The sequence below is a fragment of the Fundulus heteroclitus genome, chromosome 9 (assembly GCF_011125445.2).
Source record: "Fundulus heteroclitus isolate FHET01 chromosome 9, MU-UCD_Fhet_4.1, whole genome shotgun sequence".
NCBI lineage: Eukaryota > Metazoa > Chordata > Actinopteri > Cyprinodontiformes > Fundulidae > Fundulus > Fundulus heteroclitus.
Genome location: NC_046369.1, coordinates 26,880,646 through 26,952,734, shown reverse-complemented (window position 1 = coordinate 26,952,734; position 72,089 = coordinate 26,880,646). Strand labels below are relative to the sequence as shown.

Sequence of the window (72,089 nt, the reverse complement as noted above, 5' to 3'; positions counted from 1 at the left end):
CTCTGGAGATTAGTCCTCGGCTCCCCGTAAGTATTTAAGTTTAAAAACACGGAAGACGAAACCCACGTGAAGGAAAACACCGCGTGGTTGTTTTTTTGCTCTCATATGCTTCGGTAACGGGACAGTGGTTAGCATGCTAACGGTGCTAGCAGCCTCCTGAGAGGCTCCGCTTATCATTCGCCACCTATCTGACCGGTTATCGTCGTCAGGCTCTGTCAGCATCAAAACGCAAACTGCGTAGTTACTGTACTCACTGATATGCCACTGGTGTTACACAACTTGCGACCAAATTTAAAATAAACCCGTTTGTATCTTGACTGTGGCTGTGTGAGGCTAACTGCTAGCTGCTTTGATTGCTGGTGTTATGATTATCGTCCAGAAAGGAAGAAACTGCCTGGAATCTTGGACTAAACCGTGTTTGATCTTTTCACAATTAGCCACATAGCATATTGATTTGACATGATTTTTTTTGTGTTAACGTCATCATAAGAGTGAATGAGGTGCATGAATATATTTTGTCCGGCCGTTAAGTCAAACAGCAGAGTGGTGTTGGCTAGAAGCATCTGTAAAACCAGGCTCTTTTAAAAACATCCGCCGTCCATGACTTTCTGCCAGCTTCTGCGCATCAGCTATTTCAATAGGACAAACAAAACGTTCACATAAGAGGTCTTTTGTCGGTAAACACCCCCAGTTCTAAAGTCCTTACACTGTCTCTGTGTATCTCAGAAAATATACTTTAAAATCCTTCTGTTAGTCTATAAATCCCTGAATGGCTTAGCACCTAAATACATCACAGACTTGTTATCAGTGTATCAACCCTCCAGACCACTCAGGTCTGCCTCCAGCCTACTCTGCATACCCAGAACCAAACACGGAGAAGCAGTATTTAGTTCCTATGCTCCGCTTATCTGGAACAAACTTGCAGAAGAAATGCTGAAACCTTGAGTTCCTTGTAATCAAGTAGTTGCATTTCAATGTTTAAATGTATAGTGGGTAATTTTCTTTCCCAGGAAATGTAGGCAAGAAACACCCAAGTCGCTTTTTCAAGAACCGCTCATGCGGAAGACCATCCTACCTGCTCTTCCACCATTGCATGAAAGAATCTCCCAAACACAATCTGGTCTTATTCCTTTCCTTTCGACACGTGTATGACACTTTGCTTTTTGCGACTCTCAGCCACTTTCAAAGTAAACCTGAATCTAGCTGGATACCTAACCTCTCCTCTGTTTTGTTGTCCACCACCTTGTATTATCCTATTTAAAAGGAGTTATACAAATAATCTTGTCTTGCCTTAACCGTACCAGAATAATAAAATGCCTCTTTTTGAAGAGATATAAATACTTAGACGTAGAGTCGGAGTGGGTGTCTTAGCACATTTTTTCTAAGTGTGATATATTGAAACAAATGGTGTATAAATCATGGAAGCCGGTTGGGGCATCCTGAAAGCCTGTCCAATATATGTCCCTCGATTTAGATTGAAATCTTTGGAGCCATATTGCCTAAATATCACTAAAGAGGAGCTCAGTTTCTAAATTGTGTTCAGATATCTCCATGAAATGTCCAGCCATCAGTCTCTCATAATTCTTTTTTTTTTTTTTTTTTTTTTTTTTTTTTTTTGATTTTGTGTGATTAGGGCTAGGATAGGAAATGTTTGTACAGTGTGTTGGTATTGGGATTTTTTTTTCTTTATGGTCATGAGACTTGATTTATCATGAGAATGATAATGACAATGTCATGACAAACCTAACATTAAGATGTTCGCACAGCGCCAAAAACATTTAGTGTTGAGATTGTTACTTTCCCAATATTTCCACTGTTCGTTTCATAAGAGCAGAAATAAATATCCTGTTTGAAATCTAATCAAATACGTTCTAATGTGCGCTGTTAGTGGTAAAACGGCAATACTTTATGTATCTGGTGTCCTGAATTAGCCTGTTTAATTGGGTAAACGTGGGTTTATTGTGCAGCACTTTGAAACGGTTTGTATGACTGGAAAAGTGCCACATAAATTCAGTCCATTTACCATTTTTACAAGAGCGGTATTGGTGAGGCTTTGACTGCAGTGACACGCGCATCCAGCCATACTCTCTCTTGCCCAAAGATTGCAGCGTTTTGTTGTCTGAATGCTGCTTACATTCCAATTTTTTTTATGTAATCTGGAGCTTTTGCCGAATAATTAGGCACGTGTTCACATTTTGAAACGGTTAATTGTTAGTAGTTAGGCACCTGAAAGCAAGATAACGAAGAGTATGGTAGTTATTACATGAACACCGAGGGAACATTGACAACGCAGCGACTGAAGAAGAAACGGCAGCCTAGCTGCTGGCGTCTGCCTATTGCAATGATTTTAACCGTCTGATTATTTTGTGTTGTACGTTAGCATTGATAATTGAGTTGCTTTAAGCTTTTTTGTTTCATCTTTTAAAATTGAAAGGCAATGCATTTGAGAGCTGAGAGCAGTTTGAGCTTCGATGTTACTGGGTTTTCTCTGTCATGATCATAAAATGGTCGTTGATCCAGTTGTGCTGTCTTGTCTCCTTGCTGCTATTTCCTTGTAGGATCTTGATTATGGTTGTCCCTCTTTATACACATAAAGAATACACGTGTATTCCTGCATTTATTTACACATGTGACGCTTTTTCTTGAGTATAAACGGGGTGTGTTTGACCTAGAGTACTGGTTTTACTGTATAAAATGTTCTTTTTGGAGATATATTTGGCTTAACTGTCTCTTACAGTTAAAATCCCCTTCAGTAGGTCCTGCAAAGCTGCTTGCCAGCCCTGTAAGATAACTCCGGGTGTGGGATTCTAGCCGGTAATGAGAAGCGGGAGGTGTTGAAAGTCTAGGTCCTATTCAGGCCTGCCGTTAACGTACAGTGCATCCTGGCTGATTCAGATGGAAAACAGCCGAGCCTAACAGCAACGGTTCACACTTGGCATTAAAATCTGTCTTGTGTGATCAGATCACAGCTGCCCACTTTACATTAGAATAAACACATCATCATATCAGCAAGTGGGCTGACAGCAGCACAATAGACCCACAAGTCTGCTGATGTTTGTGTTACGAATACATTGAATCGCTTCAGTTCTGATGGCAGAGGGGTATGTGAGTTACATTTCCATGATGTGTTGGCTACATCCTCTTCATAAGAGCAATTAATTGTGTTGCTATAAATACTTAAAAGCTGTCATTTAAATATTACATAAAAATCCTTTCATCATACAGCAACATATCTACACATCAAAATTAAAGTCCCAGCTTGTAAAGAGACAGTTTTACATTTAGCAGAGTTCTAACAATGAGTTTAATCGCATTTTTAACTCCATTGCTTTGTGTCTGTTTCCATCTTCTTTTTAAAAAAAGTCAAATGCCACCACAAACTAGCGTAGAAACTTGTATGTGATATTTAGAGTTCATTTGAATTTTGACATTTCCGTCCACCCCTTCTAATGTGATACTTCAAAATTTGCATTAAAAAACGTTGATGGAAACACGACTAGTAGTGATTGATCCCTCATTGTCTCTCTGAACAGATTACACGTCCATGAGAACCCTTCCTGGGGTGGTCCAAGCGAGACGGTCTTCAATGTGCACTGAGTGCTACATTCACACGCATATTTAGCACAAGAACTGGATGCAGCTCTGTTACTCTAAAGCGAGGTCTGAAAGGGAAGGGGTGCCGCGCTGTGCCCCCTTCATACCTTGTGTTTACATGTGACCTGGCTAATCTGAATGCAAGTAGAGGAGCCCAACGATGACCGTTTAGATCCAGCAGTCCTGACTGATTAGATCAGTTGCCTGCTTTTACACGCATGTAGATAAATTCATCTGCAATGTTGTTTTGACATCAGCTCGGTTCAGATTCATCCTAATTCCTTTTTGTTAGTTTTTTTTTTTTTTTTTTTTGGGTTGTAAACGTACAGTATCTCTTCTGAGTAGTTTTATCATACAGTGACCCTAGTTGGTTCATTCACCTCTAAAACAATAAAAAATACATTTCCTAGAAGAGAGAGGGGTTCACAGCTCGCAGCTACATTGTTCGATAGCCAGTGATTAATAAAATCCCAGATGAGGGCAAAATGTCTGATTTTTATTTGTTTTTACTGAGAAATGGGGGGAAAAAAGTCTCTGAAACAATTGCTGTTTAGTAAATGTTGTAGCTAAGATGAGAGCAGTGCTGATTTGGTTTTTTTCAGGGGTTGGGGTTAAGGTGGAGTGAGAGGTGACTCCACCGCAGCTCAGCTGGTGGTCCTTGAGAGCCGAGTGCATTCAGACTGCATGCCAATGCAGTTAGAAGTGTCCCCTGCGCCCTCTAGTGGTGTAAGAGAACATTGTTAACGCATTCAAACGTATTTATTTCTGTATTTAGTGCTGTCCAAACTTGACCGAACCGCTCAGAACGCAAGTAAGAGGCGGGTGTGAATGGGCTCGACAGCAGGAGGAAAGCTGGCAAACAGGACAAGTTCAGAATCATGTATCCTGCAACCTTTAAATGCATCCCTTCTCCCAACACCTGAATCAAATGTCTGAATTCCCTCATCAGCATTGAGTGATTCAGCTCTGCAGAGGCCTGATTACGTGCCTTTTTATTTCATTCAGGTAGTTGGGGCCCCCCCGATCTAACGTCGATCACAGCCGCTTCGCTGCGGCAGAACTGGATCTCCTACTGTGTACTTCATTAAAGTATTAATTTGCAGTTTTAGCCTTTTTATTGAGACACAAAGGGAAATTTTAATCCTAATTTCCAGGATAAAATTCTAACAGTTTAAAAACTTTAAATTGTAAGTAAAGTAATTCAGTCCATCGGGAAGACGTCCATCATTCAGCAGCTCTAATGACCCTTTGAATGGTAATTTGTGGTTTTTAAACAGCCTTTAAAGAATATTTAAGGTCTTGGTGACATAAGAAGTGGATTGGTGAGGGTGCTGTGCTCCTACGCTGTAATTTGAAAGCGTTAAATGGTGAAGGAATCCTTTATGATTTCAAGTAGGTCGTTGTAGTCTCTAACGTTCAGCTCCTAGTTGTGCAGGACTCGAGTAATCAGGACTGTGTGTAACGTGCATCAGTTTAGGGTTGCTTTAAATATTTCTGCTCTAGTGAAGGTTAGGGTTTCGGCTAAAATTACTACGGTAATAGATGCTAGTAAGAAACGAAATAACACTTGAACTGAAACTGCATCCCAATTAGTGAATAACACTGCTTCAGACTCCAGGCTGGTGAAATTTTCTTTGTGGTTTTTTATTCTTCTTCTTTTTTTTTTTTTTTTTTGATGTCCATTGCTAATTTAGGAGAACCGTGTAACTTTGGAGGCAGATCACAAAGACCCCACTGTGTGAAAACTAAAATGAAGGTTTTCCCAGCGTAAAACTGCACCGTAACCCGCTAAACATGATTAAAGCTGACCGTAAAATGAGTTTACACAATACGAAAGCTGTTGTTTAACTCTGTTTTATGATCTCTCGTTTCCAGGAATATATGTGTCCACAGTGCGAGTCTGGATTCATTGAGGAGCTGCTGGAAGAGAGAAGGTGCGTATAAAGTGGTTAACGAGCACAATGTTGCTCAAAATGTTGAAAATATCCTGACTTATTTGAAGAGCTAAATGTGATCAGACCATTTTGTATTTCATATTTGTCAAGTAATTTTTGTCCTTAATTTTCCTTGACCATCATTCATCTCCTTGAAAGCCTAAAATCACCGACGTTAGAATTCGAGGCCACCTCTAAAACTCATCATGTAATTGATTTTAAATCCGATTTTCAGGACATAGCTTTTAAACACTTCAATCAGGTTCCATGACATTCTTAACTCTCTGCTAGCTTGTTGTTCTTTCGATTACAGGTTTTATCTTTGTGCATAACAGAGTCCCTCATTTTTGTTCATAGGTCTCTTCCAAAGGATAGAAAATTGACTGTGGGCATTAAACGCCATCTAGGATGTATATCTTGTTTTAATATTAGACTTTTTGTAGAATCATGGTATAGGGCTGGACGATAATTAAATAACAATATATAGAATGATAGATGTATATCGATGATAGAAAAAAAAGGGGTCAATAGAAAGTTTGATTGAACAGTTTTCCTTCCTTTTGCATTCTAGCCAATCATGTAGGTTAATATTACAGTCATTACATCCTCCCAACCAATCAGAAACGCAGACCCAGGAACGCTCCGCCCCCTTCAAAGAGTTCAGAGAACACATGTTCTTTTTCATTTTTTTAAATAGTTGCAGTTTTGGTAAAAAGTTGGTTGAATAAGGGTTGAGTTTGAATTCAGTGTTTGTGTGTTCTGTATTAAAAAATAGGTTGCTAAGCAACAGCACAAAATGGTCAGGGCTGCACTTAAAATATATGTTTTGAATTATCGATATCGATCAATGTGATTTCTATTTTATCAATATGCTTTTTTCCCCCATATCGTCCAGCCCTATCAGGTAACAGGATGAAAAGAGGAAACAGTTTTTCTCTCACCACGTTCCCATGTAACCTTGTCACCAATCTGCTTCCCTGTCTAGTGCTGACAATGGCTCCGTGTCCTCCATCTCCAGCGGGCCCCAAAACCAACAACCATTTGAGGTTTTTAACCTGATCTTTACTCAGACTCTTGTCTTTACCAAGGAGCTTTCTGTGTTTTGTGAGCTCTGTGACTCTGTTATGCACACCGTTGCGTAACAGAGTCAGCGTTTCTTAAAACTGCTTAAACGGCCATTTTTTGCTGAACCCGTGTTTGACACGGTGGAAGCTGTCATAGCATTCACTTCTGCTTTTTCATCTTGCTGTGTAGATTTTTTTTTTTTTTTCTGTTATGAAGTTTATATTAATAACATTCAAAATTAGGCTCGCTGACAAAAATTATAGATGAGCTTTGTAATTTGGTCTGTGAAAATGTATTTTTTTTCCCATTGTTAATTTCTTCTACTGTGCTGTTTTTACCTTTTTGTCAGAATGCGGGCCAGCAGCTATTTACATTCCCTTCAGGCTTTGGTCAGTTTTCCTTCAGCGTCTTCGATGACAGCTTTGACCCCGAGCCCGGACTTGGGGCGGAGGACAATCGGGACGCGGAAAACCCTTCAGAAAGGGAAACGTCAGACAGGGACTCGTCATCTCGGCAGCGATACAGTGCCAGGCAACCAAGAAGTCATCATGGTTCAAGACGGCAAACGGGAAGGCCTGACGGTGTCCCTACTTTAGAAGGGTGAGACATTTGGACCTTGTGTTGGCCCTGGTTTTGCCTTTCTTTGCTACTCTGTTTTAACTCATACTCTGTTATCTTGCCTTTTTTTTTTTTCATCCTTTTTTCATAGAATCATCCAACAACTTGTGAATGGAATAATAGCACCCACTGCAATGCCAAACGTTGGTGTTGGAGCCTGGTGAGTCTGTGGTACTGATTTGTAACAAGCTAGAAGATAAACTGGCTGCAGTTTTCTTATCCTAATATCTCTCATTTTAAAGGGGGGTCCTCCACTCCAATCCAATGGACTATGCCTGGGGTGTTAACGGTCTAGATACTATTATAACACAGGTATGATAGAAATAAATAATAACAAATAAAATATAAGCTGGGATTTATCAGGTTTTTAGTACAAATCAAATAATCTCAAATTTCTTTCTTTCCCATTTAGTTATTAAACCAGTTTGAGATTACAGGGCCACCGCCTGCCGACAGAGACAAAATAAAAAGTCTTCCTACAGTACAAATCACTGCTGAACATGTTGGTAAGTATGTAGGATTATAAGCAACAAACTTTCTTATTTCTCCTTTTTGCTAGATTGCATAATTCAAGTGAAAGCAGCTCTATTTATGGTTGAAAGCATGTAATTACCTGCACTATATAAAGATGCCTTACTGTATTTTATTTTCTCACTTCAGACTAAATATGTTCTGTTTTTGGTCAGTTAGGATTGCCATGGTTGTTTATTCAGAATAATTACTGAAATCAGCTTTTATTTTTACTTTCAAATTCAGTAAATTCAGTTCACAAAGATTTCATGTCGCGGTAACAGTAGTAGGTATACGTGCCTATAAGACTGAGGGTATCTATCCAGAAGCTTGCTTGCTGGGGTTTATGCCTTTGAAACACTAGTGATTACATTTTGTGACGTTCAGACCATTGTGCTGGCTTGAAAAAAGTGGGACAGCAACTTTCCTTTAAGTTTTTTTTCCACACATTTACCTTGAAACACATCGTAAGGTTTTGAGTTGAGTTATCAATGCGCCTTCTTTAGCAAACCTGTGAACAGAAACAAAACTTAAAAATGTTTAAGATTGTAATTTGTTGCTTATGACTGATTTTTTTATTAGGGATAAATAATTAGGATGCTCTGTTTAGAGCATCCTAATGATAGTAGTGCATAACGCTGTCTTGCTATTCCCCGACTTCATTTGAAGGATCATTTTCACGTCCTATGTGTACCTGACTTTTTAACACTTCTTTTCAGCTTCAAGACTGGAATGTCCTGTGTGTAAAGAAGATTACAGTGTTGGGGAGAACGTGAGGCAGCTTCCATGCAATCACATGTTTCACAACGATTGCATAATCCCCTGGCTGGAACAGGTATTACACATCATCCCAACCCCTTTTCCCTTTTTGCTTACTGTAAATATTCACCAGTTGCTGTTTGAAACGGGGTCATGAAGGATAAACATCTCTTAACACCCTTGTGGTTACTCTCTGCAGCATGACACTTGTCCAGTATGCCGGAAGAGCTTGAGCGGACAAAACACAGCTACAAACCCTCCAGACCTATCAGGGATGGACTTTACACCTTCTTCTTCTTCATCGTCATCGTCATCCTCCTCCTCTTCTACCCCTCAGTCCTCAGGTTCCACCAGCAATGAGAACTCCACTGATAACTCATAAGGGCATTTGTGCCGATCACTTCATGAGCTGGTTTCTGCTTCAGAGCAGTGCCCTCCAGTCCCTCCCTGCAGTAGGGCAGAGGCCTGAGTGCATATCACTAGGATCACTCAGGACTGTTTCAGGGGTAAGTGATACACGTGTTTATGTATTTCTGCCTGCCGTGTCCCCCTCTCCTCCTCCCCCCTCCCCCCCCACCTTCATCAGGAATGTGAACAATGGAAGGGCAGAAAGCCTGCAGCGCAGCTTCTGACTGGGAGGATGTGGAAAAGCATGGAGACTTCAAGAGACTCGCGGTGCTTAAAGCGCCTCTGAAGGGAGAGAATCCAAAGGTGGACTAGGAGCACCGAGACAATTGCCAGTGTTTCTGCAAACCTCTAGTCTTGGTTGATTTAGTATGACCCACTTTTGCCCTAGGCAAAAGATATGCCTGATGCTTTTCTTTGATAAGTAGCATTCAAATCTTTGAGTGCGTGGCTTCAGTGTGCTTTAAGATGTATTCATGGTTTGAAAGAATATTACACTTCCATATCTTTCCAATTGAAATTGACCACAGTTTGTATAGTTGTGTGTTTTAAACAAATGATTTTATTTGATGAATTGCAGTGATTGTTGAATAAAACGTATCATTACTAAGGCCCACTCCACACTAACTGAAGTATTTTTTTTAATTAAGACCTTCTGTCCAAGTTGCTATAGTTTTTGGTGACAAAAATGTAGCTTTTTAAAACTGCTTGTTGTGTAAAAGTGCAGGCAGGAGATTATTTTCCGGTGAAGCAGCTTTTTAACGTTTTGTTTTCCACATCAGCCATTTGTCCTGACTCTGTTTCTATATTCGAGCGGAGTGGGGGACGACTGGACACTCAGGTTGAGAGGGTTCTTGTTGCATGTCACAAAAAGCTGTTTTGGTTTTCCGGGCCAATACAGTTACAATTTTATTTTCAGGTTCATCAGTAGATTCCAATTTTGACAAATTTAGTTTTTTCCCTTAACCCCCATAGCATATAAAACAGGACATTGTGTGCTGTGGGTTCTAGTTTTAAATCCTGCAAAAAAAATGAACTGCAAGCACAGGCCCCTAAGTTGTGTCTGGTTTTTATTTTCAATCTCAAAAAAGGTGCATCAACATGCAGTAATTATTTTGTCTATTACCAATGCACTTAATACATATAGGGGAAAATTATTTTTAAATACTTCCACCAAATAAAGGGGATTGAGAATTGTCAGACTGATGCAATGTATCTGAACTTTACATACAAAGAAATAACTGCTTTTCATTTAAATCTCACCATGTTTTAGCTGCTGTTCGGTTGAATTTGGTTAGACTGAGTTTGTGGCATTGTGAGTAGAAACCTTTTTATGTTTTGAGAATTTTTCTAAGCTGTGTAGGGTGGAGGATTAATGGCATTTGAAAACGGATACATAGATGATGTTAAAAAAAAAATACAATACATATATATACTAATATATGTATTAGATGTGAAGGTATTTGGTTTCCAGTCTAATTTATGTGTTCCTTTCTTGGTGCTTTGCACTGTAAAAACAACTTAGGGACAATGGCCGCCATTAGCGGATGCTTTGAACCTCTTTTCAATGCATAATAAGACTTTGAAATAATTTTGTACTTTCAAAGTCATGACTGATCCGATGGTATACAAAAAAGTAAACAAACTCTGTGTGAAGTCCCTTTGCATTTGCCTGATGAATATCAATAAGCCAACTACGTTATGCTTCCTTTTATTGTTTAGTTATGCGTGAGTTTCCTCTACTTTGTACCCCTATTGTCCCCTGGGATGCTAGGTTCTAAGGCATTAATTGAAAGGGATTGTTGTGGCGACGAAACACTTGTGGCTACACACAAAGGAATTTATAGGTTTGGGATTGATTTTTACAAAGTGAAAATGAATTCATTTTCTGCTCCTTTCCTCGCTTTATTGTTGATATTAAGTGTTTATGCCGGAGTTTGCAGCCCGGCAGGCGAATTTAAAATGTGATTACTACAGGTTCAGTGAGGAAACTCTGACTCTTTGTCTCCAATAACAGCTGTATTGTTTTAGAACATTTGGAGAAGCTTGTGAGCCAAGTCAGGCAGCGTTTTGGGTTTCTGCAGAAAGATGGAAATTCAATGCGGACGGTATCTAACAGCAGTCTTAAATAAAATATTGCAGAAAAGAATATATTTCTAACTAATCGGCTCATATGTGTCATTGATTTATTTATTTTTTTCCCCTTCCTGGAGTTGTATTAGATTTTAAGGGTTTGCTTTTAGATTAAAATAAAAAAAAGTGTTCAGATTTATTTTATTACAATGTTGTGCTGAAGATTTTAGAAAAATCCAAACAAAATGTTGAAATAAATGTTTAACAAAATTACTGATGACAGTTTATAACAAGTCCAAAATAAATCCATCTGAAGGATTTTTCAACATTTCTTTTAACCTTGAGGTAAGATTGGAGACATTCTTGTAATTAATGCCCGATTTATTTACAATGCTTCAGATTGCTGGGAGGATCACAAAAGCTTGCGAGTACAGAACTACATCAATGAATAGCATTTTGGGAGTGGAGCCTTCACAACACGTTAACTATTGTGGTTGATTAAAGGATAAACGTCATGCCAACTGTCGAGTATTAGCGGTAATAACAGGACAATTTCTCTTTAAAAAGTCCTGAGAAATTTGTTAGCATGCAAATGGTGATGAAATTCTTGGGTGTTTGAACTACAAATCCTGTGGCTTCTGCCAAACAAAATCTGACAATGGGTCCTTGAACTAGATCACACGCATTTCCTAATAAACACAGGAATCATTTACCGGGTACAAAACCTTTTGCCATGGCTATTTCAGTCTCCAGAGCTAAATCTGCTTAAGGAAAATGTGTGACATTAGCTGATGATAAGAAGAGTTAGGAGAGGACTTAGAGCTCTTGATATCAATTTGTCAGCCACTATTCATACAGCCAGATAGCACAAATGTCTTTGGAATTAAAAACATATAAAAGTAATAATGAAATGATTGAGGATTATAGGAGAATGTGGAGACAATCCTGTAGTTCAAACATGAATGATCAAATCTATCTGCACTGTATTGTTCATAGCTGATGTACAATATGGCTGTTTCCTTTTTTAAAGTTCTCTGAAGGAAAGTCTATTGCGTTGCGTGCCAAAAGACTTGCAATTTAGTGCATTGTTGTTGCTTAAAGCCATCATTAATCAAGAAATCTCTTAACTGACTCAGTCGTACAGTTGTACATAGAAAGAAAACACAAGGTACGCACCTAGCAAATAGTTTTATGATTAAAACCATAGACATAATATAAGAGTAGACGCGTCATTGGGCGGGTTCTGCCTATGCTGCGATGCGTCAGAGCGTCCGCCATCTTAAATGTGGCAAATCTGCAGTTACTCAGTCACTTAAACAGTATCAGAGGGACTTTGATCTCTGAATATACTTTGTATTCGTAGTATTTTTTTGTAATATTAGAAGTTTATTTTCGTATCCCGTTAGCTTCATTCTCCTGAATTTATTCTCCTAAAGAATAAAAATATTTAAAATAATCTAACCTGGTCCTATTACTCCAGGAGTGAAATAATTCTGCAAACTGTGATTATTCTGGAAATGTTCCCCCTTAATTCTCATAATATGTTTTTATCATAACATTATCACTTTTGTGTTTGTTTGTTTATTTTTACTTTATTGACCTAGGACTTTTTTTCCTCATATTATTAATTTTACCTCTTTAATACTCACCCAACAGTCTGTTCCTAAAGGTTCACATGTGACACGGTTTTATGAAATAATGAAGACCACAATGTTTAGATTTTACAAATTGATCCTTATATTCATAACACATACACACACAAATATATATATATATATATATATATATGTGTGTGTGTGTGTGTGTGTGTGTGTGTGTGTGTGTGTGTGTGTGTGTGTGTATTTATTGCAGCACAAGAATGAGGCATCTTCTCTGATCCACGTGCACAATAACAGAACTCAACTTTTTTCTGCCACATACAATATGGCGGTGACGTTGACGTGCGAACCTGCGCCCTATGACGCGTCTACGTATATATGTCTGTGATTAAAACTGTCTTTTAAAATGGTGTCAGGCCTTCAAAACGGTCAGTAAATGGTTAAAAATAATTCAACGTGCTAGCGTGGCCACGCCCATTTGCTGAGCGTCATGTGTACGTGCAGATAAGGGCGTGTGCGTAGAGGACAACCAGGCAAGCACATCGGCTCAGCGTCGGCATAGAAGATACCGCAGCTCCTGGAAGAAGGAGGCCGGCGGGTGAAAAGTGGAGTTTTTCTAGACAGGGAAAGCTCGCTTTCGGTTTGTTCCTGTGGAAAAGAGTCATTCACTACCAGCCATGAAGTCACTGTGGGCTCTAGCTGCCCTGCTTTTGAGCTGTTGGCGGGCCGACGCGTCCACAGGTAAGAATCGCGTGTCGGCCATGTTGGTTCGGTATGTAGACTTTACCCCGACTGCGAACATTTTGTTTTGGTCGCTATCCTCAAACGGTTTTCGACGCTGAAAAAACGTACAAGGGCTGTTTAAAAAAATTTATAAAATATATAACTTTTAAAATCTTCGCTGCGGTTCGAACCGGGTGTATGTCATTGAGATGAACCGTCAAAACGTTTAGCTAATTTTCGGTACAGAGCTAAAGAGCATTCTGTGACTCATGGTGTGAACCCCTTTCATGACGGGGATGTAATGCTCCGAACCCCCCCCCCCCCCATGTGTTTTATTTAACAAACGTTGGATTATCTTCGAATTTAGGCCGTTAACACGAGTTTCAACGGCAAATAAACGGGCGTCCGTAAAATGGGTAACGCGCTCTATCGGAGCCGTGGTAAAATTAACCTCCGATTGCGTAACGATTCAAATCATTACATGCGTTACTAACAAGATTAACTCTCGTTTTAAATCAAATAGATTAGATTAGAGACAGTGTGTGTGTGTGGTGGTGGTGGGTGGGGGGGATCTGGTGGAGTAATCTTTACGGTGAGACTCCAAATTAGTTTCACTGCCATGATAGCAGGACGCAGTCCGACGTGGACTGAACGTTATTCATTCACATTTATGTTATCAGTTGGACTTCACACGTCTGTCTTTAACTACAGGATGACGGCTGGATCAAACGGCACCCTGATTGGCACCTCCATGTTAGAACTGGGTCACATTTGTTTTTGTCTCTGTCAAACTTTGGAACGGCAACGCTGATCAAAGTACCTGATATTATTTTTTTCCTCCTTCTTATAGATGTAAAACTGTACCATTTCTTAAACGAACTCTATTATGCTAAGATCTTCTTGATTGGGGGGGTTGGTTTATGTTGAATGGGTGGTCAACACTGATTAGCTTAAGCTCAAAGTAAGCCCTGTTCATAAGTGCAAACTATGTTGTTGACCCAATTCTTCCAACCTCTGTTGCTTAAAAAAAATAAAAAAATTTTGGTGTCCATGACATGTTCTGCTTGCCAGAAATGTGGCTGACACATCTCCCCCCCTCATTTATTTATTTATTTATTTATTTATTTATTTAAGGTTAGAGGTCTTCGTGTTTTTAAAAGTATTTTCCTTTGTACCGCAGCCTTCCCAGGTACGCTGTTGTCGCTGGCCTCATTCAAATGTCAAATGCTCATTTTGGAAATTTGATCTTTTGAAAGGACCCCCTGCACAAAATCCCTATTCTAGTGTTACAGAACAGATGGGTTAAAATAGAAAATTACATGTGGTCCAACTTTGATCTTTGATTTGACCCCCCCCCCCCTCTCCTGTTTTTAATTTTTAACAGCCGTTCATGAGCTCTGAAGGTGACCTTTGGTAATGGTGGAAAGTTGCACGCCATGTGCGGCGCGTCAAGCTTCTGTTGACAACCGCGGATCTCTCCTTTTGACCTGCTGATGAGTTATTTGTAGGAGGCGTTGGAGACCCGTTTCTGTCAAACGTGTGTGTACACACAAACACAACGCATTAACGGACGGCACGATTTGCTTGTGGCGCTTGTTGCTCTCTCGCCTGTTGAGTAGCAGAACGGCTCCACTCTAAGGGGACACGGAGGGCAGCTACGCGCGGGGAAGGGCAGGTTTCCTAAAGCTCTCTTTTACAGGCCTTCATTAGTTTGCAGCTATGCCTGCCATGCTTTCTTGTCTACTTGGCATAATCACTGGACTAGCAACTAAACCTGATCCACCAGTCTTCACACAACGGCCAAAAGGCTTTCTGACTTCATCACGAGAGATTAAAGTGCAACGAATAAACGACACTGACCTTTATCTATGCCCATTTCTTTAAAAGCTGACTTGCGCCCTAAATGCAGTTTTGTGAGCTCTGCCGTTCCCTTGTCCTGTAATGGTGTGCAAAGCCGCCCATCAAATCAATGCCACGATTGGCTAAAAATACCAGCCGTTAGCCTAGATTGACGGCCACCGTTGATGAACGACCCCCCACCCCCCATCGCAGCCACCGACAGAGGCTGTTTGCTTTTAATGTTCATTCATTTTCAATTTTTTTTTCCTTTTCTTCCATTTTCATGAGTTCATCTGCATTTTCCACCTTTTTCATCTGCTTTTTCTATTTTGTTTCCTTTTTGTTACACATCATGTAATGCAAATGCTTTTGTTCTGCTGTGTGTTTGGATGACCAAGCTTCTTTGGTTAACAGCTATTAAATTTATTTCACCAGCATGTTTCAGTAAAAAATATCAATGTACCGCTGCTTATTTTATTTGGCAGAGCTAGAGTCACCATGTAACACAAATCAGCTAAAATGGCTTTTCATTAACAATGTGGATTAAATTGAACCCGATTCATTGGTTTTCTGGATAGTTGAATAAACTTTAAAGACTAAAATGAGCATAAAAGCGCTGTAGTTCAGTTGTAATATTCCAACTGCAACACAAGGCTTTTAGTCAAAATGTTCGCTGCCAAATGAGCTCTGGTCATCCACAGCTGCCTTCTTTATGTTGCATTTCTTGTTTTAATCGATCAGGGTACTAAGTACAATCAAAAACTTTCTGAGAATGATATAATTGGCTGTGATGGATGCTCTGATCTACATGTGCTTGCTGTCATATTTTAATTTCTTTGGTTTTTATTAACTTTTCTTGTCTTTTTGTTTTTTCTGTATGCTTCCCCCCTCCTCATCCATTTATTACATTTTCATCATAAATTGTGCCTTCATCTTCTTTGCTTCTAACACACCGTTCCATTTCTAAATCGTTGGCTGGGCTGGCCGTTAATCGCGCTCAGCGGGGTTTATAAAATCCCCCCTGTCCCAGATGAAGCTCATCAACGACAGTGTCGAGCTGCACTGCGAGGTGATAGGGAACCCCATCCCCGAGGTGCAGTGGTGGTTTGTAGAGGGCGAGGAGTCCAATGAGACGTTCACCCAGCTGTTTGACGGGGCACGCAACGAGCGCGTCCACATAAACGCCACGTACATAGCGCACGCCGCCAGCACCATTCACCTCCTCGGCCTGCGCCTCGACGACACGGGCACGTACGAGTGCCGCGCTTCCAACGACCCACACCGCAATGATCTGAAGAAGACGCCCAAAATCAAGTGGATCCGGTCGCAGGCAAACATTATTGTGATTGAAAGTGAGTGGATGGAGAAGAGAGGAAAAAAAACGGATAATGAGGAGACTCTGGTCAAAGTAGCTGACTGTTAGCTCCTCATTAGTGAAATCCTGGACTCCCACTTCCTGCCCTGTCCCCTCTCCATCCTGCTCCGTTTAGTAGACGCTCTCCCTTTCTCTCCCCAGAATCTCCAAAGTTGTCCTGTAGTAGAGTATGAACCTGGTTCCAGACCATAGCCTGGCTGCTCCTCTTAATCCTGTATCACCTGATTGCAAACTATGCATTTAATCTGATACCTCCCTCGCTCTCTCATTTCAAGACTTGGTTAAGTGCAATTATAGTCTGGGCTTTCTTTCTTATAATAGTGGTCACATAGTTTGGAATTTGCCAATAGGCTGATTAGGACTGTTGAATTATTAGGCACCAGCCCCCGTGATCCCGCAAGGGTACACGGATGAAAAAAATCCTATATCGTCGATTTTAAAAAAGGGGTGTCAGATTACTACATTAGTGCTGCTTGCACCTAAAAGATACTAACATTGTAAATGCCTCTTAATGCTTATAGATGTTCTTGTTGCTTATAGCCTACTATTCTATAAGCACAGAAGATGGCAACTAGCAATAAATCAAACTCTCAGCCATTATTAATTGAGGGAATTGAAACAAAAAGACTGTCCCAGTAATTTTGTGCTGAAATATTTCAGGTGCATTAGCTATTCTCCTAGACGTTGCTTCTTCTGCATGCATTTACCAAAATTATCTTTATTTTATTTTTTTTCCCCCCCATGACCTTTTTGTAGTTTCTACCGTGTCCATGACCTTCTCTTTATTTTACCTGTAGCTGTTCCCATCCGTGGTGATCGATGTCCCCGCTCTGGGGAAATCTTTCCACCATTTAGAACCGTCATAGCGGCTTGTTGCAAGGTTGGCAACTATTGGAACCCTGTCTAACCAACAGGCACATAAAAATGTCTTTAATCTTAAAACATGCTAAAGTGACAATCTGATCGCTTGCCAAAGATTACGCACGTTGTGATCCATTTTCAGTCATCAGTGCCTGGTTGGTTTGGCTCAAAATGAAATCCTCTTTCAAACAAAACATTTTTGGTCATTGACGCATTAATTTCCAACGGATGGGCTTTATGTTTGTGCAGGGAGCTCAATTTGTTTTTTTTTGTTTTTTTTTCCTACTCGTTTACCTTTCAGCCCCACAAATCCAGGTGGAACCCGTTGAGGTGAACAACCAATCATCTGCCGTTCTCACCTGCAACTTGACGGACTCCAGCCTTTCTAGCAAGGGTCACTTCTGGACGCACAATGGCAACGTCATCGAGGACTCAAAGTCCACTGAGCTCGTTTACAACGCCGTATACCGGTAAGAAGCAGATTTCTTAACCCCCCTCCAACACCCCAAACTTACATTAGCAGATACATCCCACTGTTATTGTTGAGTATTGATTGATAAAGCTACAGTAAACGGGTTTTACTGTCTAGTGTTTTTCTTTCTTCGCCTGCCATCACGCTTCCACCTCCCTCCTTTGGCGGCGTCCCCCATTAGCAGCAGAGTTGCGGCTTTCGCTCGGCCATTCGCTGCTCCTGATTAGTGGGGAGGTGGACCGTGCAGTCATGGCAGCAGGGATCAGAGCCCCTAGCAGTCCTCTCTCCTGGCCTGACCTCGTTTCTCCATTTTAGAGAGGCCGGGGAGGACGGTAGCGCCAAACAAAGCGGGACTGTGATTAACGGGAAATTTGAAATATTCAAGCAGACAAGCGGCTTTAGTTTCACACTCAGCCATTATGCGTAAACTGTGCTCTTTGTTTTTTTTCTACTTGGCTGAGTGGGAGAACTAATCAGTGTCAGGAAAGTAGCCTCAGCTTTAGTCAGTAGCAGGTTTCATGCCTGGAGCCTGAGAGGAGCAGAGCTTGTTTAACAATCGGTGGTGGATTGTGTTTGGTCCCTTAGTTTGGATAAGATCACCTACAAAGAGTCCGGAAAATACGAGTGCGTGTTTGAGACGGACCCACAAGTGAAGAAGAGCATTGAGGTTAAAGGTATGTTTTTAATAAATGCTACAAAAATTCTTGAGGTACAGATGTAAAGGTTATTTTTGTATGTATATATTATATGGAATGTGTGGCATTGTTATACTTAAAAAAATAAATATTTTTTTTCAGTGGCTCCTCACGTTGCTGCCTATAAACACTCCGAGCACGGCAATGAGATGGACAAAGGTTTGCTCACCTGTGTGGCTCATGGGTACCCCCTCCCCACTGACTGGATGTGGTTCAAGAAAGAAGGGGACGGTGAAAAGGTGGGAGAGCAGTGTTTTTAAACATGGGGTTAAAAAAAAATTACTTTAAGTATGAATTGGATGAATGTCTGCTTAAATCAACTTGCTGCCAAAATATGGTCAACAGGCCATCTTCAACGGCACTGGTGAGAGGTATGAGATCAAGAGCACCCCTAACAAGACCATCCTGATTATCGAGGAGCTGGACATCGAGAAGGACAGCGGAGACTACATCTGCGCTGGTATGAGTGAAGTCGGCCAAAACAGAGACGAGATCCACCTGCGTGTCCGCAGCCGCCTGGCCGCTCTCTGGCCCTTCCTCGGCATCGTGGCTGAGGTCATCATCCTTGTGACCATCATCTTCATCTATGAGAAGAGGAGAAAGCCTGATGAGGTCAACGATGGTATGTACTCCACTTTCTCTACAAGCTCCCACAAAAAAATGTCCTCCTTTAGGTTGAAATGTGTGAAACACAACCTCCCCAGCAAAAAGCAGAGTTCTGTGTTTTGTCAGTGTTTTATTTGCAAACTATCTCTGTTCACAGTAAGTAATCTAGTCCAGGTAAGACTGGTTTCAGTGTTTTTTGTAAAAAAAAAAAAAAAAAATAAATAAATTGTACTCTAGACAAACAGTCCTTTTAGTTTAAGTTTTTTAGGTGTTAAATTTCTCCGTCCAGAAGCGTGTCCACCACTTGCATAACAGTTACTGAATGTAGTTTATTGAGACACTCTTAAGCAGGAAATGTTAGTCATTATTGCTCGACATAGTCTCAGCACTCTGGTTAAGCTGCGTTGCTTTTCCTTAAGTGGAGATGATAAATGCTCAGGTTTAACTTGAGGCAAAAGGTTTTTAAAAGGCAATAAATTCCATAGTTTGCTGTTTAACTTTTTTTTTTTGTGGTTCCAAAGAAGGTAAAAAGGTGTACATTTACCAGCATTTTAACTTTTTTTTTTTTTTTTTTTTTTTTTTTGAACAAGCCTATCAATAATAAAAGCCTCTGCTGGAGCATCCAGCCCCCTGCAGGCAGGTCGTCTTACTGTCGTAGGACTTTGGTTTCTAACCTTTGCAAAGCTTCTGAAACAGCCGTCGGTTATCCTTTGTGACTCTGCGCGCTTGCTCCACCTCTGCAGATCTGCGCTTTATTCAGCGTCGCATTATGAACAAGATAAAGGGGGAAAAACGTTGGGATGCCTTCAATTTTAACCTGGGGTCATTTGTTGGGTTTTGTCATTATTTGAATTTTTATTGTAATGTAGCTCATGATTTGGCTTCTGCTGCTTTGTAAACAATCTGTTATAGAACCTTTTTTTTATTTTTATTTTTTTTTTTACATTTGACTTCTCTGTTCGCTGCTGATTTTGCATTTTGGTAAGTGAACAAAAACTGCATGTCAGACTGAAGTGGTTGAGCTGAGGTGACGGCGTGGGGGGAGGAGTAATAAAATAAACGCTACGGGAGTCTGAATGAACTGCTTTCATAGTAGCCACTTCTAAGAGGAATGTGCTCGAAGATTTGGTCACTCTTTCACTGGCGCTGAATGTTATCCAGAGCAAGCTTCAAATAATCACCTTCACTTCTTGGTGCCTAAAAAGTCTGTTTATTGAGCCAATGAAAGAGTCGGATGAGACGCGTGAAGTAATGCAATGGTTTGATATACATATATATGCTGTGTTGGTCAGAATTAAGGGAGCCATCGACTTGTTTGCATGTTTTCTGCATCTTGTATTTAATGCATGACGACTGCGAGGATAAGGACCAGTCTATGCCATTCGTCTCATTCATCGCTCGGCCACCCAGGAGCCGTACTCTTTGTTTTACCTTGTGAATACATGCTGTTGCTTAGATGTGAAACCTCCACTATACATTGCCAGGATGTGTGTTGGCTCTATCAGTGGAAGAATACAACTGTTGCCGTGTGTTTTTTATCTCTTGCTTGTTCTGCATGAGCCTCTTTGATGCTTAGAGTGGCGTTGAGACATTAAGTGCATTAAAAAAGAAAAAAAGTGCCCGCTGATGGGTGAAATGTCAGCGGAGATCGGCCGACGCAGCAGAACCGTCTTGGTACAGAAATGATGCCGGCTGAACTGGTTAATAAATCCTCACTGTATGAATTTAGGGGCATCATTGTCAAATGCTCCAGCCGGGCATGTCTGTTCATGTGTAATTGCAGTCGTGTTTTTAGGTTAGAATTAACATGCATTTGCTAGCATTGTTGGCTAAAACAGTGTAGGCATGTTTCTCACTAGATGACTGTGATCTGCTATTTACGGTTTTTGTTTTTTCTTCTCCTTGCTCATCCTTGACTTGTACAGACGATGACTCAGGAGCCGCTCCTCTGTAAGTATGATCACAACTCGCTGAATTTTGTTCAGTTGTATTTTTTGCTGGAGGGGAACTCGTGTTTATTTATTTTTTTTCGTCTTTTTTAGGAAGAGCAATTCTACTTCGAACCACAAGGACAAGAATGTGAGGCAAAGGAATTCCAACTAAAAGCTGAAGGAGGTATGTGGAAAGGACCACGAGGAATGAAGCTTCATATAACACTTGTTTTGCTCATCCCTAAATCTGCCTTTTCTTTCTTTTTTTTTTTTTTAAACAATTTGTACTTGTTCCAACAACAAACTTTAATGTATTTGGTTTTTTTTTGTGATGGTATAACACAAAGTAGTACATGACTGAAGCAGAAGTAGTTATCCTGTTTATTTTTTTTTAAATGTAGAAACTCACTGGCTCTTGCGAGGACTTTGTCATTCTAAAACCATAATATTTGCTTGAAAGCGTTCGCATTGTCTGTATGTTATGTTGTTTTTAATGCTAGATGAACTCTCCCAGTTTTTAAGTCTTTTGCAGCTTCTTAACGGTTTTCTTCTGTTTCTTCCCATCTCCTCTAATTCATCCCTGCTGATGCAAAGCACTCTCACAGCATGACCATGTGCTTATCATGGTTTATCAGTCTAATGTGCTGTTAGGTTGCACATAATTATATTCAGGGGTATCAGAGTAAAGACTAAAAACACCCCTTTTTTTGTTATCTTCTGCTTTATAATTGTTGCTTTGTGTTGATCTGTCATATCAAATCCCAATAAACTAAACAGAAGTTTGTAGTTGTAACATGAAAATTGGTCATGTGTCGAATACTTCTGCAACACCGAAATTTTGATTTTAATGCTTCAAACATTTAATCACTTTTGTCTTTTTCCCCAGATGGATGTCAAGTTGGCACTCCAGGATTCAACTGTTGTGGCACATTATATTGTGCAATCCTCCAATTTGAAGTACCTTTTTTGTGCTTGGGTGTTTTAGAGAATAATTTCCCAGTTTTTTTTGTTTTTCTTTAATGCTTAACTTGTTCACATTGTGCAGCCAGGAACATGGTGTGAAACGACACTTTCTGCTTGAGGCCATGTGGCGAGTCTTGCATGAGTTTAAATGCTGTTCTAGCCAAGCGCGTGTCGTAAAATGACGTAAGAATGCATCGTTTTTGTGAGATTCGGTTTTATGCTGCCGCTTTCTGCACAGGCTTCACAATTGTTACCGTACGGTCTTCTGTTCTCTAATTTTTCCTCTAACGTCGCTCATTCACGAAGCAGCGCAGTGATTCTCTTTTGATCCAGACTCTTGTCATTTCTGTTGGAAAACATCCAGGTTCACTGGGATTCATGTGATCTGTTGCCACCCCTCAAACCTTGTTTGCAGAGTTTTTACTTGGCCTTAAACTGCTTTTGTGTTTTTTGTTTTCTTTTTTTTTTACATCCTCAATAAAATAATCATTTAATTCTGATGGTTTTAATTTATTTCACAATTTGCAAACATTCAATCTCTGCAAGGGTGTGTTTTTATTTTTTTGAAGAAACTAATTTTATTAGTGTTTTAATTTCTTTTATATAAAATTTGGTCCCTTTTTGTTGCTGGACTAATCACCCCCAGAATAAAAATTATCTTGGACCAAGTGCAAAATATTTTAAGTGTTGCATCTGTACAATGCAACTTCGATAACGTGCACGTGTTTTTAAATGAGTACTACTGAATCTTTATTCCTCTGCTTATTGTGACGCGAAAACACTTGTCTGATTGTTGAATGGTCGTCTCTGTCCTCTTCACTGTGTAGGTAATTCAGAAGCCATATATTCCATTTAACCTGAACAATGTGGTTATTGAATGTTACACTTTAGCGTTGCAAAGTTTAAAGACCTAGCCAGAATTGTGTCAAGTGCTGTACCTTTCCGTCAACACGGAGCGCCATCCTTTGTACAACTTGCACAAACTGAAATAAAGAGATGGAAATTTCAACTTGTCTGTTTTTTACTCTGAAGTTTGGCTTAGAATAAACGTAAGCTTTTATTATTTACATCTCTCAATTGGCAGTTTTTTTTTATTGCAAAATTTTTAATACATGTCTTTTCAAGCTAAAATTCTACCTTATTGCAATTTCTGCATAGCTACTTTTTTTTTCTCTCTTCTGGAGCTGGCCTCAGGACTTTCCACCAGCATGAACATTTTATACATTCCAGACTGTCCTGAATTGGCAGCTGCTGTCAGCACAATCCGAGGCTTGCAAGACCAGCTCCCTCCACACCCCTAGATGGACAGGATGAGAGTCATGAGAAGCCTGGAGTGAAATGGTCTTCCTTCTGAGAGAGGCAGAAACCAGGGTAGATTAAAGCAAGCCTCAGCATCTGTCAACGGACCTGAAGGTTTAACCTGATTGGCCCGTGGAGCTGGAGTGGTATGAAGAATCCAAAATAAGACCTGGAAAAATGGGCCACTTACAGAGCTGTTATATTTTTATATATGAGTAATTAAAAAGTGGGTTGGCCAATGTAAAGAACACTTATGTGGTCAAAAGTGAGAAGTCCTTTTTAAGGTTTTCAATCCATGCATGCAAATGCAAACAGAGCAGTGGATATTGGGCTGTGTTGCAAAACAGTTACAGAAAGGGGGCAAAAAAAAAAAAATGCTGTCAAAGCTTCTTTATTTCCCTACACTCTCAAATTTGCTGTATAAACCTAAAATTTTACTTTTTAGCTTTAAACCCAATAATTTCTTATAACTAACTCCGGTCTTAGTGGGCTGACTCCAGTCTGCATTTCTTGCAGGTAAATTGTAGTATTGATCTTCCTCCACAGAGAGTGGTCCGTTGGTTTGAAGGTCCATGATGGGGTCAGCCACTCCATTAATTACCCTAACCACATTGGTCTAGGACCAACCTGCTGCCCGCTTACCGCTGGTCAGGGGTCGTCTCAGTCCAACATCCAAAAGAAAGGGGTTTCTTATTTATCATAAGTCAGCATGACTTCAATAATTCAATGCTGCACTGCTGGTATTTTGAACATACCTCTTTCAACCAATGATTCAGCTGCACGCAGTCAGATCCATGACCCAAAGACTTTACAGTATGGTAACCTTATGAACAGGAAGTCAAAATGGTTGTCAAGTTGGATGGTTGTTATTTTGAACACTACTGTGAAGTGCTAAAGTGAAGAATGTCATTGTTGTCCCAGTTCTGCATGTAGGTGGTTCAAACATGTGAGCAGCTTTACTGTGTGTGTGTGTAGGGGGGGGAGGTCATTGTAGATGGGTTGCTGAATGACTAGCAGTCAAGAACGTCTGGCAGGAATCTGCTTTGATCTCCCGTACCACGCAGCACATCAGAGAGTTCTTCCTTTTGCTGTCATCTTCAGTAACATGACTATAAAAAAATGTGTATCTAATTTTAAATATGATGAAATACATGATCTGTTGATAGAAAAGACGACCTACGACATGAATGTTGCTGTTGTGGAGCAGAGCTTTACAGTAAACGTTCTCAGGGTGCCCCTATCAGCGCACGGCTCATGATGGCGTTGGCCTCCAGCAGCTAAATACCAAAATCACCTTTGGACTTCTGTGTTCCGTCTTTGTATATTCTGCTTAGCGTCAGCACGTCGCTGATCGGGAAAGTTACCCTCCCTGACCCCGAGCCCAGCGTCCAAAGGTCTTCATCTTACTGAATGTGCAAAAACAGTCCTGCACACTACTGCTGCCCCTGAACAAGTTTTTCAATGACAAAATCCTAATCCTGTAGTTGAATTCTCTGCATTAGGCAGGTGCTTTCTGGGCTTTCTTATGCACTTTGAATCAGCCCTTACAGAAACTGAACTGCTCATTTAGGAGCTGTTGACAGTTGGACAACATGATTTCAGTCCGATCTTGCAGCAATACCCTTTCCTGTCAAGTCCCTTTGATACAAATTGATGATAGTGCATGTTTCTTTTGCGTAAATAAGGTTGACAGAGAAATAATATTTTCGGCATTCCCCATTTAAAGCACCCACTCTGCTCTTCTGATTTAGTCAGACTAAAAAAAATCAGGCTCTTAGCAGCACTTTATTTAAATGGCCTACCTCCACCAGAGGTGTCAGAAGTATTCACAGGTGTCACTCAAATAGCTGTACAGATGCTATGGTTTAAAAATACTTCTGTTGAAGTAGAAGTATCATCTCAAACCTTTTACGCAAGTGAAAACTTAAAGAGAATTGGCATCAAAACTACTTGAGTAATTTAAGTAAAAAATGCCACTAAGGACATCCTGCACCAAAGGGGCCTATAATGTACATTCTGTTTATTTTATAGTACAAATAATGAAGCACTCCTTTTAGACAGTTTTAGTTCCTTTTACACATTTTATTTTGATATCACTGTATTTTGTTTAAGATTTCCTAATATCAAATGAAAACACTTTTTATGTTGTTTAACTAATTAACATATGAATAGATGTAGGTAGGTCTGGGTGGCTCCAATTAGAAGTAATTATTTTTGCCAGTTTCCCCTTCATATGGCCGTTGTTCCAAAAATAACGCTAATAGGTGCGTTCACCCAGAAGCCCAACAAAGCTAGGTAAGTTCAATGAAGCACAGTCGACACACAAGCTTTTCAAAGTGTTTTACAGGGAAGTAATAGAGAAAAAGATGAAGAACCGTATGTCAAATTATTTTAATACATTAAAAGAAGGAAGGATAGTAAAGTTTAAGCATCACAAAACAATGTGATTAATCAAAATAAACCCAAATAAAATGCCAAGATATGACAATGAGCTGATAAAATAACCTTTGACCTTCCCAAGAAAGCTGAAAACAACAGGAATGATCAGTCCTGATTGAAAGTAGCCAAAAGTTTTTGTACATCTCAGGTTTTCAGGGATTTGGTGCCAGAGCAGGGGAGAAGCAAATGCCTCTCAAATAATGCCTCCCCTTGTTTTGTTTTGTCCTGGTCCTGCTGATCCTGAAGTACTGAGTGAACCGGTCTCTGTTGGCCTGAAGGGTGTATGTGGTGCCAACCAGGCCAGCAAGTCTGAAATGTATTTAGGCCAAAGACTATTCAATGCCTTATAGACCAGAGACAATACTTAAAATTCTATCCTTTTATAGACAGGTATGCAGTGCAGTGATTTGACGACTGGTGGATATGCTCAATTCTCTTATTGTCGGTCAAAACTCTGACAGCAGCATTTTGGAAAAGCACCAAATGCTTGACTGATTGTTTTGTTTATTTGTTTTTCTTTTCTTTTACATAGGAATGTATAAACACCACTGCAGTAATCTAACCTGCTGAAAATAAAAGAATTCATCAGTTATTCCTTGTCCTGGTTTTATGGTTGTAGAATGCTTAATAATAGAAATTGGATGTTAAAAGTCCGGTCAAAGTCTATGATGAAGCTTTGTGATCTTTCGCTTTAATAAGTCCAGTTTGGTGCTGGTATTTAACCTTCCATAACCTTTAAAAAAGCCAGAAAAACTTAAATGTGACCCCTCCACCTGTTGATTTATGAACACAGTGACACAGGAGATTTATCAGCATATGTATTTATAAAAAAAATGTTTTATTGCTTCAAAATCTGAGCCGGAGAGAACGTATAAACTATGACGGATAAAACTATGAAAAGATTGGTATTGTATAGAAAAAGATTAAATCTTAGTGAACTTTTATCTGATTATTTTTGCCAAAGAGCCGAGTTAGGTCTAACTTTGCATTAAGTAGCACTTCCCCGATCACTTTTCATTGCAGCCTGGCCCACCTAGGTTCCTGAACGTATTTTGTGTCTGTCTTTTTTAAATGTATTTATTTTTTATCTGTTGTATAAATTCAGATGTGTTTATGTAAATGCCATAAAGTCTGTCGAGGATTTGTATTTTGGAGTTATTTTCTTCTTTTCCTTTTTTTCTTTTTTTTTCAGTCTTTCTGCTGCCTTTTAAACAATCTAGCAGAAATAAATGAATGTGTCTCTTCATTTATTTCAAAATGCATTTTTAAAACACGCTACTATTACATTTTTATCTTTGTGAAATTTCTTCAAACGTTTGTGTTTGAGTCTTTTTAACCGGCTGACTATATTTACTGTAAATCTATTTATTTGCATGTATGGAATGGAAGGAAACAATCCTCAGAGTCTGACCTAATGCATCTCAATAGCCCAGGTCGAATAATTAAATAAAATTGGGTAGGTCCTTTTTAATTTTGCACCAAGAATACAATTTTGTTGAAAAGCTTTTAGTTTTTCACACTCACAGAATACAACTAATAATTAAAGGGTTCGATATTGAATAATGTAAATGTTTGTTACATTAGTTGAGGTCTTAATAATAGCTTTCATTAAAACGGAAAAGACATTTACATGTCAGTGTTTTAGTTTTTCACACTCACAGAATACAACTAATAATTAAAGGGTTCGATATTGAATAATGTAAATGTTTGTTACATAAGTTGAGGTCTTAATAATAGCTTTCATTAAAATGGAAAAGACATTTACATGTCAGTGTTTAAATAGCATTTATGCATGTCCAAGGGACGCAGACGGAGGACCAAGTGAAGGGACACCCGAGGGTTATACTAACTACAAATAACAACCGTGAAAAAGGAAGCAGTAAAGTTTTTGACAATGTTTTAACTGCCTTTGAAACATTTGGCCACGAATTAAGTCTTAAATGTGCAATTTCAAAGTTTGTCCACACGGTGGAGCCCTCCGACCACCGCAGTATCTACGCTCCGTGATCAGTCTGAGAACGGCAGCAGACAGACGCGGTTCTTTCTTTCCTTCTGGTATATTTAAATAGTTTAGAAAAGTCTGGATAATAACGGCAGGTCTTGTTATTTGTCGGCTCATTATGGTTTCATGATGTATCTGCTTTGGCCGACATTCGTTGTTTGTTAGATTATGACGCTTTCCTGTCACCTTTATCCTCTTTTACCCACCCCCAACAGGTACATTAACGAGGTATTAAATCAGTAAGACTTTACTGCAGGTTTTATTTTGAGGACTTTCTCTCTTTTTTTCCCTGTTAGGCAGCCTAGGTGTGGTTTACCGGTTGTTGTTGTTGGTTTTTTTTTTTTTTTTTTTTTTTTTTTTTGGCAGGAGCCACCTACGTGTGTTTGTAGAAGCTTGGCCGTCATGTCATCATCTTTTAATTGCAAACATACAATAAAACTGCAGGCAGCGTGCAGCCATAGTAACGCCACGCCGCTCTTCTCCCCGAAGTGATGTGAATGGAAAGTGGAAAGCCGCTCCTGCTCCTCCTCCTCCTCCTCTCTGGGTTTAAGGTATAAAGGGAGTCTCCTCCCGCCGGCGTTATGGACGTGGCGGAGGTAGGCGAGGAGGAGCCCAGATTCCAGCAGCCTCTGCCGCCTCCAGCAGCTGCCAGTGTGAGCGGATGCGCCGATGATGGGAGCGGCGGCGGGGGGACCGAGATGAAGAGATTCACGCTTGGAGGCGGGGCCGCGCGCAAAAACTCCAACAACAACAACGAGCTGTGGCTCCTGCAGGACGAGGACTCCCTTAAGGAACCGCTGAGCGCCGCTGACAGCGCCGCCTCTGCTCTGTTATGCCCGGGGGAAGCTGCTGGCGGCCGGGGCGGCACGGTTTCGGTGGCAAGCGTGGCGGGAGCGGGGCGCGTCGGAATGATATGCAACAAGAACGGAGACTGTAGAAGGGACCCGACCAGTTCAGGGAGCCTGTCTTCTCTCATCTCCAGGCAAGAGAAGCAGGCAGATGGAGCCGTAGGGAGTGAGGACATAAAGGGGCAGGCTGGGGCGATGGACGCTTCTGTCCCTTCAGCTGGGTCCCTAACTCAGGGGCCCGCCGGGACCGAGGTCAAGACTGCCGCTGCGACGGAGAAGAAGGACTCCAGAGTTTCCTTCTCCAACGCCCCGACTAGTAAAGGTCAGACCCCGAGTCTGCAGTCGAGAAACTCTGTCACTTTCACTAAAGCGGAGGACAGTTCTCAGATAGTCCCGGACGATGGGGACTCCAGGGGGAACCAGACGTACATGCAGCGGCAGTTCAGCTCCATGCTCCAGCCTGGAGTTAACAAATTCTCCCTGCGCATGTTCGGGAGTCAGAAGGCGGTGGAGAAGGAGCAGGAACGCGTAAAGTCTGCGGGGAACTGGATTATCCACCCATACAGTGACTTCAGGTATGGCCCGGTCTGACATGGGTTCATGAACAGTTCATCCAGATAAAGTGGTTTTATGTGCAGGGAAAGTAAAGAGGCGATGATTTTCTGATGTTTGCGAATAATGTGTGATAAACACAAATCATGATGAGCAAACAGATCAATTATAGTCTCTTTAATCACCTTAAAACAACCAAGAACACGCAAAAAATAATTATCTATAATTATACATAAGTAGGGAAAAGTTTCAGCTCATATTTTTATCTGTCCATTTGAGTGAAGGCAGACATATTGAAACTGAAAGCAGCTGGTCAGAGTTTTTCCACAGTCCAGACTCTTGCATACGTTGATAAAATGCTGCGTTCACAGCAGTGTTGTTTCATTTCTCTGGGCTCAGTCAAGCCTTGTCAGTTTCGCAAAAGTTGATTCAAATAATGTACTCCGTTTCAGCACCAAGGACAGCTCCTGAAAAAAAAAAAAGAATCTTCGTAAAACACATTTAATTTCATTTTATTTAATTTGTATATTTCCTTTACTATAGCACCAAAAACCTCTTATACAGCCAATTCTCAATAAATTAGAATATTGTTGAAAAGCTAATTTAAGTCATTCAGCTTAAAAGTGAATCTTATACATGGTGACACAATTTCCAAGATGTTATTTCTGTTCATTTTGATGATTAGCTTACAGTCTGTCACAAAGTTGGAGTAGTATTTAACATAAATTCATTCATCTTTTTTTTAAAATATAAATAAGGTTTGTTTTCTTAATGTCAACACAATCAGGGGGAAACTGTTGACTTGACAATAGTCCAGGAAACAGTCATTGATAGCCTTCACAAGGAGGGAAGACCACAAAAAGCTAATTTCTAATTACTAGTTACCTGTTCACAGAGGGCTGTCCTCAAGCATAGTATTGGAACATTTAGTGAAAGGAAAAAAGTGTGGTATAAAAAGGTACAGAGAACAACAGGTTTTAAAGCTATGTGAAGCTGCCATACCAACCTACAGGAAACATTAGAGCTCTTCATTTGTCCCTCTGCTGGCATACCTCATGGCAATGCTGATTTAGTTTTTCTGCAGTGGTTGGCACCTACCTGTTTTAATGACTATGGTATCGCTGTGCTGGATTGAACTCACTTGATCTAAAACTGGTACAGAAACTATTGAAAAGCAGGGCGAGAGACAAGGGAACCAACAATGCAGAAGGGTCAAAAGGCTGTTATTAAAGCAACCTGGGCTTCCGGAACGTCTCAGCAGACTAATTGCTTTCATCCCACGTTGCATTGATGCAGCTGTTTATGCAAAAGACTCAAAGATTAGTGTGCATACTATGAAGCATTTGGACATTGTCTTCAGATAGCTGACATTTCTGTGTTTAACTTCCTCTCTTATTCAAAATCCTAATTTTATGAAAAACTTTGTGTACATATACTATGATAAACAATAACGCAAATAGTTTTTGCTGAAGAGTTGGTTTTTGGAATGCATTGTTGTATCAATAGTTTTATGCACAATGTGCAAAATTAATTCTGCCCAGGGCCCAATGCCACCTTGAACCAACTCTGTGTGCTTCTACCATATATTTTAAGCAAACACTTAATAACTTGCTATCAGCTGGACATTACAGTTTTAAAAACATACAAGTTACTCTAATAAGATAACTTTCTAAATCAGATGTTGGAAGTTAAAACAATACCAGTAGGACAACCTGACAAAAGTAATGATCTCCTAGCTGACGAGTCTCTATTATCAATGTCAGCACTGTTTTCAGAATATGTCACCCTCAAGAGAGGCTTGCTTCATACTGTTCCAGTAAAAGCTATTCACACTGTCCGAGCCTAATCAGCATATTTGCTTCTGTGCGCTATCAGCTGCTAGTAACAGCACCATGAGTGTCTAGACATCGGTAGTTTAGATTTTAGTGTGCCCTTAATTCTTTTTTTTTTTTTTTTTTTTTAGTGTGCCCTTAATTCTTGTTGGGAACCATGATAAAGGTTTCCAATAAGATTTAAAAACAAATCTGTCTTTCTAACACTGAAATATTTAGAAAAGCCCAACCTTTAATGTGGAAAAACACATCTGGAAACATTTGTGGTTTTCCAAAACCCCTGCAGCCACAGATATCGACACTGGATGAGATTTTATAGAAAACGTCCCTGTTTATCCAAAGAGGTCCTGATGCAATGCACTCTAACAGCGTCCCGAGGGCATTTGAAAAAGAAAAAAACCTCAGAGCGTCACATATCTATCACCGTAGCTAACAGTGGGCATGATGTGCTTTTCCGCACATTCATCCCATGTTTGATGCCAGATCCATCATGAGTGTTTGCTGCTGAATAATAGTCTTAGCCCTGTCTAACCAATGCTCCCTGTCCCAGTTAAAGTCTGTTGTTGTTTAGCAAACTTCACTTCTTTATTATGATAGTTTGACAGAAAAGGCCTTGTTATGGCATGTGTCTCGAAGAAATGCCTGGCATATAGCACCTGATGGGTTTTTCCTTAATGGAGATTTTGTGTTCCCAAGATGACACTCTTTGCAGCATTTCTTTAACAGTGAACTTTTAAGGTTTTGTTTTATTTTAAATGTGTTTTACTTCCCTTACCTTTCTGCTCACTGTCCATGGTGGCAAGATAAATATGGGTCATTGTCCAGCCATTTTCATCACAATTCCAGTTCGAGCTGTACAATATAGTGAATCTCAATTGTTATCTTATTATCAGTCAGAGAAATATTTTAACTGATGCTCGGACTAAATATTTTACTAAATATTATACAGCATATCAAATGTTATACATTGACATTCTGCCTTCTGATAATATACTTGTGCAATTTATTGGACACATAACAGCTGCCCTTTTTTCTCACACCTGGTGCGTGTTTATAATGGCTGAGATGCTAAAACTCACTAAGATTGGTGGGGATCTTTTGTAATGGTAAATCATAACTAATATCACCATTTTCCACATTGGTATTCCAATTCAATATTTTCCTGTTATTCTGAGCCCCACTTCCTGGTGTTTAAAAACATCTTCTTCTTGCTTTAACTGTAAATATATACAGATTTAGGTACATAGCCTTGTTTGTAGTGATTGCTTGACTTATGAAAATCAATACATATTTGCCTCACTTGAATGACATGTTCTTTTGTCTTTCCCATTTTGAAGAGTTGCTAATAGAAATGGGCCTCTTTGTCTCATACTATTATACCTTAAGTCCCTGAATAAATAAACAAAAAACAAAAGGACTTAAACAGATTCTTCAGTTACATGTACTTTGTTGGGAGACCAATAGTTTGTTAAAAAAACAATACAATTACTTATCAGTATTCATTTTCTTTCACTGAATAATTTTACTTAATTTATAGAGAAATTCAACTACTGCTATTCAAGTTTAGTGTATTCTAAGGCTTTTCCCCACATCTTTACCAGAGATGCCACTAATTGTGGAGTTTGCAGTAGATGACCTTAGTCAGCTCAAACACATACATTTATATTTATAACTTATCATGTTAAAAACCTCAGCATTGCTCTTGGCACACATGAACCCTGAGTTTAATCCTCTTCTGCTTAGGTTCTACTGGGACTTCACCATGCTGATGTTCATGGTCGGCAACCTGATCATCATCCCGGTTGGCATCACCTTCTTCAAAGACGAGACCACCACGCCCTGGATCATCTTTAACGTGGTCTCAGACACCTTCTTCCTCATGGACCTGGTGCTCAACTTCAGGACAGGCATTGTGTTCGAGGACAACACCGAGATCATCCTGGATCCTAAGAAGATCAAGAAGAAATACCTGAAGAGCTGGTTTATCGTGGACTTTGTTTCCTCCATACCTGTGGATTATATCTTCCTCATCGTGGAGAAGGGGATCGACTCGGAGGTGTACAAAACGGCCCGGGCGCTGCGCATCGTCCGCTTCACAAAGATCCTCAGTCTGCTGCGCCTCCTCAGGCTGTCCAGACTCATCCGTTACATCCACCAGTGGGAGGAGGTACACTAAGATTCATGTTTTATCTTTTAGGCACAGGAAAAGGAAGAAGGTTTGTTTTCTGATCGTCAAGAGTTTAATAGTTACTGATGAATGCACCAAAGCTTTGTATCGCTTGTTTATCTAAATGCTAACAAATACAGCATTCAGGTGGAAGAGTGCCTTATTTGGCTGAGACTTATGAGACTTGTTACTTAATGGCTAAACAAATTACAAAATAAGTTTAGTTTTACCATCATCGAAATCAAAAACTGTGAAAATTAAACTTTTCCTAAAATATGCAGAAAACATGAACAAGTTAGGATTTTATTAAGAATTATGAAACAATGCTACAGATCTGTTCTGATCATTTTTGTCAAAATTAAACGATTTTTTTAGGACACATTTGTTGACTTTTTCACACAAAACGAATGACTTATCTCCTAATTTGTATTTAAAGTTTAGCATGTGCAGAGGATGTCAAAATTTGGAAGATGTAGCGGAGCTTTCACATAATAAAACTTTTTTTTAACCTTTCCACGATTTTGCTGTACAGCAAAGATGCTCATCGGTCTAACATTGCAAGTCACAACAAATGTTTGATTATAATAGAGGATTGGCCTCTCCTATAAAACAAAACAAAGCCATTCTTACTGGAATTTAACTAACAATGCAAAATTGGATTTCAGTGCAGTGGCTCATGCGAGTAAACAAGTAATTGTCTTTTGCATTTCTTAGCCGTGCCTCTATTCATAATAACTTTCCAACTGGTTAATAAATGAGGTTTTACAATCCTGTTTCACAATAAACCCGATGGCTGGATTATAGATTATTATAACCCAGGTTACTGATGCAGTTAATTAAAGCATAATGTATGCTTGTCGGTAGGGAAGTGAAAATGCAGTGTCATGGGAATGTGAACAAACATTTCAGTGATATTAATTGCATTTTTTTCTTTGCAACAATTCTATTTAGCCAGTTTTATAATCGTTTTCTCATGTGACATTTCAGAGAAACGAGGCATGAAAACAGGCTGAATTATCACTAACAGACTAACTGAAAAAAAGAAATAATCAAGCGGCCTACGTGCTTCTAATTAAACACAAATGTATTCCTGAATCTGGCAGATTTAGATTGATCTATAACAGATATTTTATTTTAATAAGGACATCTTTGAATTTGACCAACTTGATAAATCTGACTGGAAGTAAAATTAACATTTTGCCGTAGCCACAGCACCAAGATAAATATGACAAAGAATCTGTGAAAGGTACAATAGATTAGGGTGATGGCATGAAGGCCTTCCAGCCTAGAAGATCTCACCACTAAAGATACTTCATCAAAACACCAGTGGAAAGAGGCTAAAATTTGTTTATTGATTATAAGAATGTTTTGATTGCTGTAATGCAATATTTTTCTATTGATTATTCAAAGAATTGGAAATTCCTTTAGACATGCCATTTTTTATTAACAAGTCAATAAAAACTGGAATTAGTTTTTGTTTATCAAAATCAATACTCTTTCTACATTGTTTTGTTTTCCTTTGCATCTGTAAATTTCAGTCTAGCTAGCCACCAATGCAGCTTTATTCTTTAATGTTCTGCTTTATCATTCTAGTGTTAGTTATTGCTAACCAGATCGCGAAATAACAATAATCTAATTGGTCTAAATCTAAAACATTTCACAAGAAGAGTTAGGATGCATCATTTATTGCATACCACATTATCAAACTTAATTTTTAGAGCCTTCTTCATAGATCCAAGAGAAACACAAACTGCTTTATAGAAGTTAACAGGCATAAAGACATAAAACACTACAATACAAACAAACTTTAAAAACTAAGGTGTTTGAAATTATTAAACTAAATAATCAGGTAGACAAAACAAAAATGTATAATAACTTTAAAATTAAGACGGAAAACAGAGAAATGTATATAATATATAAAGGGAATGATATTCCTGTTCTTCTAAACATATCTGAATGACCTAAAAACCTGGATGACTTAACATTTTCTGCTTTTAAATTCAGACAAGACAGATGTTCTTTGGACCAGAGTCTTTTAAAAACACTTACTCTGGATGGCATTAAATTGGCCCCCAGTAATAAACAACCTTGGTGTTATTTTTGATCTGGACATGCCATTTAAATCCCGTATTAAACCAGTTTCTAGGATTTCTAGCCTTCACCTCCGGGATTTTGCCAAAATCAGAAATGCCCTGTCCCAAAGTGAAAAGCTAATCTATGCATTTGTTAATTCAAGGCTGGACTATTGTATTTCCTTACTATCAGAAGGTCACAAAATAAAATGCTGTATTAAGAGTTTTAATGGAAAATCAAAAGAGAGATCATATTTCTCATAGTTGAGCTTCTCTTCACTGGCTCCCTGTTAAATCTAATCATTTTAGATTTTCTTTAATTCATGTGGTTTCTGGAGGTCTAATGCAAACTTTGAATCTATTCCCATTTATTAGAATGTTTCAATCTGATGCAAAATGTCTCCTTAGGAATCAGTTTAACTGGAGGAATTTGGGACAAACAAAGATGAGACAGGCCTAAAATAGCAGTCTGTAACAGACCAAAAGCATCTGACAGAGGACCCAAGTGATGCATTGTTCTTTAATCTCTGTCTATTTTTTATTTCTTTCATTTTTTTCTAGATTTTACGTCTCCTTTTTGACGGCAAACTACTATTTCATGTTTGCCACATTGTGTTTTCTTGACATTTGTTGATTGTTCACCTTATGAAAAGGTAAAAATGTGTCTTTGCAACAGCTGTTTGCAGCAAAAAAACCCAAAGACTAGATTTTCTACAAGTTAGTTTTGTTCTGAGTTTGTTTTATTGGTGATCTAAGTTCGGTGAGAGGCATGATTTCTGATTCAAACACATACCAGAAAATAATGGCCCTGCCCTGAACTGACGGGAACAACTGAGCTCTGCTCAGCCCCACCCAGACTCAGCTTTTTCCCCTCCTCCCCCTGAGCCTCCTCGCTCATCTTACTTACCTGCAGGAGATCACCCAGAAGATCACCTGGGTGTTGTGATGACTCAAACAGAAAGTTTACTCCTTACGTTGTCAGAAATTGGGACCATCATCAAGGAAGCCATGAGCATCAATGGGAATAAAAGGGCCAGATTCCCTAGCAGGAGCCAGATGTTGTTGCTTTGCTTTCATAAGCAGTTGAACATGCAAATAAGAGAAGATCTGAACCTGCGGCCAGCGTTCATCTTGTTGACTATTTTTATCAAAGTACATCTGATTTCTTACAGCATGAAGGAATGGATTTTTTTCCTGCTTTGCTTGTGGTCGCAGTGCCATGCTTTGACCCAGATTGTGGTGTGACAGTGACACATGGTCAGGTGCTGTTATGGTGTCAGGGGGAACATTAGTCCTGGAGACTCATTGATCACATTACGAGTGGCTCCTAACAACTGGGCCTGTCTGCTTGTTGTCCATCCTGCTCCTCCTCAACCAGTTGGGGACATTGGACATGTTTCAGTATTGTTTTTATGCATAACAGATAGTAGCAAACAAAGGAAGAAAGATAGAATATTTTGCGTTTCAGGACCGAACTTTGTAAGAAATTAGCTTCTTATTTATAGCATTGTTCTGCTGATCCAATAAGAGAAGCCACTTTGGGTCACAAACGTCAAAACAATTACAGGGATTGAAATTGTGGCCATTAACACCATTCCAGTACAATTGTTGCTGGATAGTTAACCACCTATCTGGTTTCTGTTACAGTTCCTATTGTCAGGCATGGCTCTCAAATTTTCATTAAATGGAAATGGTAAATGGACTGAACTTATATATATATAGCGCTTTTCCAGTCATGCTGACCACCCAAAGCGCTGTACACTATAGCCACATTCACCCAGTCGCTCTCACTAACGCACACACATTTATACACCGAGACGCAGCTCAGTAGGCAACTTGGGGTTAAGTGCCTTGCTCAAGGGCACATCAACATGTGGCAAGGGGAAGCTGGAATCGAACCTGGTTGCCAGACAACTACTCAACCCATCAAGCCACAGTCGCCCCATTAGGGTTGATGTCTGAGATCTGGGCCAAGCGTTGATGGCAGTCAGCTTGATCCAGTTAAAAACCTGTTATGATGTGTGTTTCACATCATTGTCCTGTTGGAACACTTAATCGTTTAATGTTATTGTGAAATAACACAAATTTGAATTTATCATGATAACGATAAATTTCAATTAACGTTATTTGAAACCTCAAGAACCAGACGTATTATCGGAATTATTTTTTCTACTCTTTTCTCTGTTGTTGGTTCCATATAAGTATCAATACATATCAATAAATTCAAAATGAGAGATAAACATCACATTTCTTTATGAAACTTGTGTCCCGAAAATGTCTATTTAAAAATGAATATGTTTTCTAAGAGCAGTATTTTATGTTGGTGGGGCTTTGATTGCTGTGGTATGCAGTCATACATTTACCTAAAATAAGACTGCAAAAATAACAATAGGTTGTTAATAGTTTTTTATGGTTACTTTTATTCTTATTACAATAAATACCATGATAAAACTCAACTCAATGTTGCACACCTCTTCTAAATAAGTTGTGTCCATCTTTCAACCATTTATCGTTTAATTTGCTAAAATAATGTAGTGGAAGTTGTCTGTCTTCATTGTTTCATCAACTTTGTGCAGTTCACCAGTTCCACTCGTGGTGAAACAGGTCCTCAGCATGACGCTATCACTGCCATGCTCTGAGGTCTGAAAGCTTTACATTTATCCCTCCAAACATTGCTCATGTTATTGCACGAAATGATCTCAACATTAGTCGCATCTGAGCATAACAAACTTTAGCCCTACTGGTAAACTCCCAACATGAAGACAGTGGCTCTGATGTTGAAGTGTCTTACAGTCAGTGGCAGGTTGGAGCATTGGGAGAGCCTGGGTTTCTCTTGAGCATCTTAAACAATTTTAATCTGAGGCGGACAGTTTGGGTCAGATGCCTAACACCAAACACCCATCAGAAACTGGTTTCAGTACTGACAAAACAGGCTTTAACACGCTCTGTTTCAGTAAACCAATCAGTTATAAATGAGCTCCACGTTTTTTGAGTGTTTGAAGAAGGAAATCCAGAACTATGCCAGTTAGCTGTTGGTAGCTACAAAAAGCATGTGCTTTTATTGCAACAAAATAATACCAGGGGGGTATATGTATATATTTGACTCTGTATTTGTGGATTAGAGAAAATCCACAATAAATTCAAAGTGGTTGACTATGTTCTTTTTTTTAGTAAATGCAGAGGCTGTGTTTTGTCTGAGCTTTCCTTGTTGACAAAAACGATCTTTCCAACGTATCACCTGAAAGCTAAAAATCATTGTAACAATAATGCACAAGACATGTCTTTGTAACCCTCTGAACATCCCTATAGGCATGCCATCATGTGGAGTATATCATGACAGTGAGTTTAATACTTCAGCCAGCTGCATGCTGGTATCGGTGGGGTAAAATGCTAAATGGATTGTACTTGTATAGCGTTTTAACTCGTCTGATGACCCCAAAGCGCTTTACACTACATTTATTCACACACACATTCACTCCCCGGGGTCTCTGATGTGACGGGAGGAGATACAGGGTACCGCAACCTACCTGCTCCCAAGCTGTAAAATTCTCAACAGTGGCTGCTCCTTTACGTCCTGAGGCACATTCGGCCTAGTTCCCACGTAGGCTGATTTTCAGCTTTCTTGTGAGAAAGTGGCATTTTCTGAAATAAGAAACTACCAGCTCAGCTCCATGAAGAAGGGTCTTTCTAGCTACATAAATAAATAAACTTAAGAAACAGACATATAGTGTCTGGCCTACTTCCCCTCCCTGCAGGACACTTCTCCTGTAAGTTTTCGGGAAATGCCCCTTTACCGATGATTTAGTGAAGCCTCCAGTTGGCCCAGATAAATAAGGATAATATTACCCACATGTGCACAGAGGTAACACAGCCGTGAAGACGGAACTTATTACTGCTAACAAGGCTGAGAGAACATTTACCTAAAGCTCAGAAACAACAGCAGTGAAGAACCCAGATGTTCTTCAGAATCCATTCTTTGAACATTCACAACTTTTCACCTCTGAAAGTAATTAACCGAACCCTTAAAATAGCTTCAGCCTGACTCTAAACATGTTCTGTTGATTCTTCAATATATATTTCTTCATCCCTGCCATTGCTTTGGCTGCTCATCCTTTTTGGAGTCGTATGGTATATTAAATATGACAAGTATAGATAAATACTGTAAATGCATATGTTTGTTTAAAGTGAATGCTGGTGGGTCTAGTCCAATCCGGATTGATTTTTTACAAGGTGTGGATGCCAGCTAATATACAAAATTTAGTTTGAGTCAGACTTTGAAAAGCCCCTGAGTTTGATGTAACTATATTGAAACAAGACATTTCTTTCAGACAAAAAATGTTTTTACTTGGATGACTGTTCACTGGCCAACGATAAAAGTAGAGTGATCTGAATGAATGTGACGATAAGACAGAATTTTACCAAGTTACAAAGTCCAAGCAGAGTTTTGCACATTTTGTATTTTATTATTTTTTAAAAATTATTTGCAGCCTTTCTTCAACCATCTTTGAAAGTTTAAATACAAAAAATATGGCAGAACTTGTGGCAGATATTTTTACAATTATATAAAGGAAGGAAGGAAGGAAGGAAGGAAGGAAGGAAGGAAGGAAGGAAGGAAGGAAGGAAGGAAGGAAGGAAGGAAGGAAGGAAGGAAGGAAGGAAGGAAGTTAATGGTTATCCAGACCTGGAAAATACCTAAATCTAATTCCCAACTTTTCCAGATCTGTGTCGGCACTATGCTGATTTTAGCTTCGGCTAAATAAATCTAAAGCTGTTAAACAAAACATGATTAATAGATTTTGCATATTAGTTTTGTGTCAACAGCTGCCCGAATCACATTAACCTAACTACGATGGGGTAACTTAATATGCCCAAGGACCTGCTGATTTTTGCATGTGGTTTGTTCTGAATGTGCAAAATCATGAAAAAAAAATTATATAAGGCAAAAACCATTTGCTACTGTAGATCACCTTATGGTGTTTTTCACAAATTTTTCCCCAGACCACAATCCACCTACTGGCCTCACTGGAAGGCCTAGTCATGAAAAGCTTTCTGGTTAATTCAGATCTAGCTGGTTGTTTAATCACAATTTTCACAGCGATAAAAATGTAATGTCTTCCAAAACAAAGCTACAGGGAATGTTAGTGATGAATGTGCCACGCCACACTGGATGTGCAGGGAAAACAGCTTTGGCTGTGTTTGCCATTCACCGAGCTGTGACTGTGCCTGTTTAAACAACGATTGTTAATTCTCATCACACATTTAGCACAGCTTCCCCTCCCGACTCTCCCACTTGTGTAACTTCCCTTTCCATCTCTGCTCCCGCTGACAGATCTTCCACATGACCTACGACCTGGCCAGTGCTGTGATGCGAATTATCAACCTGATCGGGATGATGCTGCTGCTGTGCCACTGGGACGGCTGTCTGCAGTTCCTCGTTCCCATGCTGCAGGACTTCCCGTCTGACTGCTGGGTCTCGCTCAACAAGATGGTGGTAAGCAGCATGCCTGGCTTATGTGGTGCTTATTTTACGAGCTCATGCATGCCGATGAAAAATGTTGGGCAGCGAATCAGCGACAGTCAAAACATGGAACACGTTCTCCACAGGAACAAAGTGGAAAGTTAAAAGCAGCCAAATTAGGAAACGGGGCATCACCCCAAAGATGAGCTTTCACACATGCGTGCACAGACATATGCAGGAGTGCTCTCAGTAAAACACCCACCCACCCACCCACCCATAAGGAAGAGAAGAGATGGAGAGCACTCATTCATTAAATGCTGTCCTCTTTATTCTCCTTTGGGGTGATTCTTGCCTTTAATCTGTTCGTCCATGTCCAGAGGGCTTTCCTTCAAAATTATCGCTCACAGGCTGGAGAGCAGCCAGTTAAACTTTTGAGTTACTTGAAAATCTATGAGCCAAAGAGATAACTGATGAAAAACATAATTATAGGCACGCTCACTAATGGATTAGGGCATTCATCGAAAATTGACAACTCATTTAACCTCTTTAAACCTGTAACTGCTCAGTTACATTTATTATGTTAGTTTATTGTTGCAAAAGAGTTTTTGTTCTGTCAGTAACATCCAAACTAATAAGCTCCAATCAATCTTTTTAGGTGTCCTGCTCCACCATGCAGGCCACTGGGCTCATAAAAAAAACATGAATCACAAACATTGACACAAATGCGAATGAAAGTGCAAAAAGTACAAAGCCTCAGGAGTTGTTTTTTTTATCTGATTTTGACTGAAACGTTTGTGACTTGAACACCATCCAGTCAGATTTGTCATTGTGCCTCGGAAGAGTCAGATTGGAAGCTGATGGCTGATATTGCTTGAGGCCAGTCAAAAGTGTGGATGTATAAAGCGTACACCGGCATGGCATGTTCCTCAGTTTGTAGCGTTTTCACACTTTATTATAGAACAAAAAAGCTATACAAACAGAAAAAAATGATCCTTAAAACTTTAAAGTTGAGAGACTAAAACCATCAATCCTTTTTCGAGACAGGTATATGTACCTATGTACTGTGCTACAAAAATTTAAATGCCTTTAAAATCATTCATATCCAATTTCACATTTTGTCATGTTGCAACAAATGGCTTCACTGTATTATATTGGGTTTTAATGATAAACCGACAGGTAATATTGCACGTTTGATATATGGAAAAAAAAAAAAAGTTGGTTTGCAAAATTCTCAGCAAAAATGTTAACATGCAGCCACACACTGCCCCCTATACTGTGACTTCCCTAAATAAACTCCAGTGCACCCCATTAATTAATAGATTGCATTATTTTATTGTCATCATACACACAGGTCATGGCAGCGTTAAGGGACAGAGGAACTACTCAGACATGATGGAGGGAGCTGAACATTGGGGAATTGTTGACAAAAACAGCTTTCAGAGGCTGGAAAAGACGTGAGACCATAGCAAAAGTTCACCTTCTGGCAGGAAACGTCCATGAACATATAATCTGAGCTACAACGGTTTAGATCAAAGCACATGTGTGAGATAAGATGCATTTGATGTTGAGATCTAAATCCAATTGAAAATATGCATCAAGAATTAGATGACTGGAGTTCAAAGACCCTTTCCTTCCAGGTGGAATAAGTTTGAGCTTCTTTGCAAAGAATGGGCAGAAAAAAAGCTGAAAAGACTTGCAGCTGTTAGCGTTTCAACAAAAAATATTGACTCAGAGGGGCAAAAAACAAATATTCGCCACACCTCTGAGACTTATATTGGTTAAAAATGAAAAGAATCATGCATCACAACTGCTTCCACTTCACAATTACGTCCCCATTGTTTCTGTCTTATTAGATACAATCCTCCAACTGAATATGTTAAAGAGAGTTGTTCAATGTTTTATATTCAATGCTTGAGTGACAGCTCATAACCACAGTGCTGAGGTTTATTGGTATATGGCATGTCTGCTTGCTACTAAACACAGAGGTGTTGTTTGGTTTGTGAGCAGCTTCAGGAAAAACAAAAGCATTGAAACGAGCAGCGTGCAGCTGTTAAAAACCGAGAATTAAACTAATGGGATATATAGACTGGAGTTAAGATGGTACTGCTGGCAGGAAGCATGTCCTCTAAATGAGTGGTGAAGGAAAAATAATGGAGTATTAACTGTAAAGGAAACAACTCACTGATAGTCATTTAGAATAGAATATTGGGCCCTCTCTGTCAATTTCTGCAACCAGAAACCTCACACATTTAAAGTAAGTCAGACAAGATAAGTCCTCTGTAGTTTTTGTCAGATCAAGAGTCTTTTTTAGCAGCAGCCTCACTCTGTTATCCTAAAATCCTATTTGCATAGCTATAGCCTCCAAATTTAGGCACATAGATTTGAGACCTGCCTGCTTAAAAGTACAATGTCCTGTGACATAATAAAGTTTGCTTGGATAGGTGTGTTACCATATATGCAAAACAAAAGGAGAGTTCTCCAGTAACGTGTGTCTGCATAGTTGCTGACCTTCAAGGACATCGTTATTGCAGCTCTGTCAGGCCATCCTTTTTTGTTTTTTGCTCTATGTTTATGGCAAGACAAATTACACTTCTTCCTACTCTGTAATATGCATCTGCCAAACTTTGACTCTTTGTCTTGACAACAAAATTGAGAATAGTTTGGACGCTTCTTTCTTCTTTTGTTGTCCTTTAACAAGCCTTGTGCATCAGAATCTCGGGCTGTTGTCTAGGTTTCCATGGCTATGTTAATATTTGATTTCTATTGGTATTCAACTCCACTTTCCGTATTACGTTCTGCTGATGTGGAGGTTTTTCGGTATCAGAGGAGGGTCAGCTTCCACATGGCTCAGTGACATTTGTGTGTTAAATGTCACTAAATGGTACAAACACCTTCACTGCAGTAACACAGACAGTCCCTTGCAAAAGTACTCAGAACCATCAAAACCTTTTCCTTGTTCCATCACAATCACAAACGTCTGTGATTTTAATTGGGATTTCATGTAACAGACCGACAGGATTTAGCGCAGAGTGAAGTCAAAGGAAAAATGTCAAACAGTTTTCTGCTCAGCCAGATTGAGTGGAGAGCGTCTGTGAACAGCAATTTTCAGATCTTGCTGTGGATTTTCTGTTTTGTGTCTGGACTTTGTGCTATGCTAAAAAAATCATCTAAAAAAAAGAGATTATTAAACTTTTCAAGACAAATAAATGTCACAATTGCACCTTTTTTTCCCCAATTTGCTGTGTTATAGAAAAAATCCACAAAAAATAAATAGATATTTGTATCCAACGGTCCTGAATGATTGCTTGAAATGTCCAGTGTCATTATTATTAATAATAATAATAATAATAATAATAATAATAATAATAATAATAATAATAATAAATTTTATTTGTAATGCACTTTACATTTAAGAAAAATCTCAAAGTGCTACAGGTAAAATCATCATAGAAGGGTAAAATCAAAATTTAAAACTAAGCATCGCTTTAAAACACTTATGAATAAAATCAATAGCATAATTGTAAAATGTTAAAAGTCATACGTCCTGCTAAAAAGAAATGTTTTTAATCTTTTTTTAAAAGTCTGAATTATTCACTTAATTTCCAATCAAAAGTTGTAACTTCTAAATTCGTAAACAGGAAAATTATAACATGGAAGTGTTGTGATTCTGGCCTGGCTGTCTGTGCATCTGCCTCTGCACCCAGAAATTACTATTTTCAGCCACTCCTGCTCCCATCTGCCACTCCTTAATCAGCGTTATTCAGTTCACCTGCTCACCTGCCTTTATATACCTGGCTTCCACAGTCAGCCAGTGCCAGACTATTGAAACCTTGAGTGAGTAATGTGCAGTGGTCTTTGCCTGCCTGGCACATTACAGGAAACTAAAATTTTATGTGAGAAAAACAGACATTTCTCACCAACCTTCACCCCAAAATTCAATCCAATTAGAGATGGTGCTGTGAAGAGCTACTTGTTTGTTGCCACAATGTTTGAAACTACAAAAAGCAAATAAATATGTGGTTGTTGATTACTTAGTATTGGTAGTAGAAATATTGTCAGTTCTAGAGTCAAGCTCTGAATTTGCACATAGGTTGAATTCATAAAAAATGAATAACCCAGTTTACTCATATTTACCAAATTAAAGAAGCATGGCACAAGTTCCAAAGTTTTTGCAGAAGTTTGCCCCCTCTGGTGACAAGTTGGAATGACAGCAGTTTTGTGCATGGGCATGGGAGAAGAGGAAAAGTATCTGCTGCTGCGACTGCACAGGTCTTTTGTTTAAAGGCGTAATGTCTTCTTAGGTAAGAAAGCTATGAATAATCAAGTTAGCCCGTGCTCCCTCGCCAATGCATTTATTACGACAGAGACTCAACCAAGTAGCCAGCGCGTCACACCTACACATACGCTCAGAGAATACAACCCAGATCACTCTCATGAATTGACAAATAGAGCCTATAGAGGGAACTGCAGTAAATAAAGGATAACTCGTTTTAAATGTCAGGCATGTGTCAGGCACGTGAGGGAAAGAATATTTAACATTTAAACTTGCACAATTCTTCTTTAATAATTACTTTCCTTCTCAATAGCACCAAAGGTATTTGTTTTATCCTTCACATACTGTTTTGCATGTAGGCCAAAATGTTACCTTTTTGCAAACATAAATTATCTTACTTTTTATTTTAGTAATAGTTTTCTTCCTACATAGAGGCCAGATTTGTGCATTGTGCGACTACTATTTGGTATGTCAACAGGTTCTCCCACCAGAGATATGGATCTCTGGTGGGAGAACCTCCAGAATTACCATGTGTTCATTGGCTGCTTCCCAGACTAATGTTCTCTTTCATCTTCACATCAGTGTAGATGGATAGCCATTTCTTTCTCTCTACTAATTTGGTGAGCTCTGAGACAATTAGCTGCATCAAATGTGGTTGAGAGGTATAATAGAGGGGGTTGAATGGCACATGTATGTGTGATTTCATGTTGATTTATCCCTAAGAATGCTATGAAAATACATGGAAGTTTTCTGTTGTAGCGTGATGGAAACGTTCATGCAGTAAAAATACTTTGTGTGGACCCTCCTCCTGACTTGGCTCATGGTCCGTCTCACCGTCTGCCCGCCTCTGCTGGACATTTGCTGGACTCAGACTTTGTTCTCTTTTTCTTTCACATATTCCTTTTTAGGCTTTGACACATACAGCGTAACATAAACTCTCTCTGCTGAAGCGTGTGGTTTGTTTGGCATTGTCTCTTTTTCGCTACATGTAACTTTGGTGCTTTCCAGAATGTGTGAGCATCAGCCCCTTAACACTTTAAGAAGCAAATGTTGACTTGCGAACAGTATGAACACGCACAAGAGACCATATCTTCACTGTCTCTTATGTAGGGATCTGTGTTATGTGTCCCGTCCCCCCCCCCCCCCCCCCTCCCCAACTCAACATTACCTCAGCCTGATTGGCTATTCCGTCAGAGACATTAGAATATAGCTGCGCTCCCTCCCCCTGTCTGTTTGCTCCACTTTCAACCCAACTCCTTATTTCACTGCATAGGAAGGAGAGTAGTTGAAACAGCTGATTTGTTTATGCATCAATATTTTATTTAGTCACACAGAGATGCAATTTAAAAACACACTCAGGCTTTAAAAGTTAATAAGGATATGCTCCCTTTGTTCAGTCACTGAGGGGATCTGACTGCCTGGCAGGCCTCTCGGTGTGCGTCTGAATAAGTAGAAAGTGTGCGATCTGTGAGTGAAGGTGTTGCTGTGTGTTTGTGCAGCTGCCGACTCCCTGCCAGGACCGGGCAGATACTGATGATGCTAAATCGAGACAGGCCTCTGGGATGCATAATGCTTTCCCTGAATGGATTTTAGTTTCTAAGTAACTCATCTAGTTGTAACTAGATGAGTTACTCTAGTTGTGAGTTGTAACTCATCCAGTGCGTGAGTAACAACTCCTGTTCTAGAAGCAGCACTTTCTCATGGTGTTCCTTTTCCAGACAGAAACATATAATCTGTCCTAAATAAAGTTTTTGGAGCACCGTGTATTTTGAGGCTTCCACACAGGTTCACTCGGTTACAGAAGCTACTGAACTGGTCTGAGTACGCGTCACTTGAGGTTATATCTGACCGGACACATGCGGCTCCGACATGATCCTGCTGATGATGGTTAAACACAGAGAAAACTGCTGCTCTGGTAATGACGACATTAGTGTGTTTAATCTTTGTTTTGATGACTTGTTAATAATTTAGCTCATAACATATCTCAGTGCGTTTCCAGCTGTGTTCAGACAGCACTTAGAGAAAAAGTGTTTTTTTCCCCCCCCTTCATTAGAAAGTTTGCCGTTTGTTTTTAAAGCGGTAAAATCTGATGACTAGCGTCTCTGCAGCGCAAAGTGCAACCGCCGCCATTACGCCGTCTCTGTCTGTGTATGTTTGAGAGAAGCTGGCAGAGCAGGTCATGTGACTCAGGCAGGAAGCTGCTGCAACCTCTCTCTTTCTGTGAGTGTCATTCTACATGGTGAAAAGGATGAAATAAGGCTTATATTTCAATGTGCTAAAAGACATAGATAATAGGAATATTTGATAAATAAAATGACGTCCACACAAATTATTATACAGTTATGCAGGCAATGCACAAGGAAATAGGCTGACAGCCCAGACCTGAGCCACATGGCTTCCTGTGGATGGAGCTGACATGATATTATCATGAAACAAACCATTAAGAGCCAGGGATCGTTACCGAAACTAATATATGGAATCAAGTAGGGGCGTCCCTAGTATTTATCAAATCTGGCTGATATCAGGCCTCATTCTTTCAGGAAAATCTAATTGCTTATAATATGCCACAAAAGCCCCAGTTCCACCGGCTTGGTTTGGTGCCGCACCAAGTGGCACCACGCTCGGTTGTGAGCGTTCTAGGAGCATTTTTTAGGGCCAGCCTGGGTTTCTGCAGCCCTGCTGAAGAGCAGGGTCAAAACGAGCCGACTCGAGCGAAGTTTTGACATAAACACGCTGCTTTTCAGAGATTGGCGGAGGGGCGAGGAGAAATTAGAAGGTTTTTCTCTGAGGAAGTACAGAAAAACTGAAGAGTGACAACTTTAATATTAAGGGAAACTTTGAACAGAGTGGGTCAAACTGAAATGTAATTTAGCTATTTACAAACCATGAACCATGCCTGATGGAAAAAAAGAAAAAAATGGACAGCTAAGGGACACTTCAGCTTTCCATACGCAGACATGCTGGTTCAGGTCTGCGGATTTATCGAGGCTTTCTCTCATTTTACACTGAAAGTTGTTAAGTTTTGTCAAAAGCCACCCCCCAGAGGCGTTTCCCTCGTTCAGGCATTTATAGGCCAGTCGAAATGTTTGAAAAGGGTTTCATTTTAAAAACGTTTACAATCAAGGATGGTTTATTTCCTGTTCATCTTTACTGTTCCTCTCTTTTTTTGTCATTTTTGTCCACTTGTAAAAATTAACTCTGTTGATCACCCCTCACAATCTGTCAGAAGTTTCATTGGTACATTCCCAGCCAAAAGTATCAAAAAGAGTGTGCCACCCTGACCACACAGTTTACATTTTCATTCAGAAGCAAGACGTTTTATATTTTTTTCCCGGAAGGTTACATTTTTAGAAATACAAGGCTTCTATCTGACAGAAGCGATACATTAAAAGTACAATAAACACTGAACCACAGAAATATGTCAAAACTCACCAAGAAAAATGTCTGAGGAGAGCAAAAACATCTGTTAAAAATGCAAACTTTAGAAATGTTCCTGTGTTTTTGAGTTTAGTGCAGCGAAGGCTCTGAGAAATAAACTGGAAATGCAGCTCTGTATCGGCTGTATGATCGTAGAAGCTAGAAGCTGAATGTTTTTTATCTCCAGGATGTGAAACGCCCTTAAGGATTTTCTCGCTCTGTAAAGAAGGCTGGGTGGCCCACAGCAGAACTGTTGACGTGAAAAGTTTTTCTGTCTGATGAAAGTCCTGCAAACCACACAGTCAGGCAGAACGATAGAAGATGCTTCATCGTAATGTGAAAATGTGACCACAACTGCCTTTTGCAGACCAGATACTTTATTGTCCCTGAGAAATTTGTTTATGAATTTATCACCCTTTTCGTCTTTAGAGGGACTTTCTCTAGTTTGTAGAGTTATGATAATTTTTTTCTTTCACACTGCAGGCTGCTTTACAAAAGGTCCACCTCACTCTTGGCACAACCAGACCTGAAAAGATGCTTTTGGCTTGAGTTGTATGGCGGCAGCTGTTTCCCAGTTCTCTATTTGGTATCCAACCCCTTGCAGGGCACAAGTTAGGGCCTATAGAGCCAGAGGATCTGTATTAACCACTTTCTTTTATAGAAAAAAACATTTTTTGTACAAATTGAAAACATGTGAAGCAGAGTTTTTTTTTATTTTGCCCTCAGAACATTTGGATTACAAATAGTTCCACTTGGCTGGACCTTCATTTTGCTGAAAGCACGTGAAATGACAGCTGTGATGTTCTGCGCTGGGTCATTGCCATTCTTGAACCCTTCAGGGCTTAAAACTACAGATGTGAAGCTGGCGAAATGCTGCCAGCTAAGAGATATAAAAGGTTTGCAGCATTTAAATGTGGTGAAACCTTACCATGCATAATAAATATGTTACATTTAGGTCAGTACAGCTTTAGTACACAAAGAATTTAAGGTTTCTCACCATTTATAATGTTCTATGATAAATGTTTTATTTCTCTCTATTACTGTGTAGATCTATCACCATTCTTAAGAGAAAAGCTGAATTTGACCAATTTGGAAAAAAAGAAAATTATTATTTATTTAGAATTGCTCAATATTTCGATGCATCAATCCATCTAATCAATGCATCGTAAACATCGTATTGCAATAAGCTGTCTAAGGTGGAAAAATATAATAAAATAGAAGAAAAAGATTTTCAATTCAAGTTGCAGTGACAATGCCTTGCAATATTCTCCTTGAACTTTTTCACACTTTGTCATATTATAAATACAAGCTTCTGTGTTTTGTTGTAATTTTACCTGATGGATAACAAAGCACAAGATTAGAAAGCAGAAGATTGTGATTTTCTTTTACGTATTATTACAAATCAAAAAGGTATTAAGTTGATTTAAATATTTTAAAAGGCACGGTACAGTGTATTTGCAAATAAAACCAATTAATGTTTTTCTCATTAGTTTAGTATTTCTATTTGGCACTCAAAGAGACACCAAGTAGTTTTCTGGTACTTAACCAAAAAATAATTGTTGCCGTTCTGTGTAGCAGTCTTAATTTTTTAAGACATTCCAGCAGTCAGCAAGCTATCTCGAGACCAGCTATGTCCATTTAGTTTTGAATTATAAACACAAACATAGACATGCTGGCTCTAAATGATGGATCGCAACAAGTTATTTTTTAGTGGAAGTTAAAAAAATCAATCTTTCTAAATGTGCGTCCTTTGAAGCGACACAAACTCCCGGCGTCAGCTTTAGGCATTGCGAGCGGGACTCTTTCCTCCCTGACACAGAGCGAGTACATAGTCAACAGACCCGCATATGCAAATAGATCCTCAGAGTCAAAGAGCATCCACGCAGACGAGCGAGCCAGCATGCACGTACAGTCACCATCCTAGAACGACGGCACCATGCATCATCCATGTCCCTGAGTCCCTTTGTGTTCCTCCCTAAGTGTATTATGTACAATTAGCTATCATCTGTGCAGCTCAGTGAAGACCGATAGCAAATAAAATGAACACAAGAGCTAATTTCATTTGTTTTTTTTTGTTTTTTTTCCCCTCTGCCTTCATCCCCCCCGCCTTCACACAAGGTAGTATCTCTGTAGAATTGGCTTATTGCGTTACTCTGAAGATTGTAATTTCCTACAGTAAGAGACAGCTGCGCACTCTGTCGGTTTTAATCAGCTGTTAACTCAAACTTAGACACAAATGGACTCGCTGCAGCTGCCTTCTCTGTGCAGTCTCCTGTAGGGTTTTATATCCAGACTGTCACCGATAAATGAAGAGTTCAGCATTCAAATGAATATGCATGCACATGTTTGTCGTGCTGTTGAGCATAAATGAGACGTTCCTGCTTTCCAGACGGCAAAATGCTTGCACGTCAATTAAATTGTTCAATAATGCTACCATAGGGCATTATTGTACATTTCAAATGATCCAACTCTGGCTGTGTTTTTAATAGGCTAGAGTTGGAGCAAGGGGTTCGTCGCAGTGCGTGCGTGTGTTCAACTAAACTGGGACAGAAATCTGAAACTCGTTGGTAATTATAGCCTTGATGTCAATAAAAAAGATTTCTAAAAATACAAAAAAATGTAAGAGGATTCAACCTCTGGGCTTTCACCAACATCCTTGTGGAAATCCACTCCAACATCGGTGATAATCTTCTTTTTCCTTTATTAACTGCACCGATTTACTGAAAAATAACCGTGCCAAGCTGCAAGATTAAGATAAACAGTTCAGCATCCTCCACAATTGATAGCACTGCTTGCAAAGATGTGTACAAAGCCTTAAAGTGTATTTAATATCACAGTAGCATAAGCTTTCTCCTCACCGTGTTGTGGCAAAATAAACTCGGCGTCCTCCTCTAGTCTCACCTGTCTCAGTTCTAGTTGTTTTAAGCTTCTTAGTTATTGGGCTGGCTTTAGGTTTAGGCAGATTTAAACCAGCAGATAATTCTGTAAAGCTATTTCCCTGGTATTGAAGATCAACCACTCACCTGCGTCTATTTAAAGGTTCTTACTTTATTTCCTATTTCGACCAGTAGCTAAGAGGGAAGAGCCTCTATCATTATGCTGGCTGTTTTCCATCAGCACCTACTCAGCAAGGCTCGACTCGACTCTACACTGCCACATGTATAACCCAGGAAAGCAGTAATTCAGGTTTTCAGACCTTCTGATGAACCCAAAACAGTATTTAATAAAAAAGTGTGTCATTAATTGTGTGACTCATGATTTTGTTTTAAAAAAGCAACAAACAATTTCTTAATGTGGAACTTTTTTTCCCTGGTGAATAACTGCTTTTTTTTTTATTGTATTTTAAGACTTTGTTCCCATCATATACCAGGGGTGCCAAGAAATTAAGACAGCTTATTTTAACAATGCTACAATACTGTGGCAGCTGCACATAGCAATTTTAAGAAATTTTAACAACAATATAAGTAGGAAATGTGTTTAGTATCTTCTCCACATGGCGTTACTGACTTGCACCTCCATGCTAAGGTATTCATACCCCTTGAAGTTTCATTGTATTTATTTGGGATTTTATGTGGTAGACCAAGATGAAGTAGAACATCACTGTGACGTGGAAGCAAATTCATGCCTCTTTCAAAAAATGTTTATAAACGAAATGTGAAAAGTGTGTTTTTATTCAGTACCCTGACTCAACACTTTCAAGATCTCTGGTAATGTTTTGTTGTGTGTCTCTATCAGCTTCGTACACATGGAGACTTGCAAATGTTTCTACTCTTATCTACAAAATAGTTGCTTTTGGGTCTAGACTTTGACTGGGCCATTCTAACAAGCGTTGCTATAAACTACTCCATTGTAGCCCTGGCTGTGTGTGTAAGGTTGCTTGGCTGCTGGACGGTAAACCTCAGCCCCCACTCTTCTTCCAGGATTGCCCTGTATTTAGCTCCATCCATCTTCTAATCAATTTGGAACAGCTTTTTATTATCTTCCTGAGAAAAGCATCACTCTAGCGTGATCATTCCCTCACCCCATGTCACTTTGGGGGTGGAGGGTTCCATGCTATATAGAGTAGTTTTCCACCACACACAGCATTTGTCTTACTTTGTATTTGTGTCACCTACAATCCTAATGAGAGCCATTATTGTTTGTGGATGAAATGAGAGAAAATGTGAAAAAACAAACAAACAGTGGGAATACTTTTTGGCAAAAAGGGGAGCATCTCAGGCTCTTTTATTTATTTAATGTATCGTGTATGGTACATTTAAAACAGATCCCAGTGGAACAAAACCATTCATTCAATTACCGTGCACTTATTTGTGCCTGCACTTTGCCCTTAAATCTTTGTGCTGGACAGTAAAATGATAAAGTCTGAAACAGAGACAGACAGATGCTGCCGATTAAAAAAAGGAAGACTATTTGTGTGCCCTCTCTCAGGGCTAATGTTCTAAATGCGGACATTTATCCACCTGCAATGTGGCAGCATGCCGACAGCAGTTTTACATCTTTTCCCAACCTGTGGCAGTGCAAGCTAGCCTCAGTCTGGAGCGGGGTGTCCAATTTCTGTCTGAAAACAGCAGCACTGTATAAAAAAACAAAAAAAAACATATGCACATTTATAATAGTAACTAAGCCAGGGGTGTGGTGATGGTGCATTTCTAAACATTTAAAACCGGGTTAGGAACTTCTTACTATATGTGCCCTGGAAGAACTAACTAAGCTTGAAGGCTCAACTCCTGCTAACGACATAGTTGACTTTGCAACAGGAGTCTAAATGCCTTCGCTTTCTTACATCTCCTCAGATCACCTACTCAAATGGTAATTTTAGAGCATTTGATGACAGCCTTCTGCAAACATGTCCTCTTTCTCCTGCTTCACAACCGAGCACATTTGAATTTCAAACGCCATGCAAACGAGGCTGGAAAAGCACAAATCACGTAAGAATCTACACAATCAAACAGCGACTTAGGGGCTTGCGAGTTTTTGAGGCAGCGCCTTTCATGCACACGTGTAACAAGCATGTATTACTTTCCTCCGGAGAAAAGCATCCCTGTTGCCTGATCCTTCCCCCCACCATCGGTCACTCAGGGTGGGTTCACGGCAGCTGTTTGAGGAAGGGACGTGAGGTTCCAGTGGTGCCCGCGGAGGGCTGTCTAATGAGTCCACTGTGTGAGAATCAGGGCCTGCTGAGTGTGTGAGCACCAATCAGTGGAGAAATGGAGAAGAAGAAGACAGTACAAGCTCCTCATTAACTACTCTCTTCTTGCGGCTTCTGCTCGGCCCGGACAAGGCGAGGCCGCTCAGTGATGATGATTAGACCCTCTAAGAAACCTGAACCACTCAGCAGACACAGAGCCACAGACTTTAGCCAGGAGAATCTCCCCCCCTCTTCATTCCCTGTATATCCTCTATTTCATCACTTTAGTCACACTTGTACATCATATTGCTGCTTCCTTGTTAGAGAATTGAAAGCATGACAGCTCATCAGATTGGATCTCTTAACATAAAACCAAAAACCATGCCTATTTCCATCTAACCAATTTCCCCCCCACTTTCCAACAGAACGACTCATGGACGGAGCTCTATTCCTTCGCCCTCTTCAAGGCGATGAGCCACATGCTGTGCATCGGATACGGCAGACAAGCCCCGGAGAGCATGTCGGACATCTGGCTGACCATGCTTAGTATGATCGTGGGGGCGACCTGCTATGCCATGTTTATTGGCCACGCAACCGCGCTCATCCAGTCTCTGGATTCGTCGAGGCGGCAATACCAGGAAAAGGTAGGAATGCTGATATGATGATGTTGAATTTAGCACATTGAAGCAAAGATTCAGCACAGGGTGTCACTATTAAAGACTGAAATGGATGTTAGCGAAAATGGACCAGCTCTGCCTAGTTTTCTTGGATGTGGACAAACCGTGATCCTGGTTAAAAAGAAGCTTTCGATTCGTTTCTTCTTCCACGTTTGCCCTCTGTTTTCCCATTTTTGGGTCAAACTGAGAGACAAGAATGAGCATGGAGAAGCATAGAAAGTTTTTAGTCGGGCCTCTAATCAGTTTTTAAAAATCTGACCTCTACACAAAGATGCCCTGAGGTTCAATGTTGGCCATTGGTTTAGTACTGGTTTATCATTGTGTGTACTACTGCTTTAACTTTGACCTGTTAAGCATTTATTGTAGTATCTTCTTTACTGCCTAGTACAAATATAATAATCAGGTTTAGCTAGCCCCATCCACATTTCACATACTGCTTATGTTTTCTTAGTCCTTAGTGGCAATCTTCATTAGGATGCTGTATGCCAATCAGGGGGACATTCTGTATTCACTTTGACAATTTAGAGCAGCTTTCTGTATTTTGTCACAGTGTTCAGGAAATGAAGTTATGTGATTCAATCAATAAATGTCTTTTAGTTTGATCAGACGTCATGATCTGCCTTATAAGAGTGAGCTGACTCAAACAGTGTTCAGAACAAATATAAATGGAGAAAGGGAGTCAGTGAAGCTTATACCGATTAATTAAAGATGTTCTCCAGACATTTGCAGTTGGGATTGTTTCCTTTCTTTCTTTTTTTTTTTTTACTCAAGGTGAAAAGATTTCTTAAAACTTGCCAATACCCAAGCTAATACGGGACTGTACATTAGTTTTTGTATTAGAAAAAAACAAAAACAGATTTCATCTTGTAGTCTGTGTATAAATGACTGAAGATTCAGATCAGGTTGTTAACCCCTGGCTTTGTTTTACCCGCATCCACTTTGGCCTAGATGTGTCTTCTCTCCAAGAATAATCTATGAAGGCATATTGTAAATAAAGTCATGACATTTGATATGAACACAAAAGAATAGCTAATTTGATACCAGTGAACTTTGATGGAGACATCATCTGCTCCACTAGTCAGGTATGTCACTCGCTGGACCAGCACACATCTGTCCTCTTTGTACAGCAGGAGATCAAAGCTTGTGGAGTCTGCTGGCTGGAAAAGGAGGGCGTGCTTTTTGCTTTATAATGCCTCTGTGTCTGGGGTTGTTCTGTGACTTGTTAGCTTCCTCAGATCCTGGGTGATGTGGAGATCCTGCAGTCTGTCTCGCGTACACGTCCATGTAGAGTCACAAGCAGGAAACACATCAGAACAACAGGTCCTTTCCTCTGAACCCTAAACAGCTTAATTATATCTTATCTTTCTGAATTGTACTCATCTATTCGCTTTCTTCTCTTCATTTTGTTGTTCTTGATTGATGGTGCATCATGTTCAAGACTGTATGATGTGAGCTTGTGTTGCTTTTTTAAGCTCGTGACATCAGCCTGCATCTACAATAATGTTTAAATAAAAGATTGAGTCTTGGGGCTAGAGTGATTGAGTGATTGTCTTGATATACGTTTTTTTATTTTATTTTTTTTACGTGTCCTGTCTGCCAGTGTGTTCAGAATTGCTTTCTTAGTGTCAAACTATAGTGCTCTGCTTAATATATTTGCAATTTTTTTATGGGATATTATTTTGGGATTATTTCAAGTTCAACGGACACAGAAACGAAAAGGTAAAAGAAAAATAAAGGAACGTAGAAAGGTGAAGCAAAACGTTAAAAGGGAGAGAAGGTGACAAAAATAGAGTAGAGCGAGAAAAAAAAGAGTACAAGATAACATCCTCAGAGTCTGAGATAGAAAGAACAACAAAACCAACAGAAAAAGTATCACAGGTACAATCAAACAACACCTTTGATGATATCACTGAAAAGTATACTGTATTGTTTAATACAAGACGTATTTAGTGACATGATCACTGATATTAGGGCTTATCTGTACAGAAGTGCACCTGTAACCACCTGGATCCAAGCTCATGTGGGTGTTTGTGACTGTGTGCTTGTATATGTAAGTTTTCTCCATAAGAAAAGTGCTCTTATCCCAAATTAGTCCAAACCTGTGCACCAAATTATTGCTCTTAGACTTGAATTATGTTTTTTTTTACCTCTCCAATCAGAAAATATAATTTCAAATAATTAAAAGAAAAAAATGAATATGATAGCAATTCCCAATATAAGTAAACATCAGAGCAGGGCTCTAGATGATGCAGGTCTGGCAAACTGGTCAATTCACCTAAGTTTAACTTTAAGCACATACAGTACTTCTGAAAGGTAGATTGTATTAGTCTTTCTTTTACATTTAGCATCACACTACCCAAACTGTACTAGAAGAACGCTGACTGTTCCTTCATTTTCATAGCTTTTCTATCACTTTGTCATTTAATCCTTTTTGAAAACACTTTCTCAGCTTCATTGTGTGAGCTAGGACACAAAAGTTCCCGCACAATAACAGTATAATTGCTTTCCACTTGGGCACTTTGACATTAGGGCTGTAAGCCTATCAGGAGGTCCCTCTGCAGTAGGCACAGTGCTGTGTTTAATAAAGACTCGAGAGAAATGGAAAGCAAGGTTGAAAGAGCTGCTGACTCCGAGCTGGTGTCTGTTTTCTGTCAGTTACTCGAGTGTCTCCTCTGTCAGGGCTCTGAGGTACGCGGCCATCGGTTCCTGCCGTCTATCCCGTTTCCTGTTCTCCTGTGAAGCACAACAGAAAGATGATGAACAGAGATGCAACACCCTGCAAGGGTGAACCAACACAAGTCGTTCTCTAACCTATTGATCCTTGACGCCCCGTGGCTGTTTTTCCACCATTAAACGCTGAAGTCCACCACGCTGAGCTCATGTGGTTTGGAACTGAACTTTGGGGGAAAACAGATTCATTGTATACAGAAGTCTAGATGCTAATGGCATTATGGACATGTGTTGACTTAACACAAAATAAACTGTTAGCATTGTGCTCCTTGTTAAGACAGAAATGTAATAACAGCTGTGGTAGTTAACGTCGCTCAGACCCCCCTGGATGAAAGACTGAGGGGGCTTTCTATGTTTCCTAAACAAACAAGCTCATAATTTTTTTGTGCGTGTGTTTAGCTTGTGTTCAGAACAGAACAGAAAGGGAAACAGTGACACTGAGACTGATGCTGATAAGGTCAGAGATTTCCAACCTTTTTGTTTATTTCCCAGACTGCCTTGACAACTTTTGCATCGGTAATTAGAACATCATCACTCAACATTTTGAAGAAGGACTGTCCCTGTTTAAACCTTAGACATCTTGTCTGCTGTCCTCCTGACTGGTGAAGTGGGAGCGAACACCGTGGAGTTTGAAAAAGCTTTCTGAGGCCCTCAGAAGGAAGACTGTTGTCAGTCTGGAAAAGGATTTACAGCCGGCGAAAGAAGTTTCCAAAAACTCTAACATGAGGAAATTAGAAAGAGACCACATGGGTTCAAATTTCAAGGAAGGTACAAAAGGAAACCTTTGCCTTTTCGCGTTTTGTCATTTTTTTGTCCATAGGCTTTCTTTGTCTCTCTGTTCTTTCTGTCCTTCTCTTACTCTGACCTTGTTGTCCCTCTTCCCCTCTCGCCCCCGTCATGTTTGTCATCAGTTTGTACATAATACCTCAACAGCCATAAAACAAATCGTCAAGGGGAGGATTTAGAGGTATAAACCCTGCCTTAGCTAAGCAAATATGTTTGGTATAACTACAGCAGTCAGAGCAGCATTCTGCTTGGGTGTGTCATTTTTTTCTGGACTATAATGATACAGAGCCGACAGACAGCAGCGGGTGTGAGGCGGAGAGCTCTTCTGTGTTATATATGAGCAGAGGAGAAAGCACGGCGTTGTTTCTGGCACCTCATTCAAAGACCTTTCTAACTTTAGAATGGCAGGAAAAATATGATGCAAATTCTGATTTGTCTGGTAAAGTAAGCACATTTTACTCAATTGCACGTCAGTATTTTCTTCAGATCTCGCAAAAATTGGGGTGAGATTCAATGTCTTCAACATAATGAGGCCCCAAAAAGCATTAGGTTGAGATGAAAGTCCACCATGTTTTAGTTTACTTTTGATAATTTGACTTATGGCCTTTGATTTTCTGCCTTTTTGTCAGTGGTTTCCCAGGTGTTTTTTTTTCCTCTTGAATCTCTAATTAGTTCATTTTGCTGCATAATATATGAACTGAAAGCACAACTCCAGATGGCCAGGGTTATCCCGGAGCTCTGTAGACATCCAGATGGGTTTAATTGTGTAAAATTATTGTTTTTCTTAGAATTTTACTGTGTATTAAAATGTTCACAATAATTTCATCAGCAACAGCTCTTCTGGTGCTTTTTAGCTTTCCGATCTAAAGGCTTTTTTCAAACATCCAAATTCTTCCAGTAGATGTTGAGATATGGAGCTTACAGTATATAGCATAGAGAATTTTAATTTTGAATAAAGTAAAGATTTGTTTATGTTCAGTAGGGTTAGGGTTAAGGGACATATATGGTGCAACTGTTGACATAAGTCTTCTACGTGATGGTATGATCTTTTATTACCTTATATCTGTGTGTGTTTAGGTGACCTTCCTAAACTGCGCTACAGAAAGGACGATGTTACGGTTTGCTCACCTTATTGTCTCTCTGCCAACCCTTCCTTCATGTTATGGAGACCAGTTTCTTCCGGCTGGGTTTCTAAACAACTCTTGTTTCATCACCAAGCCACCAGCCCTTCCCCGTTTCATCTGTACCTTTGCCCTTGCGCTGCTGGGCAATTCACCAGCTGCCAGTGGACACCACTGACAGAGGGCATTAGTTATTACATAACTGCACTCCTGCTTCCACTCCCCTATCACACCCCCTCTTCCTTCAGTCTCATTGAGGAGCATGTCCACAGAGTTGTTAGAAGGGACGGATGTGTCCCCTGGGGCGTCCCTTGACAAAACATTAACACTTTTTTCACATTGCCTAAACACTAAAAATTGTAATTTTGATTTTTTTTGTTTGTTTGTTTTCAAAACATCCTGAGACGTTGGTGAGATTAGGATTGCTTTACATTGATGTTTGCACAACCTCACCTTTAGCCCAGGGTTCACTGATCCTACCCTGCAGTGTGACTCTTCATTACTTCCAGCTCAAAAACGTTTGATTCAGAAATACCTCAAACTTTTATTTTGCTCTGAGTTCAAATGTAGAATGTTCAAAATCATCAAAAAGGAGTCAAGCAGCAACTGTGAACAATTACTCCGCCTGTAATTCTTCAATATTTACAAATTTTACATTTCTGAATAGGTCTGAAATATGTTTTCATTTGGCAACTGGAGCTATTTCATGTAGATTTTTTTTTTGAAAGTAAATTATTCACAAATTGGTTCCAGTATAACTCTGTTTTATGATTGTTTGTCAACATGGTTATCTCTCAATTATTCAGTCAAAAAAACAACAACAATAACAATTCAATCTGAAAAACTCACAGAGAAAGAAATGGCAATTAGAAGGATTTTATTGATACAATATTTTAAGTCTTTGGCGCTCAGACCTCGGCAGGAACATTAATGCTGAATTATACTTTAATATGCATAAGTAGATGTATGAGAACAGGTATGTTCCCCCCGGGTCTGAAACTGGTGGTGGAGTGGAGATAGAAGAAGTTTGTTCAGTCCATATGGTGATCTGTTTAAGATAGATGTCCAACTTGATAAACACAGGTTGCATGAACTGTCCATGATGAGCAAGCTTGAAGCGACTGTGGAGAGGAAAAACTCCCCTTTGGGAAGAAACCTCTGGCAGAACCGGGCCCAACATGGTGGTCTTCTGCCGGACCAATAACAGGCGACTGAAGGGAGAAAACACTCTGATGGGTTGAGGATGGAGGAACGTCTTGGAAGCTAGATGAACTCAGCTACGATGGTGGAGAAGGGGTTGGGGGTGGGTTGAATCGGACATCTGATTCGAAATCCAACATGCAATCCGTTTGCGCTTGCTGGTTAGCAGGCTGAGACGAGGATTTGAAGTTGCTTTTAAGATGAGCGTGGGATGCTGATTGGCTTCATGGAGGTGCGGTTCGTAGCTGATTGGCTCACATCAGAGGCGTATCGGACTCTGATTGAATGGAGGCAGGCGATGAGTTTCTTCAATTGAACTTGCGCCTTCAGCTTCATTTCAATCTGAAAAACTCACAGAGAAAGAAATGGCAATTAGAAGGATTTTATTGATACAATATTTTAAGTCTTTGGCGCTCAGACCTCGGCAGGAACATTAATGCTGAGTTATACTTTAATATGCATAAGTAGATGTATGAGAACAGGTATGTTCCCCCCAAAAATGCCGAGGTCAGAGCGCCTGCTCATAAGGCAGTGTGACGGGATAGTGATTTGAATGGGAGATGAAATACCTTAAGAGAAGTGAGCAGAGATGCTTTCTTGCGGAAGATGTCTTGCGTATGCTTCTTGCGGAAGATGTGAGCAGAGATTCTTTCTTGCGGAAGATGTCTTGCTTATGCTTTCTTGCGGAAGATGTCTTGCTTATGCTTTCTTGCGGAAGATGTCTTGCTTATGCTTTCTTGCGGAAGATGTGAGCAGAGATGCTTTCTTGCGGAAGATGTCTTGCTTATGTTTTCTTGCGGAAGATGTGAGCATGAATGCTTTTCTTGCGGAAGATGTCTTGCTTATGTTTTCTTGCGGAAGATGTGAGCATGAATGCTTTTCTTGCGGAAGATGTCTTGCTTATGCTTTCTTGCGGAAGATGTGAGCAGAGATGCTTTCTTGCGGAAGATGTCTTGCTTATGTTTTCTTGCGGAAGATGTGAGCATGAATGCTTTTCTTGCGGAAGATGTCTTGCTTATGTTTTCTTGCGGAAGATGTGAGCATGAATGCTTTTCTTGCGGAAGATGTCTTGCTTATGCTTTCTTGCGGAAGATGTCTTGCTTATGCTTTCTTGCGGAAGATGTCTTGCTTATGCTTTCTTGCGGAAGATGTGAGCAGAGATGCTTTCTTGCGGAAGATGTCTTGCTTATGTTTTCTTGCGGAAGATGTGAGCATGAATGCTTTTCTTGCGGAAGATGTCTTGCTTACGCTCTCTTGCGGAAGATGTCTTGCTTATGCTTTCTTGCGGAAGATGTGAGCAGAGATGCTTTCTTGCGGAAGATGTCTTGCTTATGTTTTCTTGCGGAAGATGTGAGCATGAATGCTTTTCTTGCGGAAGATGTCTTGCTTACGCTCTCTTGCGGAAGATGTCTTGCTTACGCTCTCTTGCGGAAGATGTCTTGCTTACGCTCTCTTGCGGAAGATGTCTTGGGTACGCTTTCTTGCGGAAGATGTCTTGGGTACGCTTTCTTGCGTATGCTTTCTTGCGGAAGATGTCTTGGGTACGCTTTCTTGCGGAAGATGTCTTGCGTGCGCTTTCTTGCGGAAGATGTCTTGCGTGCGCTTTCTTGCGGAAGATGTCTTGCGTGCGCTTTCTTGCGTACGCTTTCTTGCGTACGCTTTCTTGCGGAAGATGTCTTACGTATGCTTCTTGCGGAAGATGTCTTGCAGATGATGCACGTAGAGAAATGAGTAATCATGACAAGATGCGACACAGGTGACATGATGCATAACAGGATGCATATCAGAATGCTTGACGCAGGCATGAAAGAACACATGACGAGACGCAGGACCAGATTCTTCGAGACGCACGAGAGAGTGCATTGCAGGATACATAACAGAATGAGTGACGGGATAACTGTCAACATGAGTGGCAATATGAATGAAAGTATACATGTGATTAATGATGATGTGAAAGAAGCATGAAAGATCAATTATATGATAGGAGAGTTACGAACTGTGATGATTATGAATGATAAACTCAATTTGAAAGAGTGAAACCTGAAGGGTCTGACGGAACATGTGAAAAGTTTCAATCCACCACCAGTATTTGCAGTTAGATTACCTTAAAGCCGAGAGGCATTGGGCAGCTAAAATGAATGGAAGCTCAGAATGATGTGTGAGGCATGATGATGATGACCGAGCCCAGAGGCGTATCGGACTCTGATTGAATGGAGGCAGGCGATGAGTTTCTTCAATTGAACTTGCGCCTTCAGCTTCATTTCAACTAGAATCTCAGGACATTTCCTTACAAACAAACACATACGCATACACACGTAGTATATATCACATCCTGAGCCATGATGCTCAAAAGTATGGGCCATTAATAAAAGGACCGATTGCATTTATTATTCTCCCCCCTGTGGCAGCTTAACACTGACAGCCATGCATCATACTTACAGTCCACCAACTCAGGGCTGTGTTTCCCATAGAAAATCCTCCTGCCTCCTGCTAAGCCCAAAGGCTGGGATGGTCTGATTTAATTTTCCAATATACTGTATATTGAATTGGTTAGTTTTATACAACAGCTGCTGGAAGCTCCAAGTCCGTTTTTATGTTCATTTTTGGACCCACAAAATTGTATTTCTTAAGACGTAAGCTGTGTTGTACATAATCTCTAGGAGGATTTAAACTCTGCCCTTTACCATAGTCATGAAAATGCTTAAAATGTGAGGTCATCAGAGTTTCAGTCTCACCCCCCTTGCTTTGAGTGACATGGTCACTAATCTGAGCCTCATGCTGAGAAACTCGACGGATCGCCTCCTCTCCACCAGCCACTGAGATGCCATTCCAGTTTAATTGAGACTGTCACACTCTGAATCCCGAGGCTGGAAGCACTTAATAGAAGTCTTCCAGCTTATCCCCATTTTTAGCTAAATTAGGTAGACTCTCTGCAAGTTGTGCCACATCATTATTGATACTGACACACAACAAATAGGGGGGATTTTGTCCAATTTCTGGACAATTTTTAGGCTCATTTAATGCAGAGTCACTTAGAATTACAGCCTGAACAAGATGCACCTAATCAAGATTTATCTCTCAGTGTAACAAGATGTCAGGAATGCTTATAAAAAATGGAGCAGTGGAGTTCATCACCTGCACCAGCATTGCAAACGAGAATGGAAAAAAGCCCATCTAAAATCATCAAGAACTGAAAATCTGCAAATCTTATTAAGCTTTATGGTAGAACTGCTCACAGTTTCAGCATGCGGTCAATAAGGGATTAACAAGTGTTTAATTGGTTAAATTAAAACAAATAGAGATATTATATAATGTTTTACTTGCAGCATATCGATCGCTGCCTGTAAGATGTACAATTTAAGACAGCCTAAGAAAATATAGAGAGAATTAATGATCCACATCTCATTTAAGTCCTTTTTCCAGCCAGCTATGAAGCTGCATTTTTAAAGAAATGTGCCACTAAGTTTTATTAAAACAATGAAAACTAAAACATAAGTTATAACTATAATAAAATGTCATCAGTAACACAGAAGTTAATTGCAAGTCAGTGGAACAGTGACATGGATACTTGTATTTTTTCTTTAAACAAGTCTTCAGTAAAGCAGTTTTGTGTCTTTCTTTGCTAGATACCATCTTTCACAACAGTAGTTGAGAATATATTTTAGAAACTGCGGCGGACCACTAGGGGGCTCTACTCACATCCAGATGATGGGATGTTTTGATTACAAAATATGAGTTTTGTTGGTGCTTATTGTCACACTGTACCGTTACTCAGTTCAGTTGGAGTCGAGTAAACGAAAGTGATCAAACCTAGCTCCTGTGTCGTCCTTTTTACTCCTCCACAATACAACCGTTATTCCTATTTAAGTCATTTTTTTACTTAGTTGTCTTTGGCAACAACTAGCCGTCGGTATAAGTAAAAACATTGCACGTATATAAGTGTCTGTGTCTAATAAGAGGACTCGAATGACTGAGCGAACAACTAAAGCATGTTGTATTACAAGGATGCTATTAAAACATTCCATATACAAGTGAAGGTGGCCCCTTTTTTTTTATTTCACAGCTTCATTCTCAATCCACTGAAAAACTGGACAAGGGGTTCCTCTGAATGAAGCGATAAGACACCAAATGTGTTAAAATGAAAATCACAAAAATCATGTGGGGAAATTGTCTGCCCTGATCTGAAAGAGTTAGCTTGATTAACACTTAAGTGTGTTTTCATGATTTTATCTGGATGATATGAGCACTTGTGATGACTATCTGATGCCATCTGAGAGACAGCTGACCTCTGATTTGAGTCAGATTACTTTAGTATGAGGAGATGTTCATGGGCAACTCAAAGCACCCTGGTCAAATAACCAGAAAACAAACACAACCATGACCGCTCTACTACCACGCCTTGAGCAGCATTATAACCCTTCCAAAATTGAGAGCCATCAAAAGCATCCACTCTAAGTAGGTTATGGATTAGATTTGACATCCTTGGCATTGCATTTGCACTCGCCTTCAAAATGTCAAAACTCCTACTTTATTTCGGTGGTCACAGTTGCTGATTATCAGTTAATCAATAACATGTGTGGTGCACATTATTGTTTCTATGGTAGTTCATATAAAAGCAACAAGGATGCACTAAGTTTTTTCCCACAACTGTGTTGATGGTCATGAAAACCTTCGTCTTGCCACGACTGCCTGTCTAATTTGTGTCTGATATTGCTAAACATTAATTCAAACCCGTATTTGATTGGGATCGGTTTGCAAGTGGATCCAACATTGGGCCATTACAATAAGAGCACTTAAGGTATTTCAGTTCCATCACGTAAGAATAATGATTATCTGAGGTTACATGGCATCACGTATAGATGGATGAAATGCAACGTTAAGAACTATGATGCAAAACAGGCTGTTCAACACAATATATAGACTTTTTTCCCTCCCTACTACACTTGTTTTGATTTACTGGATGTTGGAAATGTTGTGTATAAAAAAATTACTATGTAGTTTTCAAAACATGTAAGTTTAGAGAAGGAGAAGGCTATTAGGGTGAAAGTCCAAACCTTTTTTTTTTTAAAGTGAATCATACTTTATTTAAATAACAGAAAGGTTTTCACCTCCTTTTTACACTGTAAAAAAAAAATCGTACGGTAGAAGCTCATCCCGCAGGGAAACAATATCAGTAATGTCTTTCTGTGTCCGTGCTGCACTGAAGGATATTGCGATTTGAACGCTGGGGTCAGGCGTCCATTTGATTCTCTGAGCCATATGGCACCTTGCAGTGTGGATAAATGTGATCTTCTAGACAGAGAGGGATCATGACCGAGTGCATGTGGTATTGTTACATTTAAGGACAAAGCCCACAACCACCCTATACAAACACACACACAACTTCCTGACCTATCCACATAGTGGGCTTTCTAATGCAAATATCTTGTTTTCAAGATTTCTTAGAGTAGAGGAATGACACGCATCACTTCCCACACCAGACACACACTCTTAGAGAGAGGTAGACTTTATGCAAAATTTAAAAAAACTGACACCTTGGGGTCATATGAATCTGTTGCACGGATCGTCACCCCAAAGCAGCTTTAGTTTTATTTGTTACAATTTGTTTTTCAGTCGACAGCTAGTGTGGCATTGTGAGTTGTCTCATATAATAAGAGTAGATAAGAATGTAAATTTAGACTTTTGTTGTTTGTGTGTAGCATCTTTCTGAATGCGGACGAGTCTTGCAAAGCAGAGCTGGAACAGCTGTATTGTATGCTGTATCAGCTCAATTAATTACAGCTACTGTTGCTGTAAATCATTCAGGCATATTTTATGAATGCACTTTTTTTTTGTGAGACGCAGACCAAAATGATGGCATATGTTTTCATGCATTTACTGGACAGTGAAACACATAAAACCACGAGGGAAACACACTTCCGCCATGAATAAAGGATATCCATGAGCCATTTGTATGGAGGGGACATGCATTCATGTCACAATTCCTTCCCCAAATCAAAACATGTATTTTCACCTGATGTGGGAGGCCACAGAGTAGACCGAGCAGCTGCTTTTTCCAGGAAGTATTCAGGCGTGAGAGGAGATATGGTCAGTTAGGGGAGGTGGACATTCAGGCATCGTTAGATGCTGGTAAAAGTAACGTTTATGATCCGTTGGGTTTAATTTGACCCTTCAGTGAGATTTGTCCACTGGAGAGTCTCAGAGTCAAACTCGGTTGTCTAGTCTTCATTTCAAGCGACAGTGCCTTACAAAATGTGTAGACCTTATATTTCGCAACCAGAAACTTGTATTCTTTGAACATTTTATGTGAAATAATGGAGTGGAATAAAATCAATATGTGTTTTTTTTAAAGTGTTTTAATGAACCAAAGATCTGTGCATTTGTATTTACACCTCTTTAATCCCACACCCCTTAATGAAGTGTAACTGATGCATTCGTAAGTCTTTTATGTCATGATTTTATTGTGCTTTTTCAATTGGAATTTTTTATCCTTGTTTTTATACTATGTATAACTTATATGTGACTTATATTTGTAAAGCATTTTGGGACTCTATCTGTGAGAGGTGCTTTGTAAATTAACTTTACTTACTCATTTACTTACTAATAAACAAACAGACAAACAAACAAACAAAGCCTTTCAAGGTCACCTGAGTAGTAAACTGAATCTATTTGAGTAATTTAGTCAAATTATGAATCCAGCTGTTCTGTGAAGGCCTCAGAGGTTTGTTAGAGAACACTGGTGAACGAACAGCTTCATGGGGACCAAGAGGGAGGGAGTTTTGAGGAAGGGAAGTAAAAATGCATGCCACACTTTTCAGATTTTTACTCATAAGATATTAATTTAAACTCATATATTACATTTCTTCCAGTTCTTAATCCTTATTTGAATTGTTCTGTCGCACAAGTAGATCAATTATTAATGATGAAAAGTTTGATTATATTATTCATAATCCCACAGATCATGTGGTGTTTACATGTATAAACAGAAGGAAGAGTAATCCATTTTTTATATATGCTTGTTCTGTAAAAGGAAAAAAAGGACAGCTGGCACACATCAACAACCATTAAGAGAGAGATGTACAGTGGATCTGACCATGCACCAGATTTCTCTGAACGGAGCCGAGCAAAACAAATCCTCATGGGTTTCACAGAGCTGTCACGTTTCCTTAACACTTTTATTATAGTCTCTCCCCCTTACCCACATAACAGAAGAGCAGAAAACTGTAGACCTCAATAATGGAGGCTTATTATTTACAGTTTATGAAATGCTTATCTCAAATAAAAACAAGACACCAATTTTGTGATTTCACCAATTTTCAGTAAATGCAATTGTCTGTTTGTGGCATGCCTCAGGTAAAATACCACAAGGCCATCATACATGGATTATGGTGCATTCCATTTCCATTCTCAGAAATCTGGATTTCCCAGTTAGAAGTCAGAAAAATTAAAAACAACCTGGAAAGATTCAACGATTGTTGCACATATGTTGGAAAAAACTATTTAGATCTCTCGTCTGGACTTTCCACAACAATGTTTCGCACTGATGCTTCCTTTTGATATACATTTGCTAGATGCAAACACAGGTGTACATTGAAGCAAGCTAGCCAGATGAACATCCTTTAACAATCCCATAATTCCTCAGATGTACGCTGTTTCCCTAAACTTTGAAATTCTTCTCTCAATGCTCTTTAGTTTGCTTTAGGCTTTTGGAGACACAAGCAAGCATTTGTTGCTGACATGGTTAATTTTTCATGGCCTTGCATTTTTATTTTTGGTCAACTCAGAGTCTGTGGTTTGTTGATTCTTTACCTAATACCAATTGGGATACATTTTATTTTCACAAGGGAGAGTACTGGAACTGGTAGTTGCTTATCAGCACATTTCTATGTTATGTTGATGAAACTTTTGAATCAGACCATAGAAGCAAGAGCAGCTGCAGTGTTGTGTTTCAGCATGGGGTGCGTGATTCAAAGTTGATGTAGTGTGGAGATAAAATGTGAATGCTAACTTGTTAATTAACTCACCTAACCTTGAACCTAACTTTTTCATTTTCTTGAGTTGGTAGTAACCAGACACCTAAAACTAGTCTTCCAACAACTGCAAATAAATGGGTCCAACGTCGGTTTTATTTTAGCTTATTTTCGGTATTTAGTTTTTGTCAAATCTATGTTTGCTACAACCTTAACTAGTTGTAGTTGTATGCGGTTAAACACAATAAGAACATTTCATCTTCTATCATATCATCTTGAAATAAATTAAAGTAATGTCACCTCTTTATTCTTTCTCCTGAGACAAAATTACCCCAATGCCGGAGAAATCTCTCAAACTGTTAACAGTAATCTCTCTACTTCCTGTTCTTATTGATCCAGCCATCTGTTTTCCCTCTTTCCAATCTCTCCCGTCTCTCATCATCTTCTAGTACAAGCAAGTGGAGCAGTACATGTCATTCCACAAACTGCCGGCCGACTTCCGACAGAAAATCCATGACTACTACGAGCACAGGTACCAAGGCAAGATGTTTGATGAGGAGAGCATCCTGGAGGAGCTTAATGAGCCTCTGAGAGAGGTACGAAAAACACTCCATTCCCCCTCTATGTCTACAATCATTACACACTTTCTTCATTTCTGATCACCACAATACAATGGGATTTCCTTATTTATAGTTTTCAGTCATACGTAAATCAATTTACAACATTAACTGGTCTTTGAATAACTAACTGTCAGTAAATTAACCATGCAAACTGTTTGAGCACTTCCCACTGATGGGTAGATTACATGTCTGGTTCCACTTATCCAGGAATTGGGTTTTAGCACACTGCTTACAGCTGCAAACAAAAAAACAAAGACAAAAATATCTTAAAGTAGTACTTCAGGGTACTAGAGATTGAAAAGAAAAATAACAATTTCAGTCAGGTGTTGGAACAGAAATATATAAAAAATGTGCCTCACTTCAGCTCCGGAGGACCAGAAAAAACAAAAAAAACAAATTCTAGTTTCTTGTTTAAACTTTAACTAATGTGGACATGATTCACAGACTGTAATTGGCTATGACCCAGTTTGTCATTATTGGTTTTTCACAGTCAGTTTCACTGATAATTTTTTAACTAAAACAAAACACAGAATAACAGAATCCAATTTATTTTGAATTTGATATCACAAAGCTTGTAAACAACAGTCTATTGAGCCAACTGGCCAGTGCTGCACAGCAACAAGTGGAGGAGGGGAAACTCTGCATTACTCTTTGTGCCATAAATCCAAAGAAGATTCTGTCTACCATGTCTCCTCATTAAAAGGGCTTTCAAACTAACAAAAAAAGTATGTCAGAAAGCTGTGGCAGTTATAAACCACGAAATATTCAATTTTTTACTTGTAAATTTTCCTATTTTTTAGGAGTCACAGGCACATCTGTGTGATTTAAATTTTTATCAAAAAGGGATTTTTTTTTTCTGAAATGAAAGTTGGAGACAGTTGTACCAAACCGATCTATAAGGCTAGCGCAAATGTAATTTATGGTTTTTAATCCCTTTAATTTTTAGTTTTACCAAAATTTTAAGTTTTGGTTTTTAATCCCTAGCTGCATTTTAAAAGAAGTATCACACAAGCACTTTGGTCTCACAGATTGTCTGTTAAAATAGCTGTTTTCACTTTTTAGGAAATTGTCAACTTCAACTGCCGTAAGCTCGTGGCCTCGATGCCGCTGTTCGCCAACGCAGACCCAAACTTTGTAACAGCCATGCTGACCAAGCTGAGGTTTGAAGTCTTCCAGCCTGGAGACTACATCATCAGAGAGGGCACCATTGGCAAGAAGATGTACTTCATTCAGCACGGGGTGGTGAGCGTCCTGACCAAAGGAAGCATCGGCATGAAGCTGATGGACGGCTCCTACTTTGGCGGTACGTCACTTTGTTGCAACATGTTTTTTCTTAATTCTATGACCCTAAAATCAACATTTCTAAGAAAAGGAAAAACAGCACCCTTAAACCTGGATATACATACTTCCATTGCGTCAGTGGATGTTTCCCTTTCACTGTTTTGGACCAAATGGTGGTGAATCACAGATGAGCGCTATCACATGGTCACGTGCCCTTTCTTAAGTATATATATATAGATAAACAACATGTGTTGAATTGTTAACATTAGATCCCTCCTACAGCAGACCAGAGTGCACTGATGTGAAAGATGCCCCCAGCGCTATTGCATTTACCCAAGTGCACAGCATGCTCTTGTGCACGCACATCCAATTAATATTAACCAATTAGCTTCGAGGAATTGTGCCTATGGAGCCATGTGTAATGTATGATAAAAGGAGTTTGAAGCTGTGCCTGTCAACAAGGAAGATGTTACAGGTCTCCTCGGATCAGAGGGACAGCAGGATTAGATCACTGTCTGCTATGTGTGGTAAAATCACGTACTCAGTTTGCAGCAGGGAATAGGTTGTAAATGTAATGCTCTAATCCAACCTTTGTCCTCTGTAAAGCAGCTGTTCTTAGGTGTTAACAGTAAATTAGAAAACCCAAGGGGGGGTGGGTGGCGGGTTAATGTTAAATGCAAATTTATTTATGCTCCTGGCAAATTTAGGCTTAAAGTGATTCCTTAGGTTTACTAAGATGTTTCTTATGACTGGAAGTGATATTATTGTATTAGAGCGGCCCAAACAGGGTCCTGGTTTGAATCTGATAGAGAATCTGTGAAGGGAGTTAAAGATTAGGGTGATGGCAAGGAGACCTTCCAACTTTGAAGACTTGGAGCTCATCCCCAAAGATGAACCAACAAAGTAACAGTAGAAACATGCAAAAGCTGGTCACAAATTATGTGATGGGCCAAACTGTTGAGAAATCAATATTCCCATTAATTTTAACGTGAATAAAATAACACTAAATAACAGTTGCCTTCAGTTTTGAATACAGTCACCTAATAATAACAAGAGCTAGTGTAGGCTTGGCCAGTACAGTGCCTTGCAGCATTGGATCTAGGTGAGCAGCTCTCCGAACATGTACAAGAAAGACAAAGAAAACTGGTTCAACGTACAACTGACAGAGTTAGGTATACTATTTTTCCACCACCCAACCCTTTCCCACCACAACCTCCCCCTGTTTCAATTGCCAATTGCCATATCAAAAACTGCTACTACTAATCTGACGTCTCTATATGCTGCAAATAGCTGAAGCCATAAAACCTTTCCTCAAAAATGTCCCAAAAAACAACTGCTGCAATTGTTCTTGAGAACACCAGAAGTACCCATTCACTCTGGATTCAAGCATCTTTTGCAAAGCTGCAAGACTGGTACCCGGTGTGTTATGCATTCTCTTTACCTTTCAAGGCCACTTAAGATAATGCATTATTGAGGCTATATTGTATATACCATATTTGACTTTTGTATTACCACTGTTATAACAGTATGCTGAGCGCTCTCCATAATGTCTCTAAAAAAGAGAAGAATCTGCGTGTCTGTACCCTAATAAGTTAAGAGGCTTCTTTGGCAGCGAAGCACTCTGCCAGGTCTCTGAACCTTTTGGCCTTCTAAAGAATACTGGAAAACATGAAACGTATGGAAAAGGAATAAAGGTAATGGGTCCAAGAAGTGCTATTGAATATTTATGCTCCTGCTAAAATCCACTTTGACTATCCAGCATTTCTCTGTTTTGATCGTCATCTTTAAGGATGGCACCATGAACCAAAACTGGCTACACCGTGCTATGACCAATTTATTCAGCCCAAGTGGTTTCATTAGCGTTATTATCCTCTCATCGCACTGCCCACTGGCCGCTAATGATGCTAGGAATATGCAAATGCGTGCGTCACGTGAAACCACAGAGATCCCAGGTGAGGGTTTATGAAACGATGTCTTGGCCAGTTTGTGAACAGTAACTCTCACAGAAAGTGGAGCACCAAAACATGCTAACCATCATGTCCCTGAAATCTTCAAAAAGTTTTTTTTTTTTTTTTTTTTTTAGCTTAAAGTACAACAAACATGCAAACAGTAATGTATTCAGCAAGGAACCGAAACTGCGCCATTCTGCAGAAACTATTTCCTTGTTGTGCTGATAGAAAGACGAGTATGCCTGTA

General features: G+C 39.6%; 3 protein-coding genes across 5 annotated transcripts in view; all 3 read left to right on the top strand.

The window, feature by feature from the left end:
- LOC105932451 (E3 ubiquitin-protein ligase RNF126) overlaps positions 1–11,052 on the top strand; it is an 11,130-nt gene extending 78 nt beyond the window's left edge. The window contains exons 1-9 of the mRNA XM_012871629.3: positions 1–26; positions 5,470–5,528; positions 6,514–6,574; positions 6,943–7,193; positions 7,303–7,371; positions 7,454–7,523; positions 7,624–7,717; positions 8,441–8,556; positions 8,680–11,052. The exon at positions 1–26 is cut by the window's left edge and continues 78 nt beyond it. Of these exons, the coding sequence (XP_012727083.2) occupies positions 1–26; positions 5,470–5,528; positions 6,514–6,574; positions 6,943–7,193; positions 7,303–7,371; positions 7,454–7,523; positions 7,624–7,717; positions 8,441–8,556; positions 8,680–8,862 (929 nt within the window). The 3' untranslated portion in view covers positions 8,863–11,052. The remainder of the gene's footprint in view (positions 27–5,469; positions 5,529–6,513; positions 6,575–6,942; positions 7,194–7,302; positions 7,372–7,453; positions 7,524–7,623; positions 7,718–8,440; positions 8,557–8,679) is intronic.
- Positions 11,053–13,059: 2,007 nt separating this feature from the next.
- On the top strand, positions 13,060–23,030 carry bsg (basigin). Of its 3 annotated transcripts, none has more exons than XM_036141363.1 (9): positions 13,060–13,297; positions 16,120–16,470; positions 17,656–17,824; positions 18,412–18,500; positions 18,624–18,760; positions 18,867–19,143; positions 21,065–21,077; positions 21,170–21,242; positions 21,945–23,030. In XM_036141363.1, exons 1-8 carry the CDS (start codon positions 13,234–13,236, stop codon positions 21,228–21,230), a joined length of 1,161 nt encoding a protein of 386 aa, XP_035997256.1. In that variant the 5' UTR covers positions 13,060–13,233; the 3' UTR covers positions 21,231–21,242; positions 21,945–23,030. The 3 variants fall into 3 exon arrangements, with proteins under 3 accessions (XP_035997256.1, XP_035997255.1, XP_021176718.2); XM_036141362.1 differs by having other exon boundaries at positions 13,061–13,297; positions 21,053–21,077; XM_021321043.2 differs by lacking the exon at positions 16,120–16,470 and having other exon boundaries at positions 13,065–13,297; positions 21,053–21,077.
- A 5,074-nt stretch (positions 23,031–28,104) lies between these two features.
- hcn2b (hyperpolarization activated cyclic nucleotide-gated potassium channel 2b) lies at positions 28,105–69,915 on the top strand (the record flags this gene model as incomplete). Its single annotated transcript, XM_036141360.1, is given in 6 exon segments — positions 28,105–29,184; positions 32,737–33,160; positions 40,562–40,723; positions 53,934–54,152; positions 68,442–68,588; positions 69,675–69,915. Coding segments are annotated over 6 exon segments (2,035 nt in total), but the record flags the coding sequence as incomplete, so codon positions are not given.
- Positions 69,916–72,089: the final 2,174 nt, after the last annotated feature.

Bases quoted from the DNA above. Each gene is read 5' to 3' on its own strand.
- bsg (XM_036141362.1), top strand. From the start codon at position 13,234: ATGAAGTCACTGTGGGCTCTAGCTGCCCTGCTTTTGAGCTGTTGGCGG. The intron at 16,471-17,655 runs GTGAGTGGATGG...TTTACCTTTCAG, and splicing joins AAACATTATTGTGATTGAAA to CCCCACAAATCCAGGTGGAA. The intron at 18,761-18,866 runs GTGGGAGAGCAG...TATGGTCAACAG, and splicing joins AAGAAGGGGACGGTGAAAAG to GCCATCTTCAACGGCACTGG.